At 40.4% G+C, this 72,089-nt stretch overlaps 2 protein-coding genes across 10 annotated transcripts; both read left to right on the top strand.

The window, feature by feature from the left end:
• Positions 1-18,479: 18,479 nt before the first annotated feature.
• LOC113018025 (uncharacterized) lies at positions 18,480-23,840 on the top strand. Of its 4 annotated transcripts, XM_026161100.1 has the most exons (9): positions 18,480-18,685; positions 18,908-19,026; positions 19,106-19,178; positions 19,287-19,402; positions 19,734-19,808; positions 20,728-20,796; positions 21,045-21,113; positions 21,205-22,709; positions 22,743-23,840. In XM_026161100.1, exons 1-9 carry the CDS (start codon positions 18,613-18,615, stop codon positions 23,200-23,202), a joined length of 2,559 nt encoding a protein of 852 aa, XP_026016885.1. In that variant the 5' UTR covers positions 18,480-18,612; the 3' UTR covers positions 23,203-23,840. The 4 variants fall into 4 exon arrangements, with proteins under 4 accessions (XP_026016885.1, XP_026016884.1, XP_026016886.1 ...); XM_026161099.1 differs by having other exon boundaries at positions 21,205-23,840; XM_026161101.1 differs by lacking the exon at positions 21,045-21,113 and having other exon boundaries at positions 21,205-23,840.
• Positions 23,841-51,239: 27,399 nt separating this feature from the next.
• On the top strand, positions 51,240-70,352 carry LOC113018018 (uncharacterized). 6 transcript variants are annotated; one of them, XM_026161088.1, is made up of 15 exons: positions 51,240-51,631; positions 52,616-52,643; positions 55,741-56,249; positions 56,816-57,010; positions 61,396-61,488; positions 62,631-62,655; positions 62,812-62,895; positions 64,873-64,953; positions 65,188-65,306; positions 65,386-65,458; positions 65,568-65,683; positions 66,015-66,089; positions 66,998-67,066; positions 67,315-67,383; positions 67,475-70,352. In XM_026161088.1, the coding sequence occupies exons 3-15, from the start codon at positions 55,788-55,790 to the stop codon at positions 69,443-69,445; spliced, it is 3,432 nt and encodes a 1,143-aa protein (XP_026016873.1). In that variant the 5' UTR covers positions 51,240-51,631; positions 52,616-52,643; positions 55,741-55,787; the 3' UTR covers positions 69,446-70,352. The 6 variants fall into 6 exon arrangements, with proteins under 6 accessions (XP_026016873.1, XP_026016874.1, XP_026016872.1 ...); XM_026161089.1 differs by having other exon boundaries at positions 52,613-52,643; XM_026161087.1 differs by lacking the exon at positions 51,240-51,631 and having other exon boundaries at positions 52,026-52,643; positions 56,915-57,010.
• Positions 70,353-72,089: the final 1,737 nt, after the last annotated feature.

Here is a 72,089-nt window from a genome sequence, read left to right as displayed (position 1 = left end):
ACTTTTTTTTTTTGTTTTATTTAGTTCAATCTGCTCTAAATCTAAAGGTGTGCATGTATTTGATATTGTATACTGTTCGATAAAACATTAGTAAAGGTGCAAATTGTGAGAGGGTAACTTTTGTTGCCAACCTTCTTTTTGTGTTATTCTTCCAGAAAAGGTTAGTTTTACATGAAGAAATTTTTTTTAAATCAAGATATACCACAACTTCACTTCAGAAATAAGGGCCGAGAGATTTCAAAACAGAACTGATCCAGGCCTTTTAGTGTTTTGGGTGTGGACTGTTTTCCCTGCTTCGTTTGTGTCATGGTCCTGGGTCGTTGACCCAGCGTTTTGTTTTGTGATTATTTCCCTCTGTCTAGTTATTCTGTGTCCTCCCCCCTTGTGTCCGGTTCGGGTTCTAGATTTCCTGTTTTGTTCTGAAAGTCTGTGTCTGTTGTCATTGTGTTCAGCTTGTGTCCTCCAGTCATCATGTGTATTCAGATCAGCTGTTCTTCCCTCCTGTGTGCGATTACCTGATTACCTTGTGTGTGTATATTTAGTGGGTGTCGGTCTGTGTTTGTTGTCGGCTCGTCTGCGTTCATCCATGTATCACTGCGTTAATCTACATTCATCTGCGTTCTATGGTGTTCCTGTCTCTGCGTCTCTCTGCCCCGCACCCCTTTGTATGGTCCCAGGTTTGTCACTTAGTTTCTCCCAGTTTAGGTTTCCGTTTGTAATTACTCGTGCTTCATTGCCTGTTTTTGCCACTACCACCCTGTAAATAAAACGTCATTCGTATCATCAGTTTGCTGCATTTTGGGTCCTCCTTTTCCTCCACACCACACGGCTCCCTCCCCCAGCCGTGACAGTTTGATTCTTGTGCTTGTTTTCATGTCTGAAGAGGAGGACAGAAGCAGAGGTTAATTATGTGTACGAGAAACAATTTGCTTAATGCAAATTTTCCTGTACCTCTGGGAAGTTTTGCATTAAGTAGATTTGTGTATGAGAACAAAATGTAAATGGAAAAGTGGCAGGATTTGATCTTTAGTTCAGTTTCATTTTCTTTTAATCAGAAACTGAAAGTCACTCAGTCTTGTTGTCATTTCATTAAGAACATGACACCTTTTTGCCCTCAGCAGATTTTCTTATCTATGGCGTTATTTTTGTGCCACTGTTCTGAGCGTAGTAAAAAAAAATTTGCAGGCACAAGTGTTGCATTTTGAGGAGAAATTTATTTTGAGCAAAGAAAAGCTAATTTTGAGTGAACAAAATTCACTGTTGCGTGCAAAAAAATTATTTCGGTGTTTGCTATTATCCACACACACACACAATAGCAGCCCCTTCTGCTCAGTTTTTGCATTTACGCTTGCTCGCAATGTGTTGCTCGTGTTCTCAACATTTCTGCCCGTGTGCATTCAACTCTTTCTGTACACCGTTATATTTGTGCCAGAAAACCAGCCAATCTCAAACTTGGATGCAAAAAAATCTGATTGGCTGTTTTGGTCTCCAATCAGCTCGAAATGACGAGATGCAATATCCCAGAATGCATTTCCTCCAAAACTCAAATGAGGCAGTGGCAGAGGAACGCATAGTAGCGGAGTTTGAAATATTATTCTTTCTGGATCACAAAATAAACTTTTAAGATATTTTCAGGCAAGAATGTTGCAGTGTAAACTTCAAATATCTACTCGATTTATCAAGACATTATATATTTGCAAAAGTGCTTTTTCAGACCATCTCTGAATCGAGGAGGGGGCCTCTTCCGCCATCTTACAATGCTGTGATTGCAGCCATTCCCCAACTCTAAATATTAAATTAAATAACTGTTAAAGCCACAGATAACTTTTGATGATTATACTGCTGTAATAAAATCTGTTTCTTGGGAATAATTTTTATAAGCCGTCTTGACAATTTAGCAATTATTAAAGCTCACTGGTGGTTTCATTGTTTATTTTGCTTCCTGTTGGAGTCACACATCTGGATTTCCCAGCACAATGTGATGTAGTTTTTATATTATTTTGTTTTCTTGCTTCCTAATCTGTACTGATTCTAAAAGAATGCATGTAGTTGATATTGTATACTGTTTAATAAATCTTGAGTGAAAGCAAATATTTATTTTAGTCATAAGATGGAAACATATTTATTATAACCTAGATCTTTTTGCCCTAAAACCACCAAACAATTGCATTTCAGGACCAACATACAGTGGTGTTAGAACGTGTTTGCTCTCTTCCTAATTTCCTATTTTTGTGTTTGTCACACTTCAGTGTTTCAGATCAGCAAACAAATTAAAACATTAGAAAAAAATTATACAAGTAAACACAAAATGGACATACAAGAAAAAAAAAACATATCATGTAGGGGGCAAATACTTTTTCACATCACTGTAGTTTGAAACACTCCACAAAAATTGCAGGTTACATTATACAGATTGTAAGTTAACTAACATCTTAGCCAGACTGCAAGATTTACATCTTGTTCTAATGTCTGGTTTTACAATACAATAAAACTAAAGATATTTGTGTAAATCTTTTATTATTATTTTTAATCTTTATTATATTTTATTTTTGATGTTTTACATAGTATCAGATTAGCCTCTCGTTTGACACAAAAACTTTTCTTATTTCAGTTGGAGTCCTTTTGTGGTTAAACATGATGTGTTACTGCATGGATGAGTAGATGAGGGAGCTAAGAACATTTGGAGAAACGTGCAAGTTGGGAAAAACTAATCTTCTCTTGACTCTTATCTTGTAAACCTTTCGGACAGGAATGGCCTCTCACTTTAGAGTAAATAAGGGGTTTCGGTTGTTCGCTGGTTTAACAATTATTAAAAATAGTTCTTCTGTCATCTATAAGGGAAACTTGATAACTACATCATCAATAAAAATAAACTCCAGTTTATCTGTAGTCTAAAACATCTCCAAAGATTACACAACAATTGTTATTTCAAATTATTTTTAAACCTTTCCTTCAAAACTATGATAACTGAGCTGCTCTTTGCGCAATTTCATTACACAATATCACTCCCATTGTCAACAGAAATAACAACAAGGAGCAAAAAATTAAAGAACAGCAGGATCACAGTGACAATACTGAATGACAGAGAACATTAGATAGAGATTATAGTTGCAATATCAGGCAATCAGATTGCCTGTGTTCAGCAAGTTGTTCAAGCTTAATTTTTCTTCTGAGTAAATATGGTGTGTTCTGTTTGCATGGGGTTGTTTGCTTTGGGTGTGTGCAGTGGATGGAACAGGACATTGGCTTTAATGCGGTTAGGAAAATGGTCATGGCAGACGTCATGTTCCCAAATCCTTTGTACTTTCTATTTCAGGGAAATAAAGGGTTATCCTTTAAAAAAAGATTAAACCACTGTGTGGCCACAGAGTCTGGTACTGCAGTGCGCATGTGTACATGTGACCTCTTTCAGTGATGTAAGGGACAGGCTTGCAGTCTCAAAGTCAGTTCATCACAAAGGTGATCTTGTTTCATAAATGTTTGTTGTTTGTTTGTTTCATAAATGCTTGGTTTTATACCCCTGTGACCATGTAAACTCATACAATGTGACATGACCAAAAGATATACAGCTTCTTGGCTAAAAGCCAGAAATGTCAATCTGCTTGTCATGGTCCTGATTGTTACCCAGTGTTTTGTGTTTAAGTTCTACTTCCTGATTATTTGTTACTCATGGTTTTGTTCTCTTGATGTTATTTGTTGTTCTGCCTTCTAGTTTAAGTCAGTGTCTTCCTTGTGTTCCATGTGTCATATTCCTTCAGTCTGTCTCTCAGTGTCAAGTCCGTGTCTTTGTGGATTGTCTTTTGTTTCCAGCTTTATTTTGATAGTCCCAGTCCTACATGCAGTGAGTCTAGTTTTGCTTCCCCTTCTCTCATTAGTTCTAATTTCTCCCAGGTGTGTTTCCATCCTGTCTCCAGTTCCCTGATTATTTACCAGTGTGTATTTAAGCCCTGTGTTTGCTCTGTGTGGTGTTGTACCCTCTCTTTGTGCTGTGGTTCTCTCGTCATGTTTTAAGCCTGTGTTGCCTTGTGTTTAGTTTTCAGTGCCAGTTTAGCTTGGATTGCTGTGATTCCTAAAATCAGACCAAGAGTAAAGTTTATAAAGAGAATATTACAGGTAATTTAAAAAAAAAACAACAAACAGCCAAATCCTGGAATATAAAGCCATTAAAATTTGCCTAATATAAACATGTTTCACACACATGAAGCTAGTGATGGGCAGATGAAGCCCCATGAAGCACTGAAGCTTTTCATCCAATTGGTTCACCCCAACGCGAAGCTTCATGAAGCTTCATTTGCTCTAGCAGGACACCTACTGGACGTAAAAATAATAGCTGGCATGAATTTGAAGAGTGTGGCATTTTGCACACAGCCTGTAAATGTCAACAACAAAAGGAGTGTGTAAAACATGTATATTGTAGTGATGGCAGTATACTGTGTATATTTATAGTGGCAGTATGGAAAATGATTATTTGGAAATGCTTGAAATGGAAATGATCATTTACTGTGAGGTGAGGTGTGGTTGGGGTGTGGACAGTAGTTGTGCTTTTGTAACGTTGAGGTATGGACAGCTACACACTGAGGCTTTGAGCCTCGGTCCTGCCTGTTCACATTTTATTCTGTAAAAACTAAATTTTCACTGCTTTTATGACCTTTTCAGTGGGGAGAACATAGCTGGGATTTAATGATTTAACAAATCTTTTGAATCCTTTGTCCTCCACAATGCTAAATGGCTGGGAGTCCTCAATCACCATGCTGACCAGGTCTTCATCTATTGGAGATTGTTCTCCTGAGGAAAGACAATAAAGATAAAGCACAAATATAAATATCACATACGTAACTTATAACAGTTGTATAATATTGTTATATCATTTAGTAACATTACTGCATGCTATATTATCATGGCATTTGATGGCTCACCTGGTCTTGCTCCACAATCGGTGTCCCCCTTATTCTCATGCAAAGCTCTGTAGTGCCTAAGCATGGATGTTGTTGTTATATCCCAGCTCCCTGGCACATAGCAAACACTTCACCTTGTACAAGAGTACAGACAGCTTAACATAAGTTTTATTGCACCATCAGTATTATGAAAATACATCTTCTGTAGAAATTTACATACCTTGTTGGGAGGAATAAAATCAAAATGTTCCCACACAGGGGAGGACATCCACCTCTTCTTAGCTGGCTCCATTCTCTCCTGACTTTCTCTCCTCACTCTCATAAACCTCCAAACTGTCTCCAAACTCTCACTAACCGCAACTCTCCATCAAACACCCACATTTTGAATGAAGTCTGAGGGTTTATATCGCTGTCATATCTCGCGGCAAAGTTCGAACCACTTCATGAACCAGTCACGTGGTACAGCCGGGCAGCGAGGCTTCGGACGTCATCATTTTCAGCTCCTCCCATAAATGAAGCAAGCCTCGATACGCGCTTCGCGGAAACGCCCCCTCCATTACTCGACACAAGCTTCGAAGCCTCGATACAGAACGTCACATCACTACATGAAGCCATTCATAGATCACTCCTAAAAATTATTTTGCTTGGTTTGCTCCTCTGATGCTGTGACAAGGCCACTTCTCCAGAATTGCAAACCATTCAATGGAGAATTTGCTGGTGACTGGTGTTTACACCCTGGCACAGTGGTGTAACAAAGCTCTGTATCTGTGAGGTCACAGCGATGTGATGAAATGAAACAAACATCAAGATTAACAAATATGTTTGTTGAAAATGTAAGAGAGGCTGAAAAGAACACATCAAAGTACGGAGTAAAATAAGTATCCTTGCTTTCCAGACTTCCTTTGTTTGACATTGTGTTTCCTTGTGTGGATTTGTACCTGAATATTTGCACTCAGTTTTAGTTGGTGTGTGTGTCTTTGGTTAAATGCATGTAGGTACAACAACAGTCTTTACATGTTAAGGCCTGCATCAGCAATGAGCACATCTATATAGTCTTCATAGCTGCTGTTGATATCCCAGGATAGGGATACCATATCATTTGCACAGATAATAACTTGTTTGCACGCATAATAAATGGTGTTGGTGGTGGTTGTGCAAGAGGTCATTGGTTTTGAGGAAAATTAGGAGCGGGTATTCAACAGGGGCAGAGCATGGGGGTGGCTTACTGGGCTTAAGCCCGGGTTGTTTTGTCAGAAGCCCGGGGTCTTTTGGAGTGTAATTTTTTTCATAGTTAGATGTCTGGCTGACAACTGTATAAAACAAAAAGTACACACAATATTCGAAGCACATAGTGCACACTGTGGGAATTTACGACTGTGCGTGAATCCCCCCTGATATTGGTATGATCCGAGCTCAGGCACTAAGCGACTGAGCGAGAGGGCGGGGCAGCTGCTGCCAGCAGTGAGTGCGCTGTTGGAGAAACGGAGCCAGCCATACTAAGGAGAGCTTAAGTTTGACCAGGTACCAAAGCAAATCATTCGTACCGTACAAATAATGTAAATATGACGGTGCATCACGAAAGATTGATATCAAACTGATCACTTGACCCATATTACGTTACTTGGTCTTCAAGTGAATCAACAAATGGCGAAATGAAAAGCCGAACAACAACAATGCTGTTTCTTAGCTTACATGTGTGTTTATTTCATATTTTCAGTTGTTACCCTCCACGGCTAAATAAATCGGTTTCAGTAATGCACTGATATACAAGAATGGACATAAGGAGCTTCTTTCAAAGAAAAAACTCTGGTAGTATTTTATATATCGTTAGCTTCATAGCATAAGTGCCTAAGTCATTGTGTTGTTCAGTATATTTCTATGCAAAACAAGAGGAACTTCAATACACAGCAGTATATTCACAGTTTAAATCATCTATTTACATACACTTTATGGAAAACACAAGAACATTTTTTTACTGTACAACATCAATTTAGAGTAAACTTGTTTTGTTTTGGTTAAATAAATATTGAAATATCTTTTGAATTAGTTAAATGTCAGAATAAAGAGAGACAGAGCTTCTATTTTTTATCACTTTCATCAAATTTAGGAGTACATATACACTAAGTTTATTGTTAATTAATAAGAAAACTCCAGACGATTCCATTCTGAGCTGAAGAAGCTTCTGATAGGTTAGTAGAGTCCAGGTGAGTAAACTGGTGGCACACCTGTGGATGCATATAAGGCAAAACACAGAGCCTGTTTCTGTGACATGGGAAAATCAAGAGATGTCAACCACAACACCAGGAAAAGAACTGTGGAGCTCCATAAGTGTGGCTCAGTTTTGCATACAATTTGGTGCCATTTGCAATTAAGAAATACAGATAATTTCTCTCCTTACTCTTAAAGTTAACAAATATGTTTTTTATATTTATCAATCTAAAAAAATTAACATTTAGTCTGATTTGATGTTACAATTAAAAAAGTGTTTGTGTTTTGATCTGAAGAGTACATAAATATGTGGTTTCAACTGTATATTTGATGATTGTCAGCACAAAGAGGGAGAGAGAGGAACAGAGAGAGAGAGAGAGAGGAACAGAGAGAGAGGAACAGAGAGGGAGGAACAGAGAGGGAGGAACAGAGAGAGAGAGGAACAGAGAGAGAGGAACAGAGAGAGAGAGAGGAACAGAGAGGGAGATGGAGAATGAGGACAGAACAGAGATGAACAAGAGCAGGTGAGACACACATGTTAGTCAAATGGTTGTTTACCAAAAGTATCACCGTATCATAGGTCCTCATGTATCTCGTACCTAGTGTTTCTTTTTAGGTTTGCTATTTTTCAAATTCTACATTTATTAAGCTTGAACATTTATTAGGCTTGTTTGCACAACAAGGCTAAATAATTATATAAACTTTTCTCAATCTAAATAGTGGACTTTGGTAGAATTAAAAAAATAAGTGTAGTGCAGGTCTATGATGATTTTTAGTGCTACTATCATCTAGTTCTGATTTTGGTTCTGTCTTGGTTAAATGGTAAATGGCCTGTATTTATATAGCGCTTTACTAGTCCCTAAGGACCCCAAAGCGCTTTACATATCCAGTCATCCACCCATTCACACACACATTCACACACTGGTGATGGCAAGCTACATTGTAGCCACAGCCACCCTGGGGCGCACTGACAGAGGCGAGGCTGCCGGACACTGGCGCCACCGGGCCCTCTGACCACCACCAGTTAAGTCCTTAGTCCTGATTTTGAACTGTTGTAGTCCTGTTTTAATTCTGATCAGTTTTGGGTCTGGTTGAAAAGGGGTTTACTCCTCGTGTCTTGATACAGCCCTGACCTTGTTCTGCCTTGCTGCTTAGTTAAAAAACTAGTTTAAGGTGTCCTGCATATGTGATATATATTTTCCCTATATGAAGTCATTCTTTTTTTGAACAAAATTCAAAACAGAGCCAATTAATCTTTCAGTCATTTCTCCCCCCCCCCCCCCCCCAAAAAAAAAAAAGAAAGAAAGAAATCCCACATGCATACTACCCTTCAGGGCTAAGCCCCGGGTGTTTCAAATGTCTGGCTCCGCCTCTGGTATTCAAGCTAGTGTGCAAATCACCTCTACCTGCTCCTGGATATCAACAGCAACTTTCTGCCTATGCAAATAAGAAACCAGTTTATTAAAAAAAAAAAAAAAAAAAAAAAAAAAAACTTCAGGGTCTGCAACTTGGCTTCACTCTCTGGTATCTGCATTACTTTCAACACCTTCAGTAACATATCTAACTCCACACATCTAAACTCAAGTTGCTAGAATGATTTTTTTTCTATTTCTTCTAATCAACATGAATCAACAGATTTATCTGAGTAATGACACAGTGTTTAAGATCTGCTGTTCTGTTGCGTAACACAAAATATGTCACCATGTGATCTGTGTCAGTGGTGGGAGGGGACTATTCATACAAAGTGCAAAATACACAGAAGAAACAGACTTCAGTTCAGTAGAAGAGACCACATGTAAGTAGATACTGAATCAGTCTATTATATTTGTCATTGTCCTGGGTCTTAGTCCCAGCATTTTTTGTTGTTGTTATGGACTCATGGTTCTTTTTCTTCAATCTCAGGAATAATTTCACTTGATACTTTGCATTATTTTGCCCAGAGTTCAGTATTTCATAGGGGTTCTGAGGTTTGTTATCTATATTTATAGTCTCCGGTGTCTTGTTTAATTTTGTTGGTTCTCTTTTGTTTCCTAGTCTTGTTTATGTGTTTTGTCCTTAGTGTCTCTTTTGCTAAGCCTATCGTGTCTCTGTGGTTTGCCTTCTGTGTGTGTGAAGCGCATGTATTTTAGTCCAGGTAAATCTCAGACATTTCCTGTCTTATTTTGGTGACATTTTGTCTCTTGTAGTATGTCTGTGAATGTTCTCAGTCATCCAGGTCAGGCTTGTCTAAGAAGTTTGGAAAGAAAAGCATCTGGACTTCTTTAAATTGCTTGAAGACGTTTCACCTCTCATCCGAGAAGCTTCTTCAGTTCCTGGGTCAAATGGTGGAGAGTCCCAGATTTAAACCCTATTGGAGTGTCCCCTAAGATGGACATGGACCCCCTATTGATCCTCTACCTAATCACATGAGCCAAGGTGTGAAAACAGGTGTTGGTCACAATCAGCCAAGGTTTGGGGTGAGCTCATTGTGAAACCAAGCCCCACCCTACCATGTGATTTCCTGAGGTCAGAAGGCCCTATGATGTGTGTGGGTGTTGAGGTGTCTGGGGAGGGATCTCAAAACTGGATTATACAGGGAGTGCAGAATTATTAGGCAAGTTGTATTTTTGAGGAATAATTTTATTATTGAACAACAACCATGTTCTCAATGAACCCAAAAAACTCATTAATATCAAAGCTGAATGTTTTTGGAAGTAGTTTTTAGTTTGTTTTTAGTTTTAGCTATTTTAGGGGGATATCTGTGTGTGCAGGTGACTATTACTGTGCATAATTATTAGGCAATTTAACAAAAAATAAATATATACCCATTTCAATTATTTATTTTTACCAGTGAAACCAATATAACATCTCCACATTCACAAATATACATTTCTGACATTCAAAAACAAAACAAAAACAAATCAGCGACCAATATAGCCACCTTTCTTTGCAAGGACACTCAAAAGCCTGCCATCCATGGATTCTGTCAGTGTTTTGATCTGTTCACCATCAACATTGCGTGCAGCAGCAACCACAGCCTCCCAGACACTGTTCAGAGAGGTGTACTGTTTTCCCTCCTTGTAAATCTCACATTTGATGATGGACCACAGGTTCTCAATGGGGTTCAGATCAGGTGAACGAGGAGGCCATGTCATTAGTTTTTCTTCTTTTATACCCTTTCTTGCCAGCCACGCTGTGGAGTACTTGGACGCGTGTCATGGAGCATTGTCCTGCATGAAAATCATGTTTTTCTTGAAGGATGCAGACTTCTTCCTGTACCACTGCTTGAAGAAGGTGTCTTCCAGAAACTGGCAGTAGGACTGGGAGTTGAGCTTGACTCCATCCTCAACCCGAAAAGGCCCCACAAGCTCATCTTTGATGATACCAGCCCAAACCAGCACTCCACCTCCACCTTGCTGGCGTCTGAGTCGGACTGGAGCTCTCTGCCCTTTACCAATCCAGCCACGGGCCCATCCATCTGGCCCATCAAGACTCACTCTCATTTCATCAGTCCATAAAACCTTAGAAAAATCAGTCTTGAGATATTTCTTGGCCCAGTCTTGACGTTTCAGCTTGTGTGTCTTGTTCAGTGGTGGTCGTCTTTCAGCCTTTCTTACCTTGGCCATGTCTCTGAGTATTGCACACCTTGTGCTTTTGGGCACTCCAGTGATGTTGCAGCTCTGAAATATGGCCAAACTGGTGGCAAGTGGCATCTTGGCAGCTGCACGCTTGACTTTTCTCAGTTCATGGGCAGTTATTTTGCGCCTTGGTTTTTCCACACGCTTCTTGCGACCCTGTTGACTTTTTTGAATGAAACGCTTGATTGTTCGATGATCACGCTTCAGAAGCTTTGCAATTTTGAGACTGCTGCATCCCTCTGCAAGATATCTCACTATTTTTGACTTTTCTGAGCCTGTCAAGTCCTTCTTTTGACCCATTTTGCCAAAGGAAAGGAAGTTGCCTAATAGTTATGCACACCTGATATAGGCTGTTGATGTCATTAGACCACACCCCTTCTCATTACAGAGATGCACATCACCTAATATGCTTAATTGGTAGTAGACTTTCGAGCCTATACAGCTTGGAGTAAGACAACATGCATGAAGAGGATGATGTGGACAAAATACTCATTTGCTTAATAATTCTGCACTCCCTGTAGATGGCAGATAGTTGGTGTTGTAAGCCACCGCCTCTGTTCAAAGAGGGTAAACAGAGGGTAAAGCAGAGGGTAAACAGACGCAGTGGCTTACGACACGGTCTACAACTGTCTGCCATCTATAATCCAGTTTTGATTCCCTTTACACCCATGGGGGACACTCCCATTGGTCTTAAATCTGGGACTCTGAAGAAGCTTCTCGGATGAGAGGTGAAATGTCTTCAAGCAACTTAAAGAAGTCCAGACGCTTTTCTTTCTAAGCTCCTTAGACTTTAAAATTTATGAGAAAATATTCATAATACTGAAAAAAGTCTTAGATTGTCAAAAATGAATATCTTATCTGACGATTGCTTTGGTGAAAAGGTGCTATATATTACAAACAATGTATTAATAACAACAAGATGACATTGCTTTATAGACTGTTTTTGTGGAAGTGGAAAGGGCAAATCAACTCAGTCTTTTTCTAGAAGGATGTTAGGTGTAAATGTGTCTGTGAATGTCCTGTGACACTATTATCCCCTCTCTCTTTTAATAATGTCAAAGATAATAGTGTCTTTGACACAATTGGACCTAAAGTTTTAACCATTATTAAAACCATCCCAGCTGATCTTAACCATACCATAGTGAACCCATTTCTCAAAAAAAAAAAACCCAAAACAAAAAAACAAAAAACAAATCTCAATGCAACAGTGTTCTCAAATTTTAAACCAATCTCTAAACTCTCCTTCCTGTCCAAAATCCTGCAAAAAATGTCTTCCTTCAGTTCCAGGCTCTACTGGAAATTAACGATATCTCAGAGACATTTCAGTCTGGTTTCAAAGCGATACATTAGGAAAGCGTAGAGCTCCCACCCAGGCAAAAGAAAAATAGAGCTATATCACATGTGATGTGAAAACTTCATTGTTCTCACAATATACTTTTCACATTTGAACAACATAATATCATGTTATTACAATATACATTATATATATATATATATATATATATATATAGCAGCTGGATAGCGTAGTGGTTAGACTACACGCCTTTGGAACAGAGGATCGCAAGTTCGATTCCTGCCTGGGGCGTCTGTATCCAGTAAGGGTCCTAAGGCTAGACCCCGTATGCTAAGCAAGCCTACCGCAGACATGAGCGAGACAGATAAATATGAAGGCATGCCGGCTCGGACGTCGCCCGGATCAACAAGGTCCGCGTCAGGTGTTGAGGAACCAGGGCACCCTGACGAAAAGTGGGCTACTGGAACAAGAAGGCATCGGTGGGCAAGGGACGAAAACAGGGCGTTGTTGGAATGCTACTACGCAAGTAACCCCGGCGGAAGGGGCTACATGAATAGGATGAGGGACCTATGGATTCTTCGATACCCAACATCCACAATGACGGCGAAACAACTAGTAGCTCAGTGTTCCAACATTCGAAAGAAGGGACTGCTCTCACAGCTAGAGATTGACGAGGTACAACACAAATGCTACGGCAAGGAGGAGTCAGGACGCCAGGTCAGGGGGGAGATATCATCACCCCCACCCGAGATTGGGTACATAGCCCCAAGTGCGATAGGAGAAGGATCGTTGAGTGCGAGAGGAACTGACCTGAAAAATAGGATCATGGCCAAGCTTGAAACCTGGATCCCCCGTAGCCGGTTACCAAGATTACGTGAAGTACCCTCAGAAGGTCTGCTAGATGATGTTAATGCAGCACTACGGGCAATACCTACAACCACGATTACCGACACTAACAAGCTGATCTACAATACGGCAGCAGTGATCAGTGAGATGCTTGGCTACAAGTTGAACAGCCACAAGGGGCAGTACCCTCCATGGAGAAGGAGGCTAGAGGGCAAGATCAAAGTAGCACGGAGAGAGGTTAGCCGACTAACGGAGTTGCAGAAAGGTGCGACGAATAAGGTGCCTAAGAAATACAGCAAGCTGTCCATACCTGAGGCCTTGGAAACTGCCAAGCAAAGACTCACAGCCTTGGCCAGCCGCTTGAGGAGGTACACCAGAGAGATAGAAGGCAGGAGAATAAACCAGCTGTTCTCCACAGAACCAGCAAAGGTGTACTCTCAGTGGCAAGGGAACAATAAGAGAACAGCACCACCAAGGCTGGAGACGGAGCAATACTGGAAGAGCATATGGGAGAAGGATGCAACCCATAACGGCAATGCTCAGTGGCTAGAGGATCTGAGGGCAGACCACAGCGACCTCCCTGAACAGGGTCCAGTAACCATCACAGTGGCAGATATCCAAGAAAGGGTCTCCAGTATGAAGAGTTGGACAGCACCAGGGCCCGACATGGTTCACGCCTACTGGCTGAAGAAGCTAACTGCACTCCACGAGCGTCTGGCAGCACAAATGAACCAGCTGCTAGTTAACGAGAGACACCCGGAATGGCTAACTGAAGGCCGGACGGTCCTGATCCCCAAGGACCCAAAGAAGGGACCGGTCCCCTCCAACTACCGACCAATAACCTGCCTCAGTACTACATGGAAGCTCCTGTCAGGCATCATATCGGCTAAGATGAACAGGCACATGGGTCAATACATGAGCGGGACACAGAAAGGAATTGGCAAGAATACCAGAGGCGCAAAACACCAGCTACTGGTAGACAGAACAGTCAGCCGAGACTGCAAGACCAGACTGACCAACCTGTGCACTTCCTGGATTGATTACAAGAAGGCCTATGACTCAATGCCCCACAGCTGGATACTGGAATGCCTAGAATTGTACAAGATCAATGGGACCCTAAGAGCCTTCATCAGGAACTCAATGGGGATGTGGCGTACAACACTAGAGGCCAACTCCAAGCCCATAGCACAAGTCACCATCAAGTGCGGGATCTACCAAGGAGATGCTCTGTCCCCACTGCTGTTCTGCATAGGCCTGAACCCCCTCAGTGAGATCATTAACAAGACTGGCTACGGATACCGACTACGGAACGGAGCAGTTGTCAGCCACCTCCTGTACATGGATGACATCAAGCTGTATGCCAAGAGTGAACGAGACATCGATTCACTGATCCACACTACCAGGCTATACAGCAATGACATTGGAATGTCGTTCGGACTGGAGAAGTGTAGTCGGATGGTAACAAAGAGAGGGAAGGTAGTCAGAACTGAGGGGATTGAACTACCAGAAGGCAACATTGCAGACATAGAGGACAGTTACAAGTACTTGGGGATCCCGCAGGCGAATGGGAACCATGAAGAGGCCGCAAGAAAAGCTGCAACCACCAAGTACCTGCAGAGGGTCAGGCAAGTCCTGAGGAGTCAGCTGAATGGTAAGAACAAGATCCGGGCCATCAACACGTACGCCCTGCCCGTGATCAGGTACCCTGCTGGGGTAATAGGCTGGCCAAAGGAGGAGATAGAAGCCACTGACATAAAGACAAGAAAGCTCCTTACCATGCATGGAGGGTTTCACCCCAAGTCCAGCACCCTGAGGCTGTACGCTAAGCGGAAGGAAGGGGGCCGGGGACTGGTGAGTGTCAGCACCACAGTCCAGGATGAGACAACGAACATCCAAGAATACATTGGGAAGATGGCCCCAACTGACCGAGTGCTCAGTGAATACCTCAGGCAGCAGAAACCCAAGAAAGAGGAGGGAGGCGAGGAACCATCATGGAAGGACAGGCCCCTGCACGGTATGTACCACCGGCAGATAGAGGAGGTGGCTGATATCCAGAAATCCTACCAGTGGCTGGACAAAGCTGGACTGAAAGACAGCACAGAGGCACTAATCATGGCAGCACAAGAACAAGCTCTGAGCACAAGATCCATAGAGGCTGGGGTCTATCACACCAGGCAAGACCCCAGGTGCAGGCTGTGTAAAGATGCCCCAGAGACAATCCAGCACATAACAGCAGGGTGCAAGATGCTAGCAGGCAAGGCATACATGGAACGCCATAACCAAGTGGCCGGCATAGTGTACAGGAACATCTGTGCGGAGTATAACCTGGAAGTCCCGAGGTCAAAATGGGAGATGCCCCCAAGGGTGGTGGAGAATGACCGAGCTAAGATCCTGTGGGACTTCCAGATACAGACGGACAAAATGGTGGTGGCTAACCAACCAGACATAGTGGTGGTAGACAAACAGAAGAAGACGGCCGTAGTGATCGATGTAGCGGTTCCGAATGACAGCAATATCAGGAAGAAGGAACACGAGAAGCTGGAGAAATACCAAGGGCTCAGAGAAGAGCTCGAGAGGATGTGGAGGGTGAAGGTAACGGTGGTCCCCGTGGTAATCGGAGCACTAGGTGCGGTGACTCCCAAGATAGGCGAGTGGCTCCAGCAGATCCCGGGAACAACATCGGAGATCTCTGTCCAGAAGAGCGCAGTCCTGGGAACAGCTAAGATACTGCGCAGGACCCTCAAGCTCCCAGGCCTCTGGTAGAGGACCCGAGCTTGAAGGATAAACCGCCCGCAGGGGCGTGCTGGGTGTTTTTTTTTATATATATATATATATATATATAGATATATAAATATCATAATAATCTGACAATACTATAATATTGGCCATATTATATTTACATTACCACAGTGAGATGACTTTAGTCTCATGAACAACATTAACTAATTGTTATTTACTAACTAATCTTGAAATGACTGTTCAGTACAGAAATGAAGCCCAACAATCATGTTTTACAGTCCTGTGGTCTCAGCCTCAGACACTCAACTAATCAAAGTGATGTCATGACAAAAATGAATGATTAACAAAACATTTTTCTCCTTCATTTCTGTCGAACAAAGCTGTATGTAACGTGTCTCGCGGTTAGTATCATGGTTGCTAGGCAACTTGAACAGCGCGACGAAGCGTATACCGTCCCATTTCACAAACCTCCACACTTCTCATACTTATAGTACGCACCATACGTAGTGCGCGTACTTCAAGCATGCAGACCCTGAATTGGGACACAGGCATTGTGAAACCTAGCCCCACCCTATCATGTGATTTCCTGAGGTCAGAAGGCCCTATGATGTGTGTGGGTGTTGAGGTGTCTGGGAAGGGATCTCAAAACTGGATTATAGATGGCAGATAGTTGGTGTTGTAAGCCACTGCCTCTGTTCACTATTTGAACTCTCCCATAGGGCTTAAATCTGGGAGTCTCTGAGACTCTCCACTATTTAACCTTAGACCTGAAGAAGCTTCTCGGATGAGAGGTGAACAAGCGAAGTCCAGACGCTTTTCTTTCCCTTAGTCTTGTGTAGTCTGTTTTCCTCGAAGATTCAGATCTCCTTGTTTGTTTGTTTGTTTGTTTTGTTTTTATCTGAATTATTTTGCACTTAGTTCAAGTTAATAAGGTCACTTTTTAGTTTACCACTCCATCTTCCAAATGCTGCGTTTGGGTCCAACTCCTGCCTAGTGATGTGCAAATAAAACAATGAACCTCTATTGAACCACTTCATCAGTCCTGTTGAAAATTGGTTCATTCATTCAAAGCTTTGTTCAGTGACATCTAGTAATGAAATAGGAGACAGCACATGAAATCTCAATTTCCATTTGCTGATTGTATCAAAGTATTTATATCATTCATTGTGTGAATGATATAAATACAATTTTATAACGATGGATTGATTGGTCAGTTGATTCTATAGAATAGAATAGAATAGAATGCCTTTATTGTCACTATACAGTTGTACAATGAGATACAGAGCTTCTCCTGCTCAGTGTAAACATGCTGGGGGGGTACAATTCTGCAGCGCTATGTACATATGGACAGTATTAACAAAGGGAAAAACATATATATATAAAATATACAATATACAAGACATAAGTAATATGTAATAAATAGTGTCCTCTGGTGGGACATTTGACATGCTGATAGAACCTTGGGAGTACAGTCTTTATATTGGCCTTATTAAAATCACCTGCGATAATGTGAACACCGTCCGGGTGGGCCCGCTGCTATTTGTTAATGGTGTTCAGCAGGATAGAGAGTGCCGTGATTACATTGGCATCGGGTGGAATGTACACAGCCGTGATGATCACTACTGTTAGCTCTCTCGGTAGAAAGAAAGGCCGGCATCTTACCGACATGTACTCGAGGTTCGGGCAGCAGTGACTGTTTATAATTGTCCCGTTGTTGCACCAGCTTTCATGCACGTAAATACAGAGCCCTCCCACCCTGCTCTTACCGGAGTCCTTTGTCCTGTCCCAGCGGAGCAGAGTGCGGCCTGCTAGCTGCACGCTAGCATCGGGTATTCCCGGGTGAAGCCAGGTTTCAGTGATGATCAAGGCACAGCAGTCACGAACATAGCGATTTCCCACTAGTTGTAATTCCAGGTCATCCGTTTTTTGCACGAGAGATCTGGCGTTGGAGAGATAGAGGCTCAGAAGGGGTGGCTTGTGATTGGTCAGTTGATTCTGTAAACTTATGTAATGTAGCAGGTAGATGAAGGTGTCCTAGGGGAAACAGGATGTGTTGGGATGGTAGCGCATGTTTCAGTAACTAGGGTGGGGAGTGATCATGTACATGGGACATGTGATTTTCCACACCGAAGCAACCTTTGAAATAGTGGTTCAAGGAAAATGTAACTTTGAGTTTGAAGCTTGTGTGGGAGCATCAGTGTCATACGGCCAACACTACTCCTGCCTGTCAGTCTTGACAATGTCCTTCCTATTGTTTGTTTTTTTATTCCTGTTGACTATTAAGTAAGAAATGAAGGTTAGAGTAGTTCAGTTGCTTTTGCTTCCTTGTATGAAGAAAAAAGTATGCTGATGGTAAAGTCTCAGGTCTTTAGTCTCTATAGTTTTAGTGCCAATGACAAAAATGCATGCTTTTGTCAACATGTTGATGACAGCAAAGGTGAGTGGAGAGATTAAACAAGATATCACAAATACGTTTTATGTAAATGACATCTGGAGACTAAAACGTTTTGAAACGGTGCCTGTAGCACATTATGTGTATGTAAACTATCAACGCTGAAATTAATAAGATCTAATGAGATCTTTTAGAATATGTTTTTGTGAAAATGTCAATATGTTTGCTACAACAGTTTCCTGCTAATTTCACATTTTTTGCCCCTTAAAAAACTTTGGCTCTGTAAAAATCATATTATTCCACTATGACAGAAGAAATCAAATGAAAATTAAAACTGAAACTTTGTATCAGTGTAAACACATTTCACTAAACTGGAAACTTTAGATATTTAGATGAACTCTACAGAGTGACATGAAGTCGCAAAAGTTGCAGGAGTTCAATTCAGCTAAAAGACAAAAACATTTACCTCCTGTTGTCACATGAAAAGGGTTATTGAGATAAATAGAAACGTAAACCTCTGACACTTCAGAACCACAAAGGAAAGTAAATGATCTTATTTAGTGAATAATACTTTAAATGTGAATAAATCAGTTATTGCTGATTGTCCCCACAGCAAATTCCATGGAGACATCTGGATTTGTCCAGGACAAACTAACTGAATGGGGATTCAGTGAGTTCATGCAGAGATTTAAAGGTATGAGTTTATTATTATTCTTTAATGGAAATTGTTGTATCTGTAATGGCACTAGAACAGCATCGAAATTTACTGATTCAGAAGTCGGTCTGGATATTCCTGTGATTTATGACTTACAATAAAAAAAGTCTTTCATATTCAAAGTTGATGAATATTAATGTTTTGCAGTGTTAGCTTCATCTGACTTTTGAATATTTTATTTTGTTGTTGGCATTATTTCAGATGAAGGCATTGACAAGGAGACGTTTCTAAACCTTGGAGATTCAATCCGAATTAATTTACTGTTTCCTAAAATTGGACCAAGAGTAAAGTTTAGAAAGAGACTCAAAGATTACTTACAGGTAAGGCAGCTATTTTTTATTCTATATCAGCAGGTCTATTGTTTCATTAATGTGTGATGTGTTTGTTTTGATTCTGTAGATGGAGATATGTCATTTTGTCCAGGAAAAATTAACTGAATGGCATCTCAGTGAGCTGATTCACAGATTTGAAGGTATTTTATTATAGTTTGGTTTGGTCCTTCATAAATTACTGCTGTACTGTAATGCCATATTGATATTTGTTTGTCTAATTTCAATTGGAATACTTCGTTTTGTTGCAGAGGAGGGTATTGACAAAGAAGCTTTCCTAAGTCTCGAGTCAGGCAGAATCAATACTTTGATTCCAAAAATTGGACCAAGAGTAAAGTTTAAAAGGAGACTCAGAGAATACTTACAGGTAATGTTTTATTAAATGTTACAAAAAAATCCTGGAACATAAAGCCATAAAAGTTTAAATATACTGAGGGTTTTTTTTATAAAAAAAAAAAAATGGCGGTGAAGATCAGTAGATTAATAGTGTATGCAATGCATCAGAGTGGAGGTTGTGTGTGAGCGCTGTGACATTCAGAAAAATAACCTCACAATACTCGAGTACAAGATAATGTATTTAATGTAGCATTTACTGTGCATGTAATGCATTTCACACTGGCAGGTATCAATATAACAAAACTGATCACACTTCTTTTATTATACGAAATACATCTTAAATTTATCCCTCACCACTGCAGGACTTGAATAGAACACATGATGATTCTGCTGACATGATGGAAACAAGCGCAGAGCAAGAGGACAGTCCAGAAATGGTATGATCTCATTGTGCCTGAACATGGTTCATTATTGAGTGATTAATCTTTGATCATTTTTGTTATTAATGTCATCATGTTATTATAGAAAAATTAATGTTGTCAGCGTTAATCTCCTTAAGTAAAGTAAGTAAGTAAAATTTTATTTAAATAGTACCTTTCAAGATAAAATCACAAAGTGCTTCACACAAGCAGAAATGGACATACAACCTCAAACAAACAAAAGCAACCAAAAGCAAGTTTAAACAGATACATTTTTAACTGCTTTTTAAATGAAATGACTGAGTCCACAGATCTCGAACTCAAAGGGAGCGAGTTCCAGAGTCTGGGAGCCATTGACACAAACGGTCTGTCATTGTTTGTTTTTAACCTTGTATGCTGGAAAACCAGCAAGCGCTGGTCACAAGACCTCAGGGACCTGCTGGGGCGATAAGGCAGAAGGAGATCACTGATGTAAGTTGGAGCTACACCGTGCAGGGCCCTATAGGTCATGATTATAATCTTAAAATGAACCCTGAACTTGACAGGATGTCAGACTTGACGTCCTGACACCATAGCCGCATTAACGCAGCAAATCTACGTTAGCTGGTTACCGTGGATCTCCCCATGGGTGAGCTGGACGCCACTAAACAATAACAAGCTTGTGCCATATTGTTAAAATGACATTATGGCGTTAATGTCATTTTAAAGAGATTAATGTTGACAGCACTAATCAAAAATACATTTTGATGGATTCAAGGACTCATATCTTTAGAGTAAAACAGGTGTCAATATGAGCAAAGTGAACCAGGTTAGCTGTTTACCTAAGTCCTCTGCAGAATTCTCCAACACAGCTCAACTGTTTTTCACAAACTGTGAGTAAACAACATGAAGGCCTGTGCCTTGTCTGGATAATTATTTGGTATTTGTTTTCACGCAGGAGCCAAACATTTTTCCTCAACATTTGGAATCTTCTTCAGCGTCTGACACAACAGATGGCAAAGACAGGGTAAGAAAGGAAGTCAGAAAAGATACTTTTAAACTGGTTGAAGATCCAGTGATTTACAATGATTTTATCTGAAGACAAACATTTTGTCTCCATAATGCTGCAATAAGAGGAGCAATAAATAATGAAGCTAACAAATTCAAACTGCTTCAAATTAGTTTAATATAAATATCTGAAATGCACCTTCATCACGTGAATATGAAATATTAAGAGTATAGGTAGGCCTGGCTGATGTTTTGGCCTTGGTTTAGATGCAGGACCACAACATTTATCCATTTCAGTTGGAGTCTGCTTCAGCAGTTGACAGAGGCAGTGACACAGTAAGAAGGAATATTGATGTTTCTCCTCAAGTCATGTTGTTATCCCAATATTATTTGTGTATATAAAACACATGTTTGTTTGTCTTTTCAGAGTAATGAACCAATTTGCTCCTGGGCAACAGTGACACAAGGACAAAGTCCAACCACATTTACAATGTTTTACTGTCAAGAGTGTAAAAACTTCATGGGAAACGATCCTGATTCTTGTTGTTCTCACTGTGCCTCTGTGTTCAACAAAGCAAGCAGCATTCAAAATGGAAACTTCTTTCTGTACTCATCCCTGAAAGACCTTCTGAAAGGTATCCTTGAGAACCACAGCGCTGAGTTGTTACCTAAAACAGTTAAAGATGAGCATGATAACATCAAAGATGTGATGGATGGGATGATGTACCAGAATCTCCTCAGAGAGGGTAAACTAGCTGCAGATGATCTCACACTGACATGGAATTTTGATGAAGTACCAATTTTTAGCACCACCAGATACTCAATTTGGCCCCTTCAGTTTGTTATTAATGAACTTCCTTACACACAAAGACAGGAAAATATGATAGTTGCTGGATTTTGGTTTGGCCAAGGAAAACCTCATATGAACACATTTCTGAAACCATTTGTGGATGAATGTTGTGATTTAGCCCAAAATCCATTTCAGTGGAGAGACAGCAGAGGCACTCTTCATTCATCAAAAGTCTTCTGCTTGGTTTGCTCCTCTGACGCTGTGGCGAGGCCACTTCTCCGGAATTGCAAACAATTCAATGGAGAATATGGTTGTGACTGGTGTTTACACCCTGGCACAGTGGTACCAAAAGGCTCTGGCTCTATGAGGTCATACCGATATGATGAAACTAAACAAGCATCAAGATCAAAAAATATGTTTGTTGAAAACACCTCAGAGTATGGTGTAAAAGGAATGTCCTTACTTTCCAGACTTCCTTTGTTTGACATTGTGTTTGGATTTGTACCAGAATATATGCACTCAGTTTTAGTTGGTGTGACTAAGCAACTTATTGGATTGTGGCTGAACTCAGAGAACTCCAAGAAAGACTGGTATGTAGGTCAACAGATTTCACAGATGGACTCTTATCTCTTAAAGCCTCCATCAGAAATGAGCAGATCTCTACAGTCACTGAAGGGTCGGGACTCTTGGAAAGCATCTGACTGGCGAGCTTTCCTTTTATTTTATGCTGTTAGTGTCCTACCAGGCATCCTTCAGCCTTCATTTCTCCAGCATTTTTTTTGTTTGTCGATCAGCATTCACATTCTGCTACAAGAATCAGTCTCCCAAAATGACCTTCAGCTGGCCCATGAGAACTTGGTACTCTTTGTTAGAAACATGGAAGAACTCTATGGTGAAGAAAACGTTTCATTCAACTGCCATCAGTTGATCCACTTAGCTGACTGTGTGCGTAACTGGGGGCCTCTCTGGGCAACATCAGCATTCAGTTTTGAGAGGAACAGTGCAAATTTAAGGGCACTGCTTAGCAACATAAACTACAATCCTCAAAAAATTCAAGACAAGTTTCTCCGTTGGCAGCGCCTGCCGAGTCACCTTCGCTCCCTTGTTTCTAACGGAAATTCTCCGTTAGCCAGAATTTCACCAGTAAATGAAACCACTGATTGTTACGATCTGCTTGGAAATTCACGGCATCTGGATATCACAGGATCCATAAAACTAGCAATAGAAGAGCTCTTAAATCGACCTGTTTCATTCAGATCAGTGGAAGCCTTTGACAGCTTCATCAACAGAAATACTGTTTACTCTGTAAACCATGAAGAGACAAGAGACTGTGTCATAAAACTCAAGAATGGCTGCTATGGAGAAATACAGTTCATCGTCAGGTTTAAAGAGAACTGTGTTTGCACATCCAACTGTGTGTGCTCGGCTATTTCAGTCATTGTGGTCCAGCTGTTTTATATCAAACGTGATGCAGAGGACAGCAGGATGATTCCTGACAGTGCATCAAGGACTATCTTTGTGGAAGTGGAAAGGACAACTCAGCTCAAAGCCTTCTTCTTGAGGGATGTTAGGTGTAAATGCATGTATGTGGATGGTTGGCTGGTGACTTTACCAAACTCATATGAAAGATATTAAAGTTCCAGCACAGCTAAGGTGCTTTCTCTGTCTTGTATATCATGGCACATGGCTGTTTTTACTACAGTGAAAATCTTGGAAAAATGAATGATGATGAAGTTTTTTCAAAGGAGTTTGGAGTCATTTTGTTCATATGTGTGCGAGATCTGTGGCTTACGTTTTCTTTTGGTGTGACAGTGTGGACATAATGTAGTCAGTGTAATGTAGGATTATATCACTCAGTACTGTATGTGTATTATCTGTATATGGAGGAAATTATGGAGTGATTTGTAAACAGCCAAAAGCTTGCCTTTCCCAACTTTGTATTCACTACGTATTTATCATACATGTCAGTTTACCTCTATTCAAACTGAAATGCAAATTATTGTGACACATAAACATTTTGTGAATTAACGCTAAAAATCCGGGGTGAGTGGATCAATGTGGTTTACTGCATCCTGATACAGATTGCTATTACTGAGATAACAGATCATAAAGCTTCATATTACCTCATATTATTGTGTAATGGCTGATGAGACTTATTCTGTTTAAATCTGCAATGTGTGCAAGTCTATTGAATATAATACAGATTGATTTGCTCAAGAATGTTTGTATCCTGCTACATAAAAATGATTATAATTAAAGTCTTATTACTTAAATATGCCTGAAAAATCTGTTTGGCCTCCTTCTTCACTCTGGATTTGTGCTGCTATTCAGAGTCAATTCAAATTACTCAAATTTGTTCGTTCCTAAAAAAGAAAAAAGGATGTGTAAATACAGTAAATGATGTTTAGAGATTTTTGAAAAATAAACATGACCACTGTTCATATGTGGCTTTATTACCTTATCATAGGCCAGAATTAAATATCTAAGTAGGACCCTTGTTTAATACCATGTTAAACATGTTTACCGGGTCATGAACCATCGGTGAAGCAAACAACAGAAAAGAATCTCGTATATAGACTTATGCCGTAAGTTGACCTAAAACTAAAAAGAAAAAACAATCTGACATTTTAAATGAAATCAAACATCGTTTAAAAGACACACATGGCAGTGTGGGAGAAAAAACTCAACACTGAATGCTACAAGTGCACAAATATGAAATCAGCGTGGTGCTGCAGTGAACACATCAATTCACACAATATTACAGAAATACTTTTTATATAAATGTCTTATATTGTTTCTTGGTCCCATCAATTTCTTATTCTTCAGTCATTTCTGAAACAAAGTCCACACTGAATGCCTGCTGTGCATCTGTGGTTGTGTGAAGCTACATTAATGTAACAGCATGCCAGAGTGTAAACACAGATCTTTGTCTATACGTTGAAACAAGGTTGTGCCTGAAAATTGCTACTTTTATGTGACATTTTATGTGAATATGTGACAAATGATGTTAGAATTATAATTCATTATAGAGAAAACAGTTTAAACCTTGGTGGGCAATGAGCTTAGAAAGAAGGATTATCTAGAAAATGACTTCAGGAAATGGTTGTGTTATAAAGTTGTTTTACAATCTGGACCAGTACAGACTTGCTCCTGACGGTTAAACTGTCCTGGGGGCACAAACCGTTTGTCCTTGGCTTGGCTTCAAGACTCTAGGAAAGGAATGCTGAATGTATGTAAATAACCTCTGGAGAATATAATCTGGAAATTGCATAAAGGGAAACACAAAATGAACCAAAAAGTAATAACATCCCACAGCCGTGTTTCACACCTGTTGGTAGTGGGGCTTTTTGGCTTCTGCTGCATCTTTTTAGTCTGTGCTGGAGATTCACCAACCCTAAAGAAGTCCAAATACACCACTGATCACTGGATCTCAACAGCATTAATGCAAAACATGTGTTTCCATTTCTTGTCTTACTTCTTCTTCCTGTCCAGAGACCGATGTGTGGCAGCAGAAAGGGCCACTCTCTCTTTGGGGCACTTAGCTTTCTCCTGTAGGAGTGAATGTAGTTTATAGTTTATGAAAAAATAATCAGAATAGATGTCAGAGATTGTATCTTTTTTCCTTTTCATAAGTCATTAAAACCAAATACTAAAACACTTTGATATGACTCAGAGAACTGAAAACTCAGCATAGATAAAAAAGGAAACAATGTACAAATTGGTAACTATAGCCCAAAAGGCTGATTGTGTTCATCTGCGCGTAGTGTTTTCAGTGAGACAAATGTTTTGTCACTCATCCAAGTGACTTCTTCAGTCTCAACTGACTGCAGGTTTTCCCAAACAGTACATTTGGGATTTACTTACCTTGATGATTAAGCATGCATCTGGTAATTAAAGCCCTTGAAGAAAAAAAAATGCAATGAATAAATCATACACACTTAAATATTGTATTTTGACCACAACTAAATTGTCTGACTGTCTGTATAAAACTGAACTTACAGCTATAAGCAGTTGATATTAAATATATGCATCACTAAAACATGACAGATAACAAAGCCAGAGTAATTAGGCACACAACTGTTTTTAAGTGTTTTTAATTTAGCTTCTTTTGACTTACATTTAACTACAGCTACTTATTTTTTCCTTCATTGACAATCAGCTGTTGACACAAATTATTTTGGCGAGTGGCAACAGTCAAACCAACAGCACTGTGATGTTTTTGTTCGTGAATATGTAGACACGCTGGTGCGAATGTCTTACTATACAGGCTGGTTCTTTAGATACAAGGGGAGAGTGCGCGAGTCAGAAACCCAGGGCACATAGATGATGTAAGTCTCATCAGAAACAGCTTATTTCCAAACCAGGGAGGAAGAATGAAAAACAATTCTAAAATCAAGCAATAAAATGTTGTCAAGGTACTAAAATCCCCAGAAATAAATAATCCCAATTTCAAAAAAACATATAAAACACAATGTTCTATGCTCACTAAACTCCCACCCTGTCCCACAATGTAACTGTCCCACAACAAAGGATAAATGTTTGTTAGGTGTTCACAAGCAGGACCGAAATTCCTCCTTCAGAGCAGGGTCCAGACCAGCCTCGTCCCAGGCAGAAGAGGAGAACCCTCCTATCCCCATCTCATCCTGGAGTCCATTGCTCCACCGCGGCTCCCCTCACATCATCACACTGTAAACAAAAAAACAGGGGCAAGAACCCTTCTCCCAGAAGCTGGCCTGGCTAATAGCCATGGTGACCCTCTCACAATACGGCTCTACTCGGTGAGCAACAGTTCATTCATGTGAATTTTCAAAGCTAATTCAAGGACCATCGTGTGGTTAGCAGCATTGACTAAAGTCTTAGTGGTGAAAGGTTTGCATTAAAAGAGTAAAAACTCCAGTTAGGGCATGACTTTAAATACATTAAAGGCAGGGTGCGTCTGAAGACTGCTGCATTTATGAATATGTGACTAAAATAATGTTAGAACTGTAATTAATTATCTATAAAAAACAAAAAATGTTTAAAGTTTTGCAGACACTGAGCTAAGAAAGGATGACTACAATGTTTATTGGTACTATACTGGTACAATAATTACTGGACAAGTACAAACTTGCCCCTTACAATTAATGTAACAGCATGCCAGTGTGTAAACAAAGATCTTTATTTATACGTCGAAAGCAGGTTGTGTCTGAAGACTGCTACTTTTATTAATATGTGACAAATTATGTTATAATTATAATTAATTATAATAAAAAATATTGAAACCTCGGTGGACAATGTACTGAGAAAGAATGACTTCAGGCAATGGGTGTGTTATAATAGATGTTTTACAATCTGTACCGGTACAGACTTGCTCCTGACGGTTAAGCTGTCCTGAGGCACAAACATGTTGTCTTTGGCTTGGCTTCAAGACTCTAGGAAAGGAGTAATGAATGTACAGTGGGGCAAAAAAGTATTTAGTCAGCCACCGATTGTCCAAGTTCCCCCACTTAAAATGATGACAGAGGTCAGTAATTTGCACCAGAGGTACACTTCAACTGTGAGAGACAGAATGTGAAAAAAAAATCCATGAATCCACATGGTAGGATTTGTAAAGAATTTATTCGTAAATCAGGGTGGAAAATAAGTATTTGGTCAATAACAAAAATACAACTCAATACTTTGTAACATAACCTTTGTTGGCAATAACAGAGGTCAAACGTTTACTATAGGTCTTTACCAGGTTTGCACACACAGTAGCTGGTATTTTGGCCCATTCCTCCATGCAGATCTTCTCGAGAGCAGTGATGTTTTGGGGCTGTCGCCGAGCAACACGGACTTTCAACTCCCGCCACAGATTTTCTATGGGGTTGAGGTCTGGAGACTGGCTAGGCCACTCCAGGACTTTCAAATGCTTCTTACGGAGCCACTCCTTTGTTGCCCGGGCGGTGTGTTTTGGATCATTGTCATGTTGGAAGACCCAGCCTCGTTTCATCTTCAAAGTTCTCACTGATGGAAGGAGGTTTTGGCTCAAAATCTCACGATACATGGCCCCATTCATTCGGTCCTTAACACGGATCAGTCGTCCTGTCCCCTTGGCAGAAAAACAGCCCCATAGCATGATGTTTCCACCCCCATGCTTCACAGTAGGTATGGTGTTCTTGGGATGCAACTCAGTATTCTTCTTCCTCCAAACACGACGAGTTGAGTTTATACCAAAAAGGTCTACTTTGGTTTCATCTGACCACATGACATTCTCCCAATCCTCTGCTGTATCATCCATGTGCTCTCTGGCAAACTTCAGACGGGCCTGGACATGTACTGGCTTCAGCAGCGGAACACGTCTGGCACTGCGGGATTTGATTCCCTGCCGTTGTAGTGTGTTACTGATGGTGACCTTTGTTACTTTGGTCCCAGCTCTCTGCAGGTCATTCACCAGGTCCCCCCGTGTGGTTCTGGGATCTTTGCTCACCGTTCTCATGATCATTTTGACCCCACGGGATGAGATCTTGCGTGGAGCCCCAGATCGAGGGAGATTATCAGTGGTCTTGTATGTCTTCCATTTTCTGATGATTGCTCCCACAGTTGGTTTTTCACACCAAGCTGCTTGCCTATTGTAGATTCACTCTTCCCAGTCTGGTGCAGGTCTACAATACTTTTCCTGGTGTCCTTCGAAAGCTCTTTGGTCTTGGCCATGGCGGAGTTTGGAGTCTGACTGTTTGAGGCTGTGGACAGGTGTCTTTTATACAGATGATGAGTTCAAACAGGTGCCATTCATACAGGTAACGAGTGGGGGACAGAAAAGCTTCTTACAGAAGACGTTACAGGTCTGTGAGAGCCAGAGATTTTCCTTGTTTGAGGTGACCAAATACTTATTTTCCACCCTGATTTACGAATAAATTCTTTACAAATCCTACCATGTGAATTCATGGATTTTTTTTTCACATTCTGTCTCTCACAGTTGAAGTGTACCTCTGGTGCAAATTACTGACCTCTGTCATCATTTTAAGTGGGGGAACTTGCACAATCGGTGGCTGACTAAATACTTTTTTGCCCCACTGTATGTTCAGCAGTGAGAAAGAGAGATTAAAGGAAGGTTAATTTGTACATGTCTTCATGTGAGGGAAGCCAGCGCACTTCCTCATTTCCAAACTCTAATCATTCTCCTAAAAGATATTGGTGCATGCTGATAGGTCTGGTTATCTGTGTGAGAATGTGACCAAAGCTTTTATCAAGGTGAGCACAATTGGTGTATTTATTTATATATTCTTTATATCATTATTTTAAACTGAAAAAACTCTAAAACTAGGACTAATAATAAGTAAATAAGACTAAATATTGTGTGTACTTTTGTATACAATTTTACAGTAATGAATTAAAGAAACACAGCAGCAGTTATGACATGAGTGAACCACAACCATAAAGTAAATAAACAAATAAGAAGCTTTTTTTTGTCTCCATGTGCCTCTCCATAAAACACCCTCACACACACACACACACACACACACACACACACACACACACACACACACACACACACACACACACACACACACACACACACAGTCACTTGTCTTGCTTAACCATGCTACATTTCCACACAATTTCTCAAGCAGTGTAAGTACAACAGCCTAGCCACCAAATACTATCTGCTTCTATAACTGTGCTACTATCATGGCTTTTGTTGTCCATGTCCTGTGCTTTCATCTCGAGTATCGTTCTGTAACGCCACCTCAGCAGGCCAGTCTGCACCATCTGACTAAACTGCAACCGCGCAGTCACAGATGGATTCTTCTTAAGCCCTACAGAACAGCCTTCAACTGCCAGCTATCAGCTTCCATCACCACATAACCACAAAGTAACCACTGACAGTGAGAGAGAGATGTGGGCAAAATGGGGAGGATGCAGAAGTGAGAGAGAAAAAGGTGCAGAATGAGAGGAGGTGAGAAAGGTCAGAAAAAATTAGAAACAAGTGCAAAGTGTCCAGATCAGATTTTTCCCTCTCTTGTGCTTTCTCTCCTTTTTAAATCCACACTCTCTCTTTAAATGTCTGCTTCCTCTCCTTTAAACCCAAACGCACTACTGCCACGGTAAAAAGACAGAGCGAGCCCCGGAGAGCAGCGCCATCATCCCCATCGAAACAGCCAAACAGCCAGGCAATTTGCTAATGAACTTCTTAATGACTGCTAATTAAAACCCATTTAATTCAGAAACACTTATCAAGCTCTAAGGGAAAAAAAGCATGCAAAAATTTCCCAGGAAGACAAGCAGAGTTATGGCCACCTTTGGTATTTGTCAAAGCCTTCCTACTCCTTCCCCTCCTGTTTTGCCCTCCTGTGTGTCTCTGTCACTCTGTCCCGCCAGCTCGATTGCCTCTAATAGACGTGCTTTATCTAGGCTGACCTAACCATTGTCAAAGGGAGCAGAATTTGTGAGCTTTTAGAGTGGGCACACTCAATGAGCTAGGGGGTTGGGGGCAGTCACGACTGGGAGTAAGTGGCGGGTGCAAGCAGGTGGGGCGTTGCTTGGCAAGAATCCATCCATGCAATCTCTAGGCCACTTCGTTAGCCACCTCGTACACATCTACACGTTTCTCCCCTCTGTTCTCAGCTATGCAAATAGGATGCCAGCTAAATACTTAATGAGAAGTGAGATATGAGCATTTGAACCATCTGTGGAATGCAGAGAACTAACTGCTAAAATGCAAATGCATCTTATTGTAGCCACTGAAGATTCAAGGAAACTTTTTTTTTATTAGAAAACTTTCTAAAATAAATTCTTCTTTTTCTCTTCACTGTGTTCATTCCTCACACACACAGAAAAGATGGGTAGATACATTGAGAGAAGCTGCAATTGACAAAGGGAAAACAAAACTGAGAGAAAGTTAGAGATAGAGCGAGCCAGAGGGAGTGTGTCCCCTCAGCCCTGGAGGAGAAACCAGAAAGGGCCACTTTAAAAATCGCTTAACACGCTCCACACAAAAGACAGCTCAGGAAACTTGAGCCGTGTTTGATTTGAGTGTCAGGGTGGGAGGTACCAATCTGCAGACATGTCGGGCACAGGTGGTGAAACAATCAAACAGCCCTAAACTTATATCACCCACGGAGATACAAAAAGCTCGGTCACATGCACAAATACAAAAACACTCAGGCATGTATGAAAACATACATGTGGAGACACACATGCACACACAGAATATATATTAACATGTTTATTTTACATCAAATTTGATGTGTCAGAAGACTGAAAGAAGAAGAAAGGACATTTAAAATACAAACTTTTATGGGCATATCTTTGACATTCTGCTCATTCTTATATCAGCATCACCTTTACTGCATACTTATACCTACGTTGCCCATCACCCGTGAGCATGCACAGAGAACAAATTCAAGCAAAACCACAGTGTATGCATCCCAGCCAGACTGTAATACACGCCTCTGCGATTCAGGCAAAACGAAACCTATCATATGCTGTCAGGTGTGGTAACTTGAACACCTGGTATTATTTGCTAATTATTTGTAATAATATCTCCTTCACAGCGAGGATTTATATAAGGTCTCTTGGCGATTTATCAATTATTAAAGCTCATTAGTGGTCAGATTGTTTATTTTGCTTTTAGTTTTCTGGCTTTTCAGATGGCCTGTGTTCAGCAAATGGTTCAAGCTTAATTTTTCTTCTGAGTAAATATGGTGTGTTTTGTTTGCATGGGGTTGTTTGCTTTGTGTGCAGTGGGTGGAACAGGACATTGGCTTTAATGTGGTTGGGAAAAGGAGATGGAGGACATGTTCCCAAATCATTTGTACTTTATATTTCAGGGAATCAAAGAAGCTGTTTGCCCATGCAAATATGTTTTTGGACCAATTTTGTGTTCTCCATTCTTTAAGCACCGGTTTGAGCACCGTTTGAGCACCGGCACAGTTTCAAAAGTACCGATTTGGCACCGGTATCGGATAAAACCTAAACGATACCCATGCCTACTTGGCAAGGTCTCCCTTGAAAAAGAGGTTTTTAATCTCAATGGGATCTTGGTTAAATAACAGTTAAATAAAAATAAAATTAAAAAAATCTTATGCAGGTGGAGAAGTTTTAGGTCGTGAAGGATGGAATAAAAGGAGTGTCCTTGCTTTCCAGACTTCCTTTGTTTGACATTGTGTTTGGATTTGTACCAGAATATTTGCACTCACTTTTAGTTGATGTATGTGTCTTTGGTGTAATGCAGAGAACTCCATGAAAGACTAATATGTAGATTTCACAAATAGGCACCCATCTTCACATGTTAAAGCCTCCATCAGAAATGATGGAAACTTGGAAATCATCCGAGTGGTGAGCTTTCCTTTGATTTTATGATGTTAGTATTCTGCTGTCCATTATTCAGCCTCCATTTCTCCAACATTTATTTTTGTCAGGTAGCATTCACATTCTGCAACAAGAATAACTTTCCAAAAATGACCTTCACATGGTCCATGAAAACCTTGAAACCTCAATAAAAGTATTTGTATTTATTTTAGGTTTAAGATGAAAACACTTTTTTTTTTTTTACAACCTTGGTCGTTTTAACATGTTGTTAAAAGAAATACACATATCAGCAAAGTGAAAGAAATTATTAGTATTTTTGGGATAAACACGTTTCTTATTTGCATGAACAAAGAGCCGCTGTTGATATCCCAGAATAGGACAAGTACAAATCATTTGCACACATAATAATTCATTTGCATGCAAGATAAATGGTGGCTGTGATGGTTGTACAAGAGGTCATTTGTTTTGAGAAGAATTGGGTGTGGCTAGTCAAACTAGCGTGCAAATTACTTGTACCTACTCCAGGATATCTACAGCTTTTTCCCTATGCAAATGAGAAACCTGTTTATTATACTTAAAAAAAAAAAACTTCTCGGGGTGCACTTTGCATCACTCTCTGGTATGTGCATTACTTTCAACACTTTCTGTAACATATCTAACTCCACACATCTAAACTCAAGTTGCTAAAAAAAAAAAAAAATTATTAATAGAATTACCTGAGTAAAAACACAGTACTTCAGAAATGAACTGGAGTGTTTGGAGTTTGATTGTTGTGTTCAAAATGTAAATATTATACTAAGACACTAAATAAATGAGACTGTAGAAAAAAAACCCAGAATACGTCCTGTGTCAGTGATGTGAGGGGACCACTCTTACATAGTGCAAAATACATATACTAGCAGAAGTTGTTGTAAGTGATTTTACTTTTTCTTATTTATTATTATTATTTAATATATTATTATTTATTTTAAAACGTTTTTTGTTTTCCTTTCTTTTTCTACTTAACCCCTTTAACTAATTGACATACAGACAACAATGAACCGAGACAGTTTCTACATTTAACAAACATCCAGTCCCTCTCATCAACTCGTCATCAGACTCATTCACGTCTGTCTTTTTATTTTCTGTTTAATCTGAATCTTATTATTCTTTGTAATCCTGCTTATTGTTGGACTTCTCCTTTTGCCTGCTAACTTCATCCTCCATAACTGACCATTTTCGCATTAACTTTAAAAGCAGATGAGCACACACAAAATTTTTTTGTTCTGATGAATCTTTCCATATATGTAACTGCTCTACTGATCAGTTTAGGGAGTTGAAAGGTCTAGTATATAAAGGAGGAATGGTTTAATGGAAATTACAATTTATCTTTCAGTTTCGATTTTTGGTCATGGGTGATTTTGTGCAAAGAAAACTGACTGAATGGAAACTAAGTGAAAAAACAGAGACATTTGAAGGTGAATTGTTACATTTGTTTTGTTTAACATGTTTCATTTATTGTGGGTACATATATATATACTTATGTAACGCTAACTATGAAACATAAGAGCTACTAATAGAGCTTAAAATGTTGTTCCGTACTATAACATGGTCAGCCTAAATGTTGTCCATGTTTAGAGAGTAAAATATCACTTGTGGATTTTATACTTAATACACAAAATGTGTAAGCAAGAGTAAACTGTTAACACCTTGCTTAAAACAAAGAGAATTAACATGCATTTAATTCATACACCAATGCAGAACTCCTTTAAAAAAGTATTTCTGAACTAATTTTATGAATAATCTTTATTCCTACTGAACTGATGAGGAAAGTATGTATCATCTTGAGGATCAAATCGAGAAATTGATCCCAAGAAATCGAGAAATTGATCCCAAGAGCTGGACCTAGAGTGAAATTAATTAATTAAATCCTTTCACATTTGTTACTTTTCATCTGAAAAATGTCACTTATGGTTAATGGTGATTTTCCATCAAATTTGATGTGTCAGAAGACTGAAAGAAGAAGAAAGGACATTTAAAATACAAACTTTTATGGGCATATCTTTGACATTCTGCTCATTCTTATATCAGCATCACCTTTACTGCATACTTATACCTACGTTGCCCATCACCCGTGAACATGCACAGAGAACAAATTCTTTTTTTTCTTTTTTTTTTCTTTTTTTTGTGTCCCGTTTGGATCTTTAGCCATCAGAATTGTTGTCTTAAGGCCAAGAAAGATGCCAAGCGGATTTATTTTACCAAGTGGATCATCGTGGCCTTGCCATATTGGTCCATTTGATTGACCTTTATTATAATTATGAATTTATTTTATTTTCAGTTGCTACAAACGGGACAGACATGACTGGGGGATAGGACAGGGAGAAAGAATGAAAGAAAGAGAGGGAGAGAAAGAAAACCAAAGGGGAGAAGAGACGGTGAGAAGGGGGGAAGAAAGAAAAAAAAAGAAAAAAAGAAAAAAGAAAAACAAACAAAACACCTGGGTCACCTGTATGGAGAAAAAAAACAGAAGAGAAAGCAAACAACAAAGAGCATCATAATAATAAAAAAAACAGCACCATCACAATAAACTAGCTAGCAGTAGATAACAGTAGATACTAAATAATAAACGATATTGTGCAGCACGCAAGATAGACAGCGCACAATGTGCTTTGAGGCAGCAGCCAAGAAAGGTGTAGTCCGCGTCTGTGAACACCCGTGTGTACACCCGTGTGCACACCTGTGTGGATCAGCATGCTTCTATTCCAAAGGTTTCTCCATGTAACGATCTGCTAGGGAGTGTGGGGAGCCATAGCCCCGTCCACCAGGGTATGAAGCAGGCATGGAGGAGATCCAGGCCCCAGATATCCAGAGGCCCCAGAGTACAAGTGTCAAGGCTCGGCTGTGTGGCAGGCAGGAGGAGGACCCAAACGCAAAACTCACAGACACGGGGATGAACTCAAAATCACAGCTTTAATGCTGGAATGGCAGAACATAGGAAATACAAAACTAAACTGGGAAAAGTAAACTAACATACGCAGAGAGACACAGGGAGATCCACACACAGCATGAGGGACGACGTCACGCTGAACAGAGGGAGACGCAGACAGAAATACACAGAGGGTTAACGAGGGGAGTGGGAACACACGGGGAACACAGGTGACACTGATAATCATAACGAGACAGGGCGGGGTGAACTGAACACTGACGGGAGAGGTGAAACAGGAAGTACAGAGGAGAGAGAGCACGAGTAGAACACCAACGTAACGGGCAGGGGAGACACGGAATAAACACGAAAGGGGACGAGGGCTCATAAATACATAGAGGGCACACAGGGGGAAGAGAGAACACGGGGAGAACTTAGACATAATGGGCAGGGGAAGCATGGAATAAAACATAAGGAGAGACGAGGGCTCACAGATACACAGAGGGGCACACAGGGAGACATGAAGGGCAAGGGATCAAAACTAGAAGCCATAGAATAAATCACACACAAGTACAATAATACGAAAATCACAAAGAACTAAAAACGCTGGGTCAGGAGACCCAGGACCGTGACAGTACCCCCCCCTCAAGGGCTGGCTCCAGACAGCCCAAACACAGAAAAACAAAACCAAACAGAAAACAACCCAGGGCGGGCGGCGGGGGCCCAGGACGGAGGGCTCGGAACAGAAAACAAAAGAAGAGCACAGCAAACACCGGAGCCCAAGAAAATAACTCAAACACAGAGCAGTTCAGGGGGCCCACCATGCGCAAGGCAACGGCGGAGACGTGGAAACAGTTCAGGAGGCCGGCCGTGCGCAAGGCAACGGCGGAGACGTGGAAACAGTTCAGGAGGCCGGCCGTGCGCAAGGCAACGGCGGCGGTGAAGGAGACGACAGAGCAGTTCAGGAGGCCGACCGCGCGGGAGGCGGCGGCGACGATGACAGCGCTGGTCCGGGGGCCGACCGTGCGGAAGGCGACGGCGGCCACTCAGGCGAAGGCGGTCCGGGGGCCGGCCGTGCGGAAGGCGGCGGCGGCCCTCCAGTGTCAGGCGTACTGGCCGAGGCCCGGTGGGCACAGGACCAGTCGAGACGGGACCAGTCAAGGCGGGACCAGGCGAAGCACAGGCTGAGGCTGCTGCGGCAGACGAAGGCTCTGAGGAGGCTGCGGCAGACGAAGGCTCTGAGGAGGCTGCGGCAGACGAAGACTCGGAGGCCGGACCAGGCGAGGACGAAGACTCGGAGGCCGGACCAGGCGAGGACGAAGACTCGGAGGCCGGGCCAGGCGGAGCTGCAGAGGCTGAGGCCGGGCCAGGCGGAGCTGCAGAGGCTGAGGCCGGGCCAGGCGGAGCTGCAGCACAGGCGGATGTAGCCGGGCCAGGCGGAGCTGCAGCACAGGCGGATGTAGCTGGGCCAGGCGATGACGAGGCGGTCGCAGATGGCGGCTGGACAGGCTCCTCGGGCCCTCCAGCTGATGCGGCGTGAGGCTGAACGGGCCCCTCGGACCCTCCAGCGGAGACAGGAGGCTGAACGGGCCCCTCGGACCCTCCAGCGGAGACGGGAGGCTGAACGGGCCCCTCGGACCCTCCAGCGGAGACGGGAGGCTGAACGGGCCCCTCGGACCCTCCAGCGGAGACGGGAGGCTGAACGGGCCCCTCGGACCCTCCAGCGGAGACAGGGAGGTGCTGGCCGGGCTCACTGGAACCCCCAGCGGACGAGGTAGATGGCGGCGTGGGAGCCGCGGAGTCCTGGATGAGCTCATCCGAGCTTCCAGCAGGAGCCGATGTAGAGCCAGAGAGGATTGGGACCCCGGGCTCAATGTTAAGCTGGCTAGAAAACTGCACTGCTACGGGGAACTGGGCCAAAGGTTCAGGTGCGAGCTGAGCTGCTGGACACACGGGGACCTGAGCTGCTGGACACACGGGGACCTGAGCTGCTGGACACACGGGGACCTGAGCTGCTAACGGTGGAGAAGTAAATGACTGCACAGGGGACTGAACTGATGTCTGTAGTAACGGTGGTGGTGAGAGTGGAGTAGGTGGTGGAGTTAATGACTTCACAGGGGAATGAACTAGAGGTAGTGACGGTTGTGGTGCTGGTGGTTGAGTGGGTGACTGTGCTAAAGGAGGCTGCACTGGGGACAGCAGGGCTGCAGGAGACTGCACTGGGGACACTGGAGGCTGCACTGGGGACACTGGAGGCTGCACTGGGGACACTGGAGGCTGCACTGGGGACACTGGAGGCTGCACTGGGGACACTGGAGACTGCACTGGGGACACTGGAGACTGCACTGGGGAAAGCAGAGCTGCAGGTGACTGCGCTAGAGACTGCAGTGATGGTTGTAGTGGAGGTGTGACGGGTGGAGGAGTGGCTGAAGTGGCTGCGGGTCGTGCGGCTAGTGGCTCAGCTACAGAGCATATTAACGGCAGGGCTATGGGTTGAATGACTGACTGAGTAGCAGCCTGAGTGGCTGGGTGAAGCGACGGTTGTGGTGGAAGAGAAACAGGTGGTAGTGTGGATGACGGAACTAAGGGCGACTGAATGGCAGACCGAACTGATGACTGACGCGATGGTAGAGGTGAAAATGGAGCGTGTGGTGGAGTTAATGGCTGTGCTAGCGGGGACACAGGAGACGCAGCTTGTAGCTGGGCAGCTAAGAGAGCGTCAGGAGGCTGGGCAGCTGATAAACTGTTCACATTACCGTCCGTAGCACAAAACACAACCCCTGAACGAATAGTCCCACGGTTCGACACAGAAAAAGAGTCCTTATTCACCACAGTCGGCGATGTAAAAGTCCGAACGTCCGGCTGTGGGGTGGCGCGCCCGCGGCGTGATCGACGCTTCTTCCCCGCAGATAGCTCCAAAGGGCCGGGCAAAACCTCATCCGGCCGGTGAAACTGACGCGGCTGCTCCAGGGTGGCTGTTGTCTGTTGCTGCTGGGCCAAGTCTGATATTTCCCGAGTTCGCGCCGCCTCCCGGGCTTCATTCAAATTGGCCAATAAGTCCAAACATCCCCTGACCTGGCGGAGATGAGAATTTCCTTTGAGGATTGCTTCGATAGCATTTATCCCCACAATCTTTGCCCTTGTATTGGAAGTGTGGGTTATCCACTCGACTAGGCGTTGGACACGTATCAGATCGCTCTCCCCGGGTAAGTCTGCTGGGTCCATGTTGTGGTGACGTCGTACTGTCAAGGCGCGGCTGTGTGGCAGGCAGGAGGAGGACCCAAACGCAAAACTCACAGACACGGAGATGAACTCAAAATCACAGCTTTAATGCTGGAATGGCAGAACATAGGAAATACAAAACTAAACTGGGAAAAGTAAACTAACATACGCAGAGAGACACAGGGAGATCCACACACAGCATGAGGGACGACGTCACGCTGAACAGAGGGAGACGCAGACAGAAATACACAGAGGGTTAACGAGGGGAGTGGGAACACACGGGGAACACAGGTGACACTGATAATCATAACGAGACAGGGCGGGGTGAACTGAACACTGACGGGAGAGGTGAAACAGGAAGTACAGAGGAGAGAGAGCACGAGTAGAACACCAACGTAACGGGCAGGGGAGACACGGAATAAACACGAAAGGGGACGAGGGCTCATAAATACATAGAGGGCACACAGGGGGAAGAGAGAACACGGGGAGAACTTAGACATAATGGGCAGGGGAAGCATGGAATAAAACATAAGGAGAGACGAGGGCTCACAGATACACAGAGGGGCACACAGGGAGACATGAAGGGCAAGGGATCAAAACTAGAAGCCATAGAATAAATCACACACAAGTACAATAATACGAAAATCACAAAGAACTAAAAACGCTGGGTCAGGAGACCCAGGACCGTGACAACAAGTGTTAGAGTTTGTATTTTTGATTGTCATTTATGCTTAGAAATATTTACTTATATATGCTTAGAGTTTATAATTAGTTTTAGATTGGTAGAGGTTTGATCATACTTAATAGTCTGCAAACTTTGTGTGTATTAGAGAGCACACTGAGGGCACGAGAGTTCGTGCCTTGTCTTATTGTTTTACGGTAGGATTAACGTAGTTGCGTCTGTTCTAGTCTAAGTGCTTTTGTTTATAAATGAACTGCTGGACTTCCTCACGGTGTTATCTAGGATGAGGGGGGGTCTACTCTCTTCCTGACCAAGGATGTTTGTTGTGTGCCTTTGTGCGTATAGGACCCTTTGATCAGCAGTAACACACACACACACACACACACCCCCACACACACACACACACACACCCACCCACACACACACACACACACACACACACACACACACACACACACACACACACGGTACTCTTTGTGTGTATGTAGACGTCATATGTTAATGAACCTATGCATATTCATGTAACCTCAATAAAAGAACAGTGGTACGGGAGAACGGACGAGAGCAACTGGGGTCAAGCGAAGGAACGGCGCTCTGTCCGGTTTTCTCCCGTGCACGAGTAACATGAAGAACTTTGCCTACTTGTGTCTTGCTTTGCAGTGTAATTATATTGTCTTCAACGTTCCAGCGGATGGGTTCAAGCTACAAACCTATCAACAAGGACCCGAGGAGGACCACCAAAGGGGGGGGGAACCGTGCCACCCTCCTGGGAAGAGCTGAGTAGAGCCCCAAATGAGAGGTCACCCCGCAGCTACGGAGCAGAGGCCAGAGGGGGTTGCAGTGGTGTGCCCGCGGGCTCTGCCGGCAGCCAGCTGTGCCAGAGAGGACCGAGCTTCAGGCCCAGAGGCCAGAGGTCTGAGGGCATCCCACCCCCCGGAAGGAGCCCAGCCGGGCCACAGGCGCTCGGCCCCGCCAATCGGCCACCAGGAGTGAGCCGGTACATACATGAGCGCCCAGCCCCAGACGACAAGGACCACCAACACACCAACGTCTGAGGGCATCAGCCACCGGCAGGGAGTGTGGTGAGGGGAGATAGGCCTCCGTACTTTGGAGGGCCTGAGATGTACCCAGAGAGGTTGAGTCTAAGACCCAACCTGACATATAGACACAGACGAACAGGCACACGCGGACACAGACGTGCATTCCCACCCCATATGCACAACCAAATACTCGGCACTCACCCAACGTGTAGACAGACACAAATAGACACTGCACAGACAGTCGCACTCCCCAAACATACTCTATATCCCAGGTCCAGGTACCCCCGCCCTCAGAGGGGCAAGCCGCACCTAGACCCAGGAGATGTAACCCTTCTCTCTGGGGTGGAGGCAAGCGGACCACCTCCTTATCTGCAGTACCAGGGAGGCCCCGCATCCCAGACCTCAGTCTGACGGCCAGCACCTCCTCCCAGCTTCCCAGCCCTGACAGCTAACAGAACCGGGGTGAGTGAAGACCTCAAACCTCCCTACGCCCGCTCATATGTAGTGTTGCTGTGTGCTGTTCTAAAGTGCATTTAAAACTCAGGAGAGCATGGTACAGAGAACAAATTCAAGCAAAAACACAGTCAGTGTATGCATCCCAGCCAGACTGTAATACATGCCTCTGCGATTCAGGCAAAATGAAACCTGTCATATGCTGTCAGGTGTGGTAACTTGAACACCTGGTATTATTTGCTAATCCTATTTACACTCTGAAAGTGAGCAGTGGAGTGTAAATCTCTGGTCGCATCTGAGCAGGCCTCCAATTCGCACATGTAAGTTGCTGCTAACACTCTAACTTCTCTCAATAACAAGGAACCAGTGATTTGAATATAAGTTTGCTTTTTTTAGGTGAATCGAACCTGACATACTGGAAATCCGCTGCAGTAGATTGCAATTTTGACAACAACTCAGTGACTTTTTAAAAAATAAAACAAAGCAAAACAACTGACTTTTGTTCATTACATCTTCGTTACATATCGTTATTTCTCACACTGTGCCACTGAGAGAGATTGGATGTTGCACTAGAAGAGAAAGGGGTCTTCCCCAGAGGGTCTCCCCCCAACTCAGACATTTACACACATACACACACATACACATTCTGCCCTTAGGCCAGTCTCTGTAATGGGATCCTCACTGTTTTCTGGTGAATAAAATAAATCCCACTAGTTAACATGTTAACATGATTGATGGGCTATGATTCTGCAGGGAGCGTGGAACGTCTGTCTGCACTGAAGCTGTCCTGCTGCCACCTGCACACAGACTGACACACAAAGAAAGATTCAGGGAATGAAACAGAGAGCGAGAGAGAGAGAGGGTGGGGGGAGGGAATGGAATGGAAATATGAACCATTTCAGACTTTCACAGGAAATCTAAAAAAGAACCCCGAAAAGTGGATCTATGACCATGTGAGGGCTCAATCACACTTTCAGACTCCTGATGTGTTTGCTCCTTCCTTACAATGTTTTTGAAAATGAAGGGTGACATCACACATGATACGAAATTTCAATTTCGACTGAATATATCCCACGTGCGGCAGTACAGATAAACTGCTATTTGAGAAGCATGAGAAAAAGAGTGAAATTTCAGAAAAGTAATCTGATATGGGGAGGTAAAGTATGATGCAGCATTGTTCACCGCAAGGATGTGGCATGGGGAACATAACACAAGGCAATCAGAATTTAATCTCTATACAAGAGGACTCAAACACTGAGACAACTGACCTGATTAAAACACACACACACACACACACACACACACACACACACACACACACACACACACACACACACACACACACCTACACAATCGGTAAAGAAATATACTTGTCTAACCCACCAACAGAATAATGAGGTACCATCCTTAAGATCACAGCTTTTACTTTTCATGTATTCAGGGGTACATTTCGTTCTGCTCAAAATATTAAACTAAATTTAAATATGATTTTCACAAAGACTTGACACTTAACCAAAGACACAATGCCTAAGATGAGTAAGTAACAGACACTAAACCAACTTAATTTCCAGTTGACCGGAGAGGTTCACTGCATTTGGTCTTCCACGATGAAAAAGTGAATAAATTTCTTCATAAGTAGTACGATGCAGCATACTAGTACAAATATTAGGTTGTCCAGAACATGCATTTGCCAGGTTGGTAATTAGCTCCTCATTACTTAGAATTTGAGCCACAAGATTCCGTGCGGACTGGCTCATAGTGCCATTCCTCATAGGTACAAACAAGGAAAACACTAGATGGCGCAAGCGCCTCCTTGACATCAAGTTTCATTCCATACATTCAGAAGATCATTCTACATGTATATATTCAGAATTTGATTGCAATATATATATAATATTTTCCTAAACGGCATTACATAGATAGATAGATAGATAGATAGATAGATAGATAGATAGATATTATGTAGGAGTATTTCAGTAAGTGTCATAGTAATCCAGAAGTTAATAAATGTGCAAATCATAGGGTATTAAAATAAGTTTTTTGCTTGTAACAGCATATGGTAAATTTGGTACAGGATGTGCTCAGGATGTGAAACTCATGATCATGGGCCTTATAGCGAGAACAACAGGAAACAGCTCAGGGTGTAAGTGAGATATATACATACATACTTGTCTAAATGGCAATAACCCACCAACAGAATAATGAGGTACCATCCTTAAGACTGTAATTGATATTTAACAAAAAAGATACAAATCAAGAATGTTTGTGATAATGGAAAAAAAGTTTAAACTTTTATCTTGTCATAAATACACTAGTATTTATAAATAATATAAATACACTACATAAATACAAGAACAACAAGAAAAAAAAACAAGATCCAACACTGACAACCAACCACCATTCAAAAAAGTAAAAATAAACCAAAACATATATCAAGTAAAATATAAGTAATCTGATAGCCTTGGTAATCTTCAAATGACAACAGAAATCACAGGTTGCAGTTTGTAGTTTGCTTATTCAAACTGATCCAAAACTAGACAGTAGGTGACTCGTTTTCTGCAACAAACATCAAATAACGGTAATATGTTGACCTTTCAACATGACAAGTAAAAGTTTGTGTTGTACTGACCTTTCACTTGCACTTGAGGCTAAAGACCTTGAAATGGCTTCTTGGAGCTCGGGGTCATCTGACAGGTATTCTTCCTCAAACAGGCCAAAGCCAGAATGTTTTGTAAATTATTTAGTTATTAAATTACATACTAATGATGTTGACATAATTACATTATCACAATACATAGATTGGCCTCAGCATTATTAAAGTTGTGTGGGATCATCTTGACAGAGAACAGAACAAAAAGCCTGGAGAACTATTCCTGAACCATGCTTAAAGAAATTCAATAAAAAGAAGACATCGCCATCCAGAAAGCTTGGTTAAGAGAGTTCAAGACTAAAGTTGCTCATATCATAGTTTTGTTCTACTCTAATATACTGCGCTTTCCATGTCTGTTTGTAGACATCATTTTGTAGACTTCAGTAAATCACTGCGCTTATTTCCTATTTTTACAGCAAAAAACAAAGAAAGAAGGAGTGGCTCATGACTTTTGCACAATATAGCTCAAAAGATTAAAGGATATAAACATGTACAAAACACTTTACTTGGAGCGACTTTTAGATAGGAATATTTACCACATTTGTCAGAATTTAAAGTTTCTGTGAAATCCTGCCTGCTTGTATGGCTACTCGCAGAGATTTCGCAGGTCTTTCCTCCCCACTGCTGTCAGACTCTACAACAAAGACTTTAACTGATCAAACACACACATCCACACATGTGCAATAACACTAAGTGCAATAATCTTTTCTGGCATCGTTGTATTTTTACTCAGTTGTATATAGCATTTGTATTCTATTTTTATCTTATTGTATATTTTATTCTATTTTATTCTACTGTATATAGTATTTTATTCTATTCTGTACAGTTGTGTACTGTATTTATTCTTATTAATTTTTGCTTCATAACTTTTGCACTGTCCACTTCCTGCTGTGACAAAACAAATTTCCCACGTGTGGGACTAATAAAGGTTATCTTATCTTATCTTACTCTCTCCATCAGAATATGTCTGTAAATTAAAACAGATAATACATTTGATTATACTGACAACAAAATGGCATAGTAAATATTCGTATTATGTTTATGTATTATGTATTAAAACATAACACAAGTGACCATGTTTAAGGGAGTTTAAAATCCGTCTTTGCCTTTTTCACTCTCATTTTATGAACATTCATAAATTTGCTGAAATGCTCAGGATTACTTACTGATTCATTGTCCTCACATAAGATGACCTTGTCAGGTCTGACATAAATTGACTTCTGATGAAACAGTTTTTTCACAAGGTCTCCATTCAAAGTCTGTTTGGAAGTGAGTGATGGCTCAACAAGTTTGGTGTGGCATGCTGGCAAATCTGTAGTCTGGGGTAGGAAAAAAACATAATGTATTTGAAATTTTTGTTAAGGCTAACAGACTACAATACAATACAGTACATTAAAAGGTTTCTAAAAGATATCAATCCAGTCATCCGACCAGTGCTCCCAGAGCCTTTTTGGAAATACCCAAAGTTGACCTTTAATAGTATAATAATCTAAGTAACAAAAAAAATCTTTTTATCAAAAAGGATCTAAAGCTTGCCTGCATCCTACAACAACTGGCTGAAAGGCAGTCCTTATTGCCTGCATTAATAATTAGTCACAGTCACAGCTAAACTCCAGTGCAGATTTTAAATTTCCATTTTCAAAAAGCCAAGTTTTTTTGTTACGCCTTGGCACATGTGAAGTTAGATGGTCCTGCAAGAGAATCACTTCTTTGGTGAAAGAATGTGACCTGTTTAGCTGTGCTGGAAACCTAATAGAGGATAAAGGCAAAGTAAACATTTCTGCATGTAATATACTCACACTCCTCCAATCAATGAAGTATATTTGATTTAAAAAAATTACACCATGCTGTACACATGTCCAATTTGCATTAATAAACACCCTCTAGCCCCATGGTAGCTAGGATAGGCTCTTGGAATCCTGAATTGGATAAGTGAAAGAGAATGGATGGATGAATGGGTGGATAGATGATGGAGTGGGATGGGTGGGTGGAGAAACTTAACAATCACATAAAAAAAAGTTCTTGAATTCACGGAGTCCTTTTGTTGCTTTAAAAAAGTTTAATTAAATTATATACTGCCGAAAAACTATGTATTGTAACAACTGAATGATGTGCTTTGCTTTTACACAATGTTTGCAGATTAAGCTTACAGGACGTGAAGTATTATAGAAATTGCTTGTTTCTACAATTAAACAAATTAACTGTTGTGCACCAATGACTTGTGCACAGTTTAGTCTCCACATCCACATGATGTCAGTCTATCGCACAATTTTTTTGTTTTGTTTTTTTGTGATATTATTGTTTACTTAGCATTGTTGAGCAGTTGAAACCTACGGGCAATTACTAACCTTCCACTAGTCAGTTCAATGCATTTAGTTCTGTTCTTACCTCTTCTGCCTTGGGCCTTTTCGAGTGAAAGGTCTAAGATTGTAGATGGGACCCGTTGTGGGGGACTGCTGTGATGTGGAAGGCACCTTCTCCATAACGTTAGCTGGATAACCAGAGATTATCTGCCCGGGGAGGTTCACTGCATTTGGTCTTCCACGATGAAAAAGTGAATAAATTTCTTCATAAGTAGTACGGTGCGGCATACTAGTACAAATATTAGGTTGTCCAGAACATGCATTTGCCAGGTTGTTAATTAGCTCCTCATTACTTAGAATTTGAGCCACAAGATTCCGTGCGGACTGGCTCATAGTGCCATTCCTCACAGGTACAAACAAGGAAAACACTAGATGGCGCAAGCGCCTCCTTGACATCAAGTTTCATTCCATACATTCAGAAGATCATTCTACATGTATATATTCAGAATTTGATTGCAATATATATATATATATATATATATATATATATATATATATATATATATAGTACATAGTAATATAATACATACATAGTAATCCAGAAGTTAATAAATGTGCAAATCATAGGGTATTAAAAGAAGTTTTCTGCTTGTAACTGCATATGGTACAGGATGTGCTCAGGATGTGAAACTCATGATCATTGGCCTTATAACGAAAACAACAGGAAACAGCTCAGGGTGTAAGTGAGATGTATACATACATACATACACACACACACACACACACACACACACACACACACACACACACACACACACACACATATATATATACACATACATAGTGGTAGTATTTTTTTTACAAAGTACTAACTTGCAAATACATCTGAATAGTGGGTGGACGTCCATCCCCCTAAAGCAACTGGGGTGCACCTGCCTTGACATAATAGTTCCACCTGAGGTGTTGCTCCATTTTTCTGTCCTTCTGTACAGTTCATGTGACAAAATAATATACTGCATAAATTGGTCATGTTTCCAAAGTCATTGTGAATATTCATAGTCACAGAAAATCACAAATAAACAAATTAAATAAATTACATTAAATGATTAACACAAAACTGGCCATGTATTTTGGGTGTGCCACATTTATCATTATTCACAAAGAGAAATCTGATTGGAGCTTTATGTGTTAATGTAGATGTTGCTGTATTTAGTGGAGAAGGTGTGCTGGACAACATGAGGGAGACTACTGAATTCCATGTGCACTCAAAGAAGCACATGTTTGAAGAGGCAAAAAAACACCATGTTGGCAGAGTTGCCTGATTTGATGGTTTGTCATGTTTTATAAAGAAATATTATCATTATTTTGTTACACATGTGCTTTTTAGTCACAATTTCATTTAAACCCATTTTACTCTGTGTTAGTGGAATAGGTCTATACAAAACTGTACGTTACCCCTGTGTATTAGTGGCATTGACCTGTGAGTATATTTGATACTTTGCTAAAGCCTTATAATACTCGTGTTACTTCTCTGTCTCTTATGTTAAGCACTTTGGTATACCGCTGGTTTTTAAATGTGCTCTATAAATAAAGTTTGTTGTTGTTGTTATCATCATGCTTTGTTCCTATCATTGCTTTGTATTTTTTAGATTTTACATGCGTTACTGGGGTTATAAAAGCAAAGACATGTAACAAATTGTAAGGAAGAATTTATGATCGATCAACAGGAAGAAAAAGTGCTGACTGCTAGTAACCAATGTGGTGGCAGATTTCTTTTCTCATATATTAATCACATATTTAATCATAGTACATCAGTTATAGTAATATCACTTTCTCACTTTACTATAGTAAGAGCACTCCTGTCACTAGTTTACATGCATGTGGAAAATTAACACAGTGAGGCCATTGTAATGGGAGACGTTAAACAGATAGTGAGACTCCTTCTGCTTATCAGGGATGTAAATCTTTAGGTGATGGGCAAGCAGAAAACAAGGTCATAATTCTCTCCGTGAGAGAGAAGGTATAGTCCCCCGTGAGAGGGGGGGCTATACCAACGTGTACGAGTTTGTGGAATGTTCTTTGTCTGTGTGTCTGTATATAAGATGTAAGGGCGGTGGCCACAATTCAGAGATGGTCCTGGTGTTTCACTGGGATGCTCTCTCCACATTGCAATGTGTTTATTAAACCCACTTCAAATCAAGCTCACTGGGTGTGTTGCAGGTTATTGTTAAATTTTGCACGACACCAACTAGTGGAAAGAGGGTGGGATTAAAAAAGCTTATGCTTATGCTATGCTTTTTGTTAGGTATTTTAGTACCATGGGAGCATTTACTGGATATTGTTTTATAGTGACATTATACAGGAAAACTCTGTCATTCAATAAGGCCCCTTTGTTTTAGTTATTTTTCTCTTTGACCCAAGAATTGATGTGTGAGAATCACAGGCTGGTACAAGGTTGAAATACCACAGAGATCACTCCCTCAGCTACATTAGTTTCTAAATCTCTTAGGAGACGCCTGTTGAAGGCCAGATGGTTTGTTTCAGAATTCACTAATGAAAGAACTCTTTATTTCGTCCCTTGAAAATATGTCGCTGAGATAATCATAATTGTAGCTGAACTGATAAACTATACAAAGGGTGCTTCTTCACCCAAGGGCAGGAAGACGCTCCCTTATCTTGGTCTGTACTGGTTTAAACTGAGAATCTGCTGACTCATGAATTTTTCCCTCTATATAAACTGTTGTACTTGAGAATAAAGTTGAGTCGATTTGGGAAGACAACCTGAAGCAGTCTCTGTTTTCTTGTTCTCCCAAGCTGCTCCCGAGCTCGTACTAACACGCTGAATGGCATGCTTGAATGTTACTTGAGAATATATTTGACTGTGTTACAGATTAAGGGACAATCTCTGCTGATAGGTGAAGGTACAATCTCTGCTGATAGACGCCCACGCCTCGGAGGAAGCCGATCCACGGATTAGGCCCTGGAAGCCGTTTCCTTCACTTTTTTCCCCTTTTTTAAAATAATCATTATTGTTTGGTTTTCCTTTTGTTTTGGAAAACCAAACAATAAACAATACAACACATTACAAATACCAGGAATGTCGAGCAGTTTCATTCATATGGACTTCGCTATCTTCTTATTATTTCCATCGCTCTCTCTCTCTCTCACTCTTATGAAACACCGGATCCGTTAGTGCTCTGGCGCACTGGACCGAACCAAATCATGAAATAAGGAGGGGGGGCAGTGTTAGACGCTGACTCGATTTCATTATTTGCTGCCAGAACAAAACGAAATTGACTCCTGTAACGCCCCCAACACGTACCTTATGAAACAAACATGCCTTTATTCTAATAGGTTAATAATAGTTTTTAAAACTAAAAGTAATTGACGGTTTACTATTTTTCTAGCGCTCATGTTATCACTTTTCTCACCCTTATGACGCCTCTGTTTGTTAGTACGGAATGAAGCTTAGAAAACGGGACATAATTGTGCGATTTTATCACTATTTTGGCTATATACGTATATAAGACAGTGTTCTTATTTCTTGTCTTTTGTTTTTAATCTGTAATAATCTGTAAACTTTAATCCATTCGATTTGTTTGTCACCAAACAAAACCGCTTTCTACATGCATCAACACCACTTCTTCATCTCCCCCACCCCCTTTTTTGTTTTCTCAGCTCTGCTTTTCCCTGCACACCCACTTTAGTCTGTCTAGGTTTAGCGTTGTGAGTAGTTTCAACTTTTAATCTGAATTGAATAAAAGTTTATCTGAATATAGAATCAGAGTCACTGCATTTAAGGAGCAGTTGATTACAAAGACCTCATTTTCAAGCAGCACTTTTAAAATTAAATATTACAGTTTATCTTTTAGTTTTAGTTTCTTGCATATGGATAATTTTGTGTGAAAAAATTGGGCCTAAGTAAGTGGCTGAAGAGATTTGAAGGTGAAGTATTGAAATGTGTCCCTGATGGGTACAGATATTGATACTGCTGTGATATGTTAACTGTGAAACATAAAATCTTTTACTAAAAGTGCTGCAACATTGTTCTGCAGTCCAATGTAAACATTTTGTACATTCTCCAGAGCCGTGGGTTGTGCCAGGAAGTTGGGGGTGGGGAGGTTTAGGGTGTAAGAGATAAAATGTACATTGCATTCCTTCTTGTCATGATCTAATGCGCTCTATAAAGTCTGTGAACTAGCAAACCCAGCTGCACACAGCACAAGAATAAACAGTATAAACTGAAACTGATTGGTCCGCACAGCCAAGAAAATCATATCAGATCAAAAATAACTTTTTCATCCACAAAATGGGTGGAGGTGTTAGAACGGAAGAAAAAAGGATTGAACCAAAAGTGTCATATTAGCTGAACTGTTTATATTTGGTTTTTAAACTGTAAATATTTTTCTATCAAACTCAGCTTAAGTCTGAGAAAAAGTACTCTCCTCTCCCTCCGTTCTTAAAGTGCAAAAGTCTTTAAGTATTTTGTCAGAAAATTTTTTATTCTTTTTCCAGTGACAGTATGTTCAGTTGAGGTGTTGCTGCCCATCTTAAATTGGGGTTTAGACAACTTGCCCCATTCACCCATTTACGCCCATTCATACAACCACTTTTTCTGTGCTCTTTACTTTAGACTTTCTGAATGCAGGATATTTTATTAAAGCTATTTAGCAGGAGCAAAGCAAAGGATGACTTAAATAATAATAATTAATGTGTCCTGTTTGTGTCATGGTCTGGCTGGCAGACCGTGCGGATATGGGGGAATGAGGACCCAAAACGCATAGTTCTGCGATGCAAACAGTGCACTTTATTTACAGTGAAGGTAACAGATGCACAATAAATCCCCTTTGCTCCCTAGACTCCCATGTGTGTGTTCCCCTCCGACGTCCGTGCTCGTGCTCCCGGCAGTTGTGTTTCTGCACACCCTGTGCATGCTGCCCTTCTAGTCCCTCGTTCCACTTGGAGTCTTCGCTTAATGATCCCGTGCCGGTGGGAGCTCCAACACTCTCCTAAGTAGCTCCCCCGATGAGCCCTGATCACCAACAGGTGTGTGGCAGGAACTTCAGGTGTGGCCAGTCCTCCTGCAGGGCCACACCCATCAGGCCTGCATGTGGCTGTTCTCCATCCTCCAGCCACACATGTACACACCCTGCCTCTACATATGAGTGGAACACCGAACACAGCATAGTGCAGAAAAACACACATCCCCAAATAACAACAACAACAATAATAATAATAATAATAATAATAATAATCCATCCTGCTCACGGACCCCCGAGTCCTCCAGAGCCGGGTCCGTGACAGTTTGTGTCCCACTGCTTACTTCACATCTCCCTCAGCAGCCTTTTCCAGCATTACTTTCAACCAAAGGTGAGCAGTTTGAATTTTTAATCTGAATTTAATATCAGTGTCTCTGATTTTATATGCATTAAAGTTGGTCACAAATGTCAAATCTGTAAAGCAGCACTGTCTGGTTAAATATTTCAATTTATCCTAACAAACTTGAAGCATTTTATTATAGTTTTTTTTAGTAGACAGACAAAGTAATTTTAAGCCTCAGTTTTGTACTATATAATGGCCGTTAAGCAAACGACAGGAGCTAGAAAGGTGGCTATCATCATCCATTTTGTGAGGAAACGTGCTCAGATATATATATATATATATATATATATATATATAGTTAGCGCTTTATTATTTTTGGTTTATTATTTATCTTTTCCTTCCACTCTGTGACATTGAGCAGTACAGAATGTGAAATATTTATGTTCACTTTCATTGCAATAAACGACTGTTTTCAGAGGTATAACATTTAAAATACGTAACGTCGGTACATGTATTCTGTTACTCCCCAACACTGGTAATAAAGAAAACCAGAAACAATTTGGTGAATGCATTTAGGTTTTGGGAAGTTTTGCATTAGAGAGATTTGTGTATGAAAACCTGTAAATGGAAAGATGGCAGGATTTAATCTTTAGTTCAGTTTCATTTCCTTTTTATCAGAAACTGAAAGTGAGTCTTATTGTCGTACTCTTTCATTAAGAACATGACACTTTTTGCCTCCAGCAGGCTTCCTGACCTTGCTTTACGTGTGACTTTCCATAGCAGTTATTTTTCTGTTATCTGGACAAGGCTATTTTATTACATATTTTATGTGTTTAATTGTCACAGAGTTAAATATAAGCATCTTTTGACTATGCCTATCTATCTAAACAGCTCTGGAAGAAGGATAGTCATGCATCAACACCACTTCTTCATCTCCCCCACCCCCTTTTTTGTTTTCTCAGCTCTGCTTTTCCCTGCACACCCACTTTACTCTGTCTAGGTTTAGCGTTGTGTTATATGTAGAGATCCACTTTCACTTGCCTTTTGCCAAACAGTCAACTACACCTTTTGCAAAACCGAGTCCCAGTTTGTTTTTGGACTTTTACTTTTTGCTAGATTTTTCTTTTCACCCTGTTCCAGTGTGTGCCTCCCTGCATTTTTTTTATTTACTTCTCTTATTGTCAACTGTCTTTTCTGCATTACTTTAAACCAAAGGTAAGTAGTTTAAACTTTTAATCTGAATTGAATAAAAGTTTATCTGAATATAGAATCAGAGCCAATGCATTTAAGGAGCAGTTGATTACAAAGGCCTCATTTTCAAGCAGTACTTTTAAAATTAAATATTACAGTTTATCTTTTAGTTTTAGTTTCTTGCATATGGATAATTTTGTGCAAAAAAATTGGGCCTAAGTAGTGGCTGCAGAGATTTGAAGGTGAAGTATTGAAATGTGTCCCTGATGGGTACAGATATTGATACTGCTGTGATATGTTAACTGTGAAACATAAAATCTTTTACTAAAAGTGCTGCAACATTGTTCTGCAGTCCAATGTAAACATTTTGTACATTCTCCAGAGCTGTGGGTTGTGCCAGGAAGTTGGGGGTGGGGAGGTTTAGGGTGTAAGAGATAAAATGTACATTGCATTCCTTCTTGTCATGATCTAATGCGCTCTATAAAGTCTGTGAACTAGCAAACCCAGCTGTACACAGAGCACAAGAATAAACAGTATAAACTGAAACTGATTGGTCCGCACAGCCAAGAAAATCATATCAGATGTTCTGTGGCTAAAATAACTTTTTCATCCACAAAATGGGTGGAGGTCTTAGAACGGAGAACTTAAGACCGTTAGAACTTTTCTATCAAACTCAGCTTAAGTCTGAGAAAAAGTACTCTCCTCTCCTTCCGTTCTTAAAGTGCAAAAGTCTTTAAGTATTTTGTCAGAAAGTTTTTTTATTCTGTGTCCAGTGACATTATGTTCAGTTGAGGTGTTGCTGCCCATCTTAAATTGGGGTTTAGACAACTTGCCTCATTCACGCCCATTCATACAACCACTTTTTCTGTGCTCTTTACTTTAGACTTTCTGAATGCAGGATATTTTATTAAAGCTATTTAGCAGGAGCAAAGCAAAGGATGACTTAAATAATAATAATTAATGTGTCCTGTTTGTGTCCCACTGCTTACTTCACATCTCCCTCAGCAGCCTTTTCCAGCATTACTTTCAACAAAAGGTGAGCAGTTTGAATTTTTAATCTGAATTTAATATCAGTGTCTCTGATTTTATATGCATTAAAGTTGGTCACAAATGTCAAATCTGTAAAGCAGCACTGTCTGGTTAAATATTTCAATTTATCCTAACAAACTTGAAGCATTTTATTATAGTTTTTTTAGTAGACAGACAAAGTAATTTTAAGCCTCAGTTTTGTACTATATAATGGCCGTTAAGCAAACGACAGGAGCTAGAAAGGTGGCTATCATCATCCATTTTGTGAGGGAACGTGCTCAGATATATATATATAGTTAGCGCTTTATTATTTTGGTTTATTATTTATCTTTTCCTTCCACTCTGTGACATTGAGCAGTACAGAATGTGAAATGTTTATGTTGACTTTCATTGCAATAAACGACTGTTTTCAGAGGTATAACATTTAAAAGACGTAACGTCGGTACATGTATTCTGTTACTCCCCAACACTGGTAATAAAGAAAACCAGAAACAATTTGGTGAATGCATTTAGGTTTTGGGAAGTTTTGCATTAGGGAGATTTGTGTATGAAAACCTGTAAATGGAAAGATGGCAGGATTTAATCTTTAGTTCAGTTTCATTTCCTTTTTATCAGAAACTGAAAGTGAGTCTTATTGTCGTACTCTTTCATTAAGAACATGACACTTTTTGCCTCCAGCAGGCTTCCTGACCTTGCTTTACGTGTGACTTTCCATAGCAGTTATTTTTCTGTTATCTGGACAAGGCTATTTTATTACATATTTTATGTGTTTAATCGTCACAGAATTAAATATAAGCATCTTTTGACTATGCCTATCTATCTAAACAGCTCTGGAAGAAGGATAGTCATGCATCAACACCACTTCTTCATCTCCCCCAGCCCCTTTTTTGTTTTCTGAGCTCTGCTTTTCCCTGCACACCCACTTTACTCTGTCTAGGTTTAGCGTTGTGTTATATGTAGAGATCTGCTTTCACGTGCCTTTTGCCAAACAGTCAACTACACCTTTTGCAAAACCGAGTCTCAGTTTTGTTTTTGGACTTTTACTTTTTGCTAGATTTTTCTTTTCACCCTGTTCCAGTGTGTGCCTCCCTGCATTTTGTTGTTGTTGTTTTTTTACTTCTCTTATTGTCAGAAGAAGAAGGAAGAAGGATAGTCAGATCCTGTTGTTCTGCTTTGTCAACAATGTGTGTTTCTGATGAAATAGTACATGAGAATAATCTGAATAAGTTGAAACAGCACCTCTGTTTGTCACCAAACTCATTGTTGCTGTTGTAAGTGATGTAACTTTTTCTTCTTTGTTATTTTTATTTAATTTATTATTATTCATTTTTGCAAAGTTTTTTTTGTTTTTCTTTCTTTACTTGACCCCTTTAACTCATTTGAACTTTGACATACAGACAACAATGAACCAAGACAGTTTCTACATTTGACAAACATCCAGCCACTCTCGTCAGCCCTTCCTGCTTTTCTCATTCCCTGATCGGCAGATCAGGTTTTACTTTGTTTCTGACCATAGCTGGACTGGCCATTGGGCATACCGGGCATTTGCCCAGTAGGCGGTGATTTTTCGTTTTTTGATGGGCAGATGGTTTTTTTGTTTGTTTGTTTTGTTTTGTTCTGTAACGGTATAAACAATGAAAGTTCATGGATTGGCCAAAGTGTCATGATAAACTCTGGGCTGGACCAATTACAGCCGAGGAGGTTGGATGCACCCTCGATCAATGATCAGCTGATCGTCTTTTCTGTCCCGTCTCTCGCGCTTGCCCACTTTGCGCCAGAAAGAGAAAACCAGCGGATGTCGAGTTAAACAATAGCAGCACGTTTAAGCTTGATCAGCTGTTGTTAGAATTTATTTAATATTACTTTCTAGTATCAGCTGATGTTTGCTGGAGCAACAGCTGTAAAGCTGCTGGTCATGATGTCGGTTTGGATATGTGGTCAGAGGGAAACATGAAGATGAAACCAGGAAATGTCCTTACTGAATCATCAGAGCTGAACAGGTGATGGAGAAACAGGTTTACCTTTTAGGTGACATGAATGAGTTGAAGGGAAGTTATGAACTGTTTCTGAGAGATAAATAACACCAGGATGCTTTGTAGCTGACAGCTGGTAACTGTGCAGGGGCGGATCTAGCTAAGTTTTGCCAGGGGGCCAGGTAGGGCATTAACAGGGAAATTCTCATTTAAAATGTCTGGTTTTTAATAAATAATTATCTGAATCTTACAAACAAAGTTTTCATCTGATGTAAAATGTATAAAAATCCATTATTGTATCTAGTAAATATTAAGTCTAATATATACTCTAAGCTATGGTAGTTTTTCCTTTCTGAAGGTATCATCTGTGCAGTCTACAATTATGTTGAAGAAATTATTATTTAATTATTGTAATGTGTTAATAATTGATTTCTGTGCATTTGTTTTTACATGTGCATTAAATTAAAGACGATTATGTCAATTAAGCATCACGAGGCAGAGGGTGGGGGGTGGTTCCCTATTTTTGGTTTTTTGTTTTTTTGGGGGGGGGGGGGGGGGTAGGATTTGTCAACCCTAGGTTGTTTAATATTTCCGTTAAGTACTGTTTCGAATACCAGAATAGGGAGGAAGGGAGGATGGTGTAGGTTTAAGTTTATTAGATTGATACATATATACCAACAAGACAGTGTACATCACTGTGACAACAGTGTTTGTTTTCATTCAAAGGCTTTGTGGTTTTTCCTATATAACCTGGTGGGCCGGTCTCTAGTCAAAATGCCCGGGCGGATTTTTTGTCCCAGTCCATGCCTGGCTGGACCCAGAGTGAAATTAATTTGTTATTTCTTATCTTTCATCTGAAAAGTGTCACTTACGTTAATACATACAGGTGACTTTGTTTTAGAACTTTTATGGTGCGCTAATTACATTAAATTTCAACATATCATTTTGTGGCAGGTTGTGGTTTAGCATCAGGTGAGGGGTAGAGCGAGTTCAGGTGACAGTGGCAGGGGAGGCTGGGAGAAAGAGCTGATGCCTGCCACGGTGTGAAACGAGTGGCTTCGAGTTGTGAACTAAATAAAAACTATTAGTGAAACGTGACGCAGAACTGTCTCCTTGTGTGTGTCATAACAGAGATCAGTAACAGAGTGATACAGTGGTGCCCAGCTTGCCGCTACGACATGTCAAACCCACAGAATCTACAGCCAGCTCAGGCACTGGCTCACATGTTGGCCGACATGGCAGACTTGCAGCAGCAGCAGGCAGTACTGCACCAGCGGCAGACGCAGATGCTACTAAACCTTTTGCCTCAGTCTGGGGCCGCTGCGAATCCGCTCCACCTGGAACTCTCTCCAGAAGACCATCGTCGCCGCTTCCGTGGTTGCCGCATGGGACCACAAGAAGGGCCTTCGGCTTTTGCCCAGCAGCTGCGGTATGACGCGGGGAGGTGGCTGCATCCTGGCAGTGGGGAGGCGCAGCTGCTGGAGGCTGTCGTTCTGGAGCAGTTTGTGGAGGGGCTCCCAAGGGAAATGGCGGACTGGGTCAAGTGTCGCAAGCCACCCAATCTGGAGGCGGCAGTGAGGCTGGCTGAAGAACACCTGGCGGCGCGGACGGAAAACCCCAGAAGATCGCAGCCAGGGGAGGTGAGCATCTGCAAAAGAGTGATTTTTGATGTTTTGGTTTTTTAAGTCTAATATCTTTACTTATGTTAGTAAATACACTTTAGTCAACAGGGTTTATGAAGGGGTTGTATATAAAATAAAGAAATGATCTGTCTTCCAAGTATCTTTATGACTTTATGCGTATTTGTACCCATATTGTCATCAATCCAGTTCTTTTTGATTATAGAACTGTGATGTTATATTTGTTATTTCTGATGCCCTCTTGGCTAGCTCTCTCTTGAAAAAAACATTGTTATTGTCAGTTACGTTTTACCCTGATTTGATAGAAATGTTCTCTAAGTTACTTGATATTCGTCATGAGCGATATTTTTTGACAGATTTTAAGTCAACAAGTAATTTATAACAGCTTAAATTTCTGCAGTAAATTTTTTGGCAAATGCTGGAAACCCCTTTTTGGCAGATGATCACTTTTTGGTACCCTACTGGCCCCAAGGAGCAAACTTTCCGTGTCTGTGCCAGTGACACTGACCATCGAGGACCACTGGCTACGCTCCAACAACCATTTCCTCTTTGCTTTCTATCCCCAGGTCCTGGCAGCGACAGGCGCTGTACCTGGCTCATTGGTGGCTGCACAGACACAGGGACAGGTGCGTGAGCAGTGTGGGGGCCTGGGACATTTTCAACAGGAATGCCAGGAGGACGCCATGGAGGTGCAGCAGGTGTACAGTGTTACCGGGATGTCTACACCCAACTCTGGTCGAGGAGGGCTGTACAGCGTTCCGGTAAGGTGCCAAGGGATTGTACGCAGTGGCGTGTCTAGAAAATCTTTGTTGGGGGGGCCAGGTAGGGGCACAGATTTGGAGAAGGGTGGCAGATGTAATTGGCAGATAATGTTTAAAAAAATTCTACCAACCATTAACCATAATTCAATAATCCTATAAACCTAATAACCGAATGAGCTTTTAACTCTTATTACAATGAGATTTTAACCACTACGGTGCAAAGTTTTTAGATACTGTGTTGATAAAGTACAAGAGATACAATCAGTGCTTTGTCAGTGTTTACTCAGCATTCAAGGACCGCAATATTTGCATAGTATTTTTACTGACATGTAGTGCACATATGTTTTGGGCAAAAACATTTTTGAATATTAAAATACGAACATTTGTAACAAACAATTCCAATGTAAAACTTTATCTGCCTGTTAAAAAAAGAAGATAATCTTCTCACAAACTGGTGTTTGATTTTGAAACAGGAAAAAAGTGGAGAAACAACTGAAAAGATTAACATTTGAATAAAACCTGAAAGCAAGTAAATACTTTATATGCTGCCTTATGGTAAACTTTGGTAATATTGATAAAGAGCAACACTGGCTGATGATAAAATACAATCAGCTGGCATGGTGACACTGCCAGTATTAACCTGCAGGGCTGGACTGGGACAGAAAATTGGGCATTTTGACTAGAGACCGGCCCACCAGGTATTAAAGCCATAAAGACTTTGAATGAAAACAAATGCTGTTGTGACAGTCCCATATGGAAAAGAAATAGTAAAAACTTACATGATTTACTCATGAAAGTGGCCACTTTCTCATTACTTTCATATATTGTTTTAGTATCCAAAACATACAAGATTCATTATATAATCTTTCAAGGGATCTTATATCTGTTTTTACTCTTGTATGCTTTTCATACAAGTTTCACACAAGACAGATACAAACTTTATAAGATTTATATATATCTTTTCCATATGTACACTGTCTTGTTGATATATGTATGATTTCTATACATTTTACGTCAGATTAAAACTTTGGTTGTAAAATTTAGATAATTATTTAATAAAAGCTAGATATTTTAAATGAGAATAAGAAAGAAAAGTATTTCTTTGTGCCCCCCTTTCCCTGTTAATGCCCTACATGCCCCCCTGGCAACACTTTGCTAGATCCGCCCCTGCACAGTTACCAGCTGTCAGCTACCTAAAAAAGGATCCTGGGGTTATTTGTCTCTCAGAAACAGTTCATAACTTCCCTTCAACTCATTCATGTCACCTAAAAGGTAAACCTGTTTCTCCATCACAGCTCTGATGATTCAGTAAGGACATCTCCTGGTTTCATCTTCATGTTTCCCTCTCACCACATATCCAAACCGACATCATGACCAGCAGCTTTACAGCTGTTGCTCCAGCCAACATCAGCTGATACTAGAAATTAATATTAAATAAATTCTAACAACAGCTGATCAAACGTGCTGCTGTTGTTTAGCGCGACATCTGCTGGTTTCCTCTTTCTGGCGCAAAGTGGGCAATAAACAAACAAGAGAGAAAAGCTGATCATTGATCAGTTTCATGATTGAAGTAGCAACAGGAGAGGGAGGGGAGAGAACGAGAGAAGAAGAGGCAGCTGTGCAGCATAAAGACAGAATAAATCCAGCTTTGTGTCTTTTTCCATTCTAGCTAAAGGAAGCTTTAAAGCTTTAAGGAGCCATTGGCAACTCTACTAACTAATCTTATGAATAAAATAAAGTTCACTATCAGTAACATCATAGCACCCACCCAGCTGTATAAAAACTCCGTCAAGCTGGCTAGAACGCAGTACAAGTTATTGCAACTGAGGGTAAAAAGTCAGCACAACGAAAATAAACTCCACCTAAACTTGGTTTATATCTGACCCAGATAGACTGCAGGTCATAACTTCTTACCTGAAGTTCAGTTCACCTGACACTCAGACCAGCGGCTGCCTCGGGGCTCTCCTCCTGCCTCCCCTTCCCTCATCCACCTGCTGGCCTCTGTGGAAGCTCCGCCATAGCCACCACCAAACAACTGAGTTATTTTTACACATCGACCTGCATCTGGCCAATCCACCACCTCTCATTGTTCATGCCATTACAAAAATAAAAAATAAAAAATAAGTCACCGGGCATATGCCCGGTATGCCCGATGGCCAGTCCAGCTATGTTAACCTGCAACCAAATCTGCAGCTCCATACAGCAATGTTACGACTTAGATTATATCTTATAACTCATAACTCTTATGTTAGCTGCCCTCAGTAGCATACTGTCTGAAATATTCCACGGCTGCAATAATTCTTTAAGTGTTATTTTTTTCCTTGGTATTCTAATTTCACCGAAGTTTACTAAACCCAACAAACTTAATATTACTTACCGGGACATTTATTCTGTCCTCATTTTCTTTCACCGAAAAATTGTTTCCTGCAGTGCCGTCTTTGGTGCTTGGCTCTCCTACCTTTGCTAACAGGCATAGCACAGAAGCCGATGCTGCATTCACTTACACTCGGATATCTGAGCTTCACCGTGAAAACATAATCGGACATTTGATATTTGATTGAATTTTATTGTTTTGCCTTTGGGGTGGCACCTGGGGTGGCCAGTCTGGTTGGGGGGGGGGGCTGTACCCCCCCAGGCCACCCCGCTGGACACGCCACTGATTGTACGATAGGGAATTGGGGTTGCACGCAGACTACTCATTGTTGGAGGAGTTGGTGAAGGTTAGATGTGTGTATTAGTGGTGGGCAGGCACGTGCGAGGGGGGGGGGGGGCTTGAGCACCTGCCCCTTTCCTGATGGATTCCCCAAGTGCCCTTTTCTTGAGTATAATTTTTATTTATTTTTTATTTTTATTACTGTTTTTTGTTTATTTTTGTGTGCGTGTGGAGTCCTGTCTGTTCCCCTCAACAATAATATTTAACTATTAATCATAGTTTTGCTAAGTAACAGGATGTGGTTTCCATCAGTCACATGACTACCATTAACCAATGATCGCCCTTGATGGCAGAGCGCGCTGGTTACGAACCGGGAACGAACTCGCAAAGAGCACGAGCATTTTTTGCCGTCTGAGCGGTGCAGAGCTGTAGGAGACTGATGCAACAAAAGCCAGTAAGTAGGTGTACAGCGTACTCTTTAGTCTACAGTACACAGCAGTATTAGCTTATTTTATACACGTTGGTAAACTGTCTTGTGACAACTGACGAATTGAAACAAATGAGCGTGCTGTGTGTGTAACAGCGGGACAAACATTACCTGTCCTTTTATTAACTGCACAAGCAGTGCTGGTTTTAGCCACCAGCTAACTGGGTAACGCTGTCATGGGTCTGTAGCTCTGTCCACCGTTTTAGGGAACGTGTTTTGTATTAAAGTAAGTTACAGGGCGTTTTCCTGCCTTTCTGGAGGGCTTATATTTCACTAAAAACTATCTAATATACATGTCCACATAATTATGGTTCATTATAATTACAGTATTATGGAAAAACACTGTTTTAAAGAAAAGATATTAAACGGAATATATTAGATTTATATTTCAAATATGACAAAATGCTGATTTTACAGCAGCAACATTATTGTATCTCTACAGTTTAAGCATTTAATAGGCTTTCTGCCTGCACAGAGTAGATAGTCAAACAAACTGAATCATCATAAATACTTTATTATATATTTATTACTTTTTTTATTTTATTTTAATTACTTTATTATTAGAGCGCTAGGAATAAACAATAAGGATTCTTGATCAGGACCATGATGCAAACATGTGGCCATAGTAGGATATATGCAGTATTCTGGAGACGGTATAAAATATCACTGTATGTGCCTGTGTACCTGTATGTATGTGTGCATATTTTATGTATATAGATTTTTTTTTATCATTTTTACTCATGATATGACATTGTCCAGACATGCCCTGTAAGGAAACAGTGACAAAGGGAGCTTTTTGAGGCTAAATGCAGTGGATCCCTCTCTGGCTGGAATAAAAAAAAAACAGCACAGGTCACAAGAACACATGTACCAGTTGTTGCATTGCAGAGGTATTCCAGCATAAAACAATGATAAACACACCTGCAATGTTTTGGTTCTATAACATTTTTCTCTTATTGTTTTATTATAGAATAGATGGATGAGTTTTTAAGTGTGGATAATTAAATAATAGTTTATTGCAATAGTAAATTGTGCCTCAGATGGACAGCAAGTAGAGAGTGATAAATGAGATGAGGAGATGGGAGGAAGAAGAGAGGCAAAGAGTGATTCATAGGCAGAGCCTAGTTTGTTTCTCACAGTTTTGTTGCCTTATGGTTGCTGACATGGCACTTTCACCAATCTTTTTATTATTATCTCATAGCATTTGTTTAATCAGCTACCATCTCTCCTATGGACTTTTTACAGTCTCCAGTCGCAGCTCAACACAGCCCGTTCCTCCTGCACTATCAGGAGCAGGATCAGCAGAAACTCCTCAACAGCAACATTGTACCCCATCAGGTAAAACAGTGATATAGTATGATGCGATTCTGTATTAGATTCTTAAAGAATGTGTGTTGTTGTTCAGCCTGGTTCTATGTGCCTGTTTTTAACTTTGAGCACCCGCCCCTTTAAACAGATCTGCATGGCCCTGGTGGTGGGCGGATCAAACCAAAATATAGATGCCAAAGTTTGTTTTGATATTGATAAATAGGAGCATAATGAGACTGATATTAGTTTCTGTCTTGATACATGCTCAATCATCCAGGTAAGTAAATCCCAAGTTTTCCCAACTATATAAAGTGCAAATGTTTATAAGGTTGGGGAAACCTGCAGTTAGCTGAGACTGAAGAAGTCACTTGGATGAGCGATGAAACGTTTCTCCCACTGAAAACAGTCCAGATGAACAGAATTAACTTTTTGGGATACTGGTTTCTGTTTCTTTGTTACTCCTAGAATCATCAAAGAGGCAACCTGGCCGTCTATCTAAGTGCTGCTGCTTTCAAGTGTCATAATAACATTTATTGTGATTGAAACAAATATCCCGAATATATCATAACCCCTTTGTGTTAACTGTAAAAGGGATACTGTGCAGTTACTATATTTAAACTACAAGTAGATGTGATACAGACTTCTCATTATATGTTTTCTGTCCTTGGTTTTAATTAATAATCCAAAGAAAAGAAAATCCCCCAAACACTTACAGGTCATGAAAATTCATTCTGATTTAGCAGTTTGATCCACCATCCACCATAATTATTAAAAACCACTAAACAACTGATGTAGTTGCCTGATGTTGGAATACACATTTTACCCTAACAGCTGGTGGTTGCCAGGGATGGGGTGGTCACCAACTGGTCTCTAGGTCTGTGTCACTGGTGCTGAATTAGGCAGAAACATTGACTCATGGGATCATGTTTACTGAGAGGCAAGAATGCAAAAGTTTTCCTTTTTTTTTTAATCACTGTGCTAGCTGAGAATATATGTACATATAAGTGTGTACATTTTAAAAAGTGCATGTGAAAGTTTTTGACAGTTTGTTAAAGAACAAATTGTTTCTGTACAGGAGCAATGATTTCTTCTATAAATTCAATTATGCATACATGTACAATTTATAATAATTTAACTTCATGTGAAAGTTGAATATTTATATGCTTCCACAGGATTTGCCATCCATAAGTGAAAAAGGTGAGAAAAATGTATCTCACTCTCATTTTAATACATCTAATTTATTTATTTATTTTCACAGTATTATTTTTGCAACATCTAAAATACACCATAATCAGAAGTTTCAATATTCAGATTTTCTTTTTAAATTGTATTATTTTGTTTAAATCCAAAAAGGAAAAAGAAAGTCAGAACTTGAGTTCGACGAATGTCAACCATCTCCTAAACGACAAGACAACTGTGCAGCAGGATCACAGTCAGGTACACACATATATGAAATCCTCACACTTATTCCTGCTTTGTGTCACCATTTTTAACTGAGTAGTCAAAATCAGTCAAATCCACAGTAATCTGTCATCCAAGGTCAAGGAAAAAAACAATATTTCAGAATCTCCTCTTGTTGGGTTCAGTTAGGATCGTAAGGAGACTGGCAGTGGTAACTCAACTTAAAGAAGGAAAAACCTTCCACTCAGAATGAGACACTGTCACTATACAGTTGTACAATGAGATACAGAGCATCTCCTGCTCAGTGTAAACATGCTGGGGGGGTACAATTCTGCAGCGCTATGTACATATGGACAGTATTAACAAAGGGAAAAACATATATATATATAAAATATACAATATACAAGACATAAGTAATATGTAATAAATAGTGTCCTCTGGTGGGACATTTGACATGCTGATAGAACCTTGGGAGTACAGTCTTTATATTGGCCTTATTAAAATCACCTGCGATAATGTGAACACCGTCCGGGTGGGCCCGCTGCTATTTGTTAATGGTGTTCAGCAGGATAGAGAGTGCCGTGATTACATTGGCATCGGGTGGAATGTACACAGCCGTGATGATCACTACTGTTAGCTCTCTCGGTAGAAAGAAAGGCCGGCATCTTACCGACATGTACTCGAGGTTCGGGGAGCAGTGACTGTTTATAATTGTCCCGTTGTTGCACCAGCTTTCATGCACGTAAATACAGAGCCCTCCCACCCTGCTCTTACCGGAGTCCTTTGTCCTGTCCCAGCGGAGCAGAGTGCGGCCTGCTAGCTGCACGCTAGCATTGGGTATTCCCGGGTGAAGCCAGGTTTCAGTGATGATCAAGGCACAGCAGTCACGAACATAGCGATTTCCCACTAGTTGTAATTCCAGGTCATCCGTTTTTTGCACGAGAGATCTGGCGTTGGAGAGATAGAGGCTCAGAAGGGGTGGCTTGTGATTGGTCAGTTGATTCTGTAAACTTATGTAATGTAGCAGGTAGATGAAGGTGTCCTAGGGGAAACAGGATGTGTTGGGATGGTAGCGCATGTTTCAGTAACTAGGGTGGGGAGTGATCATGTACATGGGACATGTGATTTTCCACACCGAAGCAACCTTTGAAATAGTGGTTCAAGGAAAATGTAACTTTGAGTTTGAAGCTTGTGTGGGAGCATCAGTGTCATACGGCCAACACTACTCCTGCCTGTCAGTCTTGACAATGTCCTTCCTATTGTTTTTTTTTTTTTATTCCTGTTGACTATTAAGTAAGAAATGAAGGTTAGAGTAGTTCAGTTGCTTTTGCTTCCTTGTATGAAGAAAAAAGTATGCTGATGGTAAAGTCTCAGGTCTTTAGTCTCTATAGTTTTAGTGCCAATGACAAAAATGCATGCTTTTGTCAACATGTTGATGACAGCAAAGGTGAGTGGAGAGATTAAACAAGATATCACAAATACGTTTTATGTAAATGACATCTGGAGACTAAAACGTTTTGAAACGGTGCCTGTAGCACATTATGTGTATGTAAACTATCAACGCTGAAATTAATAAGATCTAATGAGATCTTTTAGAATATGTTTTTGTGAAAATGTCAGTATGTTTGCAACAACAGTTTCCTGCTAATTTCACATTTTTTGCCCCTTAAAAAACTTTGGCTCTGTAAAAATCATATTATTCCAAATCAAATGAAATCAAATGAAAAATAAAACTTAAACCTTTGTATCAGTGTAAACACATTTCACTAAACTGGAAACTTTAGATATTTAGATGAACTCTACAGAGTGACATGAAGTCGCAAAAGTTGCAGGAGTTCAATTCAGCTAAAAGACAAAAACATTTACCTCCTGTTGTCACATGAAAAGGGTTATTGAGATAAATAGAAACGTAAACCTCTGACACTTCAGAACCACAAAGGAAAGTAAATGATCTTATTTAGTGAATAATACTTTAAATATGAATAAATCAGTTATTGCTGATTGTCCCCACAGCAAATTCCATGGAGACATCTGGATTTGTCCAGGACAAACTAACTGAATGGGGATTCAGTGAGTTCATGCAGAGATTTAAAGGTATGAGTTTATTATTATTCTTTAATGGAAATTGTTGTATCTGTAATGGCACTAGAACAGCATCGAAATTTACTGATTCAGAAGTCGGTCTGGATATTCCTGTGATTTATGACTTACAATAAAAAAAGTCTTTCATATTCAAAGTTGATGAATATTAATGTTTTGCAGTGTTAGCTTCATGAATATTTTAGATTGACTTTTGAATATTTTATTTTGTTGTTGGCATTATTTCAGATGAAGGCATTGACAAGGAGACGTTTCTAAACCTTGGAGATTCAATCCGAATTAATTTACTGTTTCCTAAAATTGGACCAAGAGTAAAGTTTAGAAAGAGACTCAAAGATTACTTACAGGTAAGGCAGCTATTTTTTATTCTATATCAGCAGGTCTATTGTTTCATTAATGTGTGATGTGTTTGTTTTGATTCTGTAGATGGAGACATGTCATTTTGTCCAGGAAAAATTAACTGAATGGCATCTCAGTGAGCTGATTCACAGATTTGAAGGTATTTTATTATAGTTTGGTTTTGGTCCTTCATAAACTACTGCTGTACTGTAATGCCATATTGATATTTGTTTGTCTAATTTCAATTGGAATACTTCATTTTGTTGCAGAGGAGGGTATTGACAAAGAAGCTTTCCTAAGTCTCGAGTCAGGCAGAATCAATACTTTGATTCCAAAAATTGGACCAAGAGTAAAGTTTAAAAGGAGACTCAGAGAATACTTACAGGTAATGTTTTATTAAATGTTACAAAAAAATCCTGGAACATAAAGCCATAAAAGTTTAAATATACTGAGGGTTTTTTTTATAAAAAAAAAAAAATGGCGGTGAAGATCAGTAGATTAATAGTGTATGCAATGCATCAGAGTGGAGGTTGTGTGTGAGCGCTGTGACATTCAGAAAAATAACCTCGCAATACTCGAGTACAAGATAATGTATTTAATGTAACATTTACTGTGCATGTAATGCATTTCACACTGGTAGGTATCAATATAACAAAATTGATCACACTTCTTTTATTATACGAAATACATCTTAAATTTATCCCTCACCACTGCAGGACTTGAATAGAACACATGATGATTCTGCTGACATGATGGAAACAAGCACAGAGCAAGAGAACAATCAAGAAATGGTATGATCTCATTGTGCCTGAACATGGTTCATTACTGAGTTATTAATCTTTGATCATTTTTGTTATTAATGTCATCATGTTATTATAGAAAAATTAATGTTGTCAGCGTTAATCTCCTTAAGTAAAGTAAGTAAGTAAAATTTTATTTAAATAGTACCTTTCAAGATAAAATCACAAAGTGCTTCACACAAGCAGAAATGGACATACAACCTCAAACAAACAAAAGCAACCAAAAGCAAGTTTAAACAGATAACTTTTTAAATGAAATGACTGAGTCCACAGATCTCGAACTCAAAGGGAGCGAGTTCCAGAGTCTGGGAGCCATTGATACAAACGCTCTGTCACTGTTTGTTTTTAACCTTGTATGCTGGAAAACCAGCAAGCGCTGGTCACAAGACCTCAGGGACCTGCTGGGGTGATAAGGCAGAAGAAGATCACTGATGTAAGTTGGAGCTACACCGTGCAGGGCCCTATAGGTCATGATTATAATCTTAAAATGAACCCTGAACTTGACATGATGTCAGACTTGACGTCCTGACACCATAGCCGCATTAACGCAGCAAATCTACGTTAGCTGGTTACCGTGGATCTCCCCATGCGTGGAGCTGGACGCCACTAAACAATAACAAGCTTGTGCCATATTGTTAAAATGACATTATGGCGTTAACGTCATTTTAAAGAGATTAATGCTGACAGCACTAATAAAAATACATTTTGATTGATTCAAGGACTCATATCTTTAGAGTAAAACAGGTGTCAATATGAGCAAAGTGAACCAGGTTAGCTGTTTACCTAAGTCCTCTGCAGAATTCTCCAACACAGCTCAACTGTTTTTCACAAACTGTGAGTAAACAACATGAAGGCCTGTGCCTTGTCTGGATAATTATTTGGTATTTGTTTTCACGCAGGAGCCAAACATTTTTCCTCAACATTTGGAATCTGCTTCAGCGTCTGACACAACAGATGGCAAAGACACGGTAAGAAATGAAGTCAGAAACAATATTTTTAAACTGGTTGAAGATCCAGTGATTTACAATGAGTTTATCTGAAGACAAACATTTTGTCTCCATAATGCTGCAATAAGAGGAGCAATAAATAATGAAGCTAACAAATTCAAACTGCTTCAAATTAGTTTAATATAAATATCTGAAATGCACCTTCATCACGTGAATATGAAATATTAAGAGTATAGGTAGGCCTGGCTGATGTTTTGGCCTTGTTTTAGATGCAGGACCACAACATTTTTCCATTTCAGTTGGAGTCTGCTTCAGCAGTTGACAGAGGCAGTGACACAGTAAGAAGGAATATTGATGTTTCTCCTCAAGTCATGTTGTTATCCCAATATTATTTGTGTATATAAAACACATGTTTGTTTGTCTTTTCAGAGTAATGAACCAATTTGCTCCTGGGCAACAGTGACACAAGGACAAAGTCCAACCACATTTACAATGTTTTACTGTCAAGAGTGTAAAAACTTCATGGGAAACAATCCTGATTCTTGTTGTTCTCACTGTGCCTCAGTGTTCAATAAAGCAAGCAGCATTCAAAATGGAAACTTCTTTCTGTACTCATCCCTGAAAGACCTTCTGAAAGGTATCCTTGAGAACTACAGCACTGAGTTGTTACCTAAAACAGTTAAAGATGAGCATGATAACATCAAAGATGTGATGGATGGGATGATGTACCAGAATCTCCTCAGAGAGGGTAAACTAGCTGCAGATGATCTCACACTGACATGGAATTTTGATGAAGTACCAATTTTTAGCACCACCAGATACTCAATTTGGCCCCTTCAGTTTGTTATTAATGAACTTCCTTACACACAAAGACAGGAAAATATGATAGTTGCTGGATTTTGGTTTGGCCAAGGAAAACCTCATATGAACACATTTCTGAAACCATTTGTGGATGAATGTTGTGATTTAGCCCAAAATCCATTTCAGTGGAGAGACAGCAGAGGCACTCTTCATTCATCAAAAGTCTTCTGCTTGGTTTGCTCCTCTGACGCTGTGGCGAGGCCACTTCTCCGGAATTGCAAACAATTCAATGGAGAATATGGTTGTGACTGGTGTTTACACCCTGGCACAGTGGTACCAAAGGGCTCTGGATCTGTGAGGTCATATCGATATGATGAAACTAAACAAGCATCAAGATCAAAAAATATGTTTGTTGAAAACACCTCAGAGTATGGTGTAAAAGGAATGTCCTTACTTTCCAGACTTCCTTTGTTTGACATTGTGTTTGGATTTGTACCCGAATATATGCACTCAGTTTTAGTTGGTGTGACTAAGCAACTTATTGGATTGTGGCTGAACTCAGAGAACTCCAAGAAAGACTGGTATGTAGGTCAACAGATTTCACAGATGGACTCTTATCTCCGAATGTTAAAGCCTCCATCAGAAATGAGCAGATCTCTACAGTCACTGAAGGGTCGGGACACTTGGAAAGCATCTGAGTGGCGAGCTTTCCTTTTATTTTATGCTGTTAGTGTCCTACCAGGCATCCTTCAGCCTTCATTTCTCCAACATTTTTTTTGTTTGTCGATCAGCATTCACATTCTGCTACAAGAATCAGTCTCCCAAAATGACCTTCAGCTGGCCCATGAGAACTTGGTACTCTTTGTTAGAAACATGGAAGAACTCTATGGTGAAGAAAACATTTCATTCAACTGCCATCAGTTGATCCACTTAGCTGACTGTGTGCGTAACTGGGGGCCTCTCTGGGCAACATCAGCATTCAGTTTTGAGAGGAACAGTGCAAATTTAAGGGCACTGCTTAGCAACATAAACTACAATCCTCAAAAAATTGAAGACAAGTTTCTCCGTTGGCAGCGCCTGCCGAGTCACCTTCGCTCCCTTGTTTCTAACGGAAATTCTCCGTTAGCCAGCATTTCACCAGTAAATGAAACCACTGATTGTTACAATCTGCTTGGAAATTCACGGCATCTGGATATCACACGATCCATAAAACTAGCAATAGAAGAGCTCTTAAATCGACCTGTTTCATTCAGATCAGTGGAAGCCTTTGACAGCTTCATCAACAGAAATACTGTTTACTCTGTAAACCATGAAGAGACAAGAGACTGTGTCATAAAACTCAAGAATGGCTGCTATGGAGAAATACAGTTCATCGTCAGGTTTAAAGAGAACTGTGTTTGCACATCCAACTGTGTGTGCTCGGCTATTTCAGTCATTGTGGTCCAGCTGTTTTATATCAAACGTGCATCAAGGAATATCTTTGTGGAAGTGGAAAGGACAACTCAGCTCAAAGCCTTCTTCTTGAGGGATGTTAGGTGTAAATGCATGTATGTGAATGGTTGGCTGGTGCCTTTACCAAACTCATATGAAAGATATTAAAGTTCCAGCACAGCTAAGGTGCTTTCTCTGTCTTGTATATCATGGCACATGGCTGTTTTTACTACAGTGAAAATCTTGGAAAAATGAATGATGATGAAGTTTTTTCAAAGGAGTTTGGAGTCATTTTGTTCATATGTGTGCGAGATCTGTGGCTTACGTTTTCTTTTGGTGTGACAGTGTGGACATAATGTAGCCAGTGTAATGTAGGATTATATCACTCAGTACTGTATGTGTATTATCTGTATATGGAGGAAATTATGGAGTGATTGGTAAACAGCCAAAAGCTTGCCTTTCCCAACTTTGTATTCACTACGTATTTATCATACATGTCAGTTTACCTCTATTCAAAATGAAATGCAAATTATTGTGACACATAAACATTTTGTGAATTAACGCTAAAAATCCGGGGTGAGTGGATCAATGTGGTTTACTGCATCCTGATACAGATTGCTATTACTGAGATAACAGATCATAAAGCTTCATATTACCTCAGATTATTGTGTAATGGCTGATGAGACTTATTCTGTTTAATGTTGCAATGTGTGCAAGTCTATTGAATGTAATACAGATTGATTTGCTCAAGAATGTTTGTATCCTGCTACATAAAAATGATTATAATTAGTCTTATTACTTTAAATATGCCTGAAAAATCTGTTTGGCCTCCTTCTTCACTCTGGATTTGTGCTGCTATTCAGAGTCAATTCAAATTTTAGTGTCGTTCCTTAAAAAAAAAAGAAAAAAGGATGTGTAAATACAGTAAATGATGTTTAGAGATTTTTGAAAAATAAACATGACCACTGTTCATATGTGGCTTTATTACCTTATCATAGGCCAGAATTAAATATCTAAGTAGGACCCTTGTGTTACGATTCGGTGTTGTCAGTGTTTTGTTTTAGGCGTGACTGTTATGTGTTTCCTGCTTTACTTTGAAAGTCTGTCTTATCTCAGTGTGTTCAATTTACGCTTCCTTGTCTCGTCAGTTCTGATTTGCCCCAGCTGTGTTTCCCTCCTGTTGTCCATTCCCTGATTGCTCCTTCTATGTATTTAAGCCCTGTGTTTCAGTTTGTCATGGTCGCGATCTTCCCCCCCCCCGGTTGTAAATAGTTTGGTGTTTTGATGTAAATAAATGTCCTATTTTGCTTTGATGTAAATAGCTGTCGATACTTTCGTTTTGGGATTTTGGTGGAGAACCGTAGTAGTATTTTTTTTTTTTCCTTTTTTTTTTCTGTGTTGCACGCCGGTTGCCTAGGCTGGGGTGGAACACTTGTTTAATACCATGTTAAACATGTTTACCGGGTCGTGAAGCAAACAACAGAAAAGAAGCTCGTATATAGACTTATGCCGTAAGTTGACCTAAAACTAAAAAGAAAAAACAATCTGACATTTTAAATTAAATCAAACATCGTTTAAAAGACACACATGGCAGTGTGGGAGAAAAAACTCAACACTGAATGCTACAAGTGCACAAATATGAAATCAGCGTGGTGCTGCAGTGCACGCATCAATTCACACAATATTACAGAAATACTTTTTATATAAATGTCTTATATTGTTTCTTGGTCCCATCAATTTCTTATTCTTCAGTCATTTCTGAAACAAAGTCCACACTGAATGCCTGCTGTGCATCTGTGGTTGTGTGAAGCTACATTAATGTAACAGCATGCCAGAGTGTAAACACAGATCTTTGTCTATACGTTGAAACAAGGTTGTGCCTGAAAATTGCTACTTTTATGTGACATTTTATGTGAATATGTGACAAATGATGTTAGAATTATAATTAATTATAGAAAAAACAGTTTAAACCTTGGTGGGCAATGAGCTTAGAAAGAAGGATTATCTAGAAAATGACTTCAGGAAATGGTCGTGTTATAAAGTTGGTTTACAATCTGGACCAGTACAGACTTGCCCCTGACAGTTAAACTGTCCTGGGGGCACAAACCGTTTGTCCTTGGCTTGGTTTCAAGACTCTAGGAAAGGAATGCTGAATGTATGTAAATAGCCTCTGGAGAATATAATCTGGAAATTGCATAAAGGGAAACACAAAATGAACCAAAAAGTAATAACATCCCACAGCTGTGTTTCACACCTGTTGGTAGTGGGGCATTTTGGCTTCTGCTGCATCTTTTTAGTCTGTGCTGGAGATTCACCAACCCTAAAGAAGTCCAAATACACCACTGATCACTGGATCTCAACAGCATTAATGCAAAACATGTGTTTCCATTTCTTGTCTTACTTCTTTTTCCTGTCCAGAGACCGATGTGTGGCAGCAGAAAGGGCCACTCTCTCTTTGGGGCACTTAGCTTTCTCCTGTAGGAGTGAATGTAGTTTATAGTTTATGAAAAAATAATCAGAATAGATGTCAGAGATTGTATCTTTTTTCCTTTTCATAAGTCATTAAAACCAAGTACTAAAACACTTTGATATGACTCAGAGAACTGAAAACTCAGCATAGATAAAGAAGGAAACAATGTACAAATTGGTAACTATAGCCCAAAAGGCTGATTGTGTTCATCTGCGCGTAGTGTTTTCAGTGAGACAAATGTTTTGTCACTCATCCAAGTGACTTCTTCAGTCTCAACTGACTGCAGGTTTTCCCAAACAGTACATTTGGGATTTACTTACCTTGATGATTAAGCATGCATCT

This window comes from Astatotilapia calliptera, unplaced genomic scaffold (assembly GCF_900246225.1).
Source record: "Astatotilapia calliptera unplaced genomic scaffold, fAstCal1.2 U_scaffold_32, whole genome shotgun sequence".
Classification (NCBI taxonomy): Eukaryota; Metazoa; Chordata; class Actinopteri; order Cichliformes; family Cichlidae; genus Astatotilapia; species Astatotilapia calliptera.
This window is presented reverse-complemented; position numbering and strand designations above follow the sequence as displayed.

What these genes read in the sequence shown, in the direction of transcription:
- LOC113018025 (XM_026161099.1), top strand. Translation starts at nt 18,613, where the DNA reads ATGGAGACATCTGGATTTGTCCAGGACAAACTAACTGAATGGGGATTC. An exon ending in GACTCAGAGAATACTTACAG is followed by an intron (nt 19,403 to 19,733) that starts GTAATGTTTTAT and finishes TCACCACTGCAG; the next exon opens with GACTTGAATAGAACACATGA. An exon ending in CAACAGATGGCAAAGACAGG is followed by an intron (nt 20,797 to 21,044) that starts GTAAGAAAGGAA and finishes GCCTTGGTTTAG; the next exon opens with ATGCAGGACCACAACATTTA.
- LOC113018018 (XM_026161085.1), top strand. Translation starts at nt 52,568, where the DNA reads ATGTGTCCTGTTTGTGTCCCACTGCTTACTTCACATCTCCCTCAGCAG. An exon ending in GCAACATTGTACCCCATCAG is followed by an intron (nt 61,489 to 62,630) that starts GTAAAACAGTGA and finishes ATGCTTCCACAG; the next exon opens with GATTTGCCATCCATAAGTGA. An exon ending in GTTCATGCAGAGATTTAAAG is followed by an intron (nt 64,954 to 65,187) that starts GTATGAGTTTAT and finishes GCATTATTTCAG; the next exon opens with ATGAAGGCATTGACAAGGAG.